Below are 72,089 nucleotides of genomic sequence, written 5' to 3'. Positions count from 1 at the left end.
GTTACATGACTTGCAACAAGAACAAAATTCCTATGCAAGGCCAAACTCCCCCCAAACCATGCCAAGCAACCAAAGACCATGCCAAGCAACCAGGACCATGCCAAGTCCAAAGATCATGCTGAGTCCCATAGACCATACCAAGCAACTAAATACCATGTCGAGTAACCAAGACCATGCCGAGCAACCAAGACCATGCCGAGCTCTAAGACCATACCGAGCTCCAAGAACATGTCAAGCTCCAAAGGCCATGCTGAGCTCCAATCCTTCTTTGACCAAGTACCAGTCCAAACATCCTCTAAAGAAACTACTGAGCCTCCTCCAATGAACTCCAAAGTAGTCACCAAGTAAATCCAAGATGCTCTTGCATCAAGTTTTCTATTATGGACTCACATGCTGTCATTTTGCTGCAATGATTTGAAAGAAATGTGTTACTTGTGCCATGCTAATCTTAGAAACATTATCCATAGCACTATTATAATCAAACATCCATCAAACCCATATATGACAAGATTTGAGTTGTGAGCTATAGAATTGATTCTGTTTTTAGGAGCTTCGAGTGTCAAATTATTTCCTTGAACAAGATCTTGGTGAATCTTCATTTCAGCTTTCAGCAAGAGATTCTAAGGCTTGAAGTTAGCAACTTTTATTTTTAAATTGAACCCCAAATCCTAAACTGAAACTTTGAATCCTTTTTTTTACATTATAGATGTTGAACTTTAAAACTTTAAACATCTAAACTCACTTTTGAACTTCAGAAAAGCTCATAATTCTAAAACTTTTGATGGGCTCATTTGGAAGTTTAAAATTGGGGGGACTAGAAGTATGCCTATAGGACTTTAGTGTGAAATCAGCCTACAATAGCATAAGAGGGGAGGTGGGAAACATGGAGTGGAAGAATGTTTGGCATTCCCATATTCTCCCCAAAATCAACTTCTTCTAGTGGTTTGTTATGCATCGTAGCATTCTCACTATTGATAATCTTAAGAGGCATGACTTTCAAATGGGAAATTAGTGTGTGTTATGCTATGGGGAGGAAGAGACTATACCTTTTCTTTTAATCCATTGCCCCTACTCTATGTAGGTCTAGTAGAGAATCCTTGACCAACCTAAGATCTTGTGGATTTTCAATAGATATGTTCATCAATGCAACTTAGCATGGCAAAGCCCCTCATACCACCCCCTCATTAAAATTATTTGAAAGGCCATTCCCCCATATGTGTGTTGGAACATATGCAAGGAGAAAAATAACTATATTTTTAGACAAGTGGTTACTTGAATAATGATGGGTGTGATTAGAGAGTGTTCTTTGACTTTGAAATGGAAATTGTCCCCCCACCCCTCACACATATTGAGAGTAGTTGGGCATAAATTTGGGACATATCTCCACTAATTGAGTAATTCAATAATTCAAGGATCCAAAAAAGGCTAAACATCATATGGTAGCCACCTCCCCTAAATTGGTGTAAATTGAATTTTGATGGGTCAAGGAGGAGTGGAGTTGCGATTAGGAGAATCATCCAAAAAATCATCCAGAAAGAAAAAGGAGTTTTGATCAAGGGATATTCAAAGAAATATCAGAATGTTTCAAGTAATGAGTTAGAATCCTTTGTCCTCCTATGGGGGTTGGAGTTAGTGCATAATATGAGAATTCATAATTTGATAATGAAGGAAGATTCATTATTAGTAATTGAGGTTATTAAGGGAGATACTAAGATGAGCCGGTATGCCATGTCGATTATTAGAGATGTCCAAATTCTTCTGAACAAGATTAATCAAGTCAAAATTCAAAAAGTCTATAGGGAAGGAAATCAAGTGGTGGAAAACCTAGCAGGATACGAACACAAGGCTATTAATGTTCAATTTTGTGAAAATATGTATGATCTTTCGGTGGTGATTAAATCACTAGCTCAAAAAGAAGCCTTTTGAAGTAATGGTGCCCACTTTAATCAAAAATAAAAGGATCAATTCCATCATTATGCATTGAGCGATGGGTACTTTCAGGGCCACTAAATTATTACCTAATATGGTTGGATGGGCCATGATGGCACTAACTTTAGCCAAAGTGCTAGAGTCAATAATTTTTTGTGGAGTTAACTCTTCCTTTAATTTGCTAACTATAACTTGTGACAGGAAATAAAAGCTTAGTTTTTAGTCTAAGATTTGGAATGATATTCTGCTACATCTAAGAAAGGAACTTTCAATATTTTGAGGCCAACTTTTAAGGGGGATTATAGAAGCATTATGACTCGGTGTCTAGGTAACAAAATTTATTTTGAAGTAAATGATGTGAAAACCAAGTGTTTGGTGAAAAATTTTGGCTTTTGATTTTCCAAGTTGCATTGTCTAGCATGTGAAGGCTTGGCTCTATCTTTTTGGGTAGACTATTGAAGTTAGTGAAGGGTATGGCTATTGAGCTGAAGGAAGGAGAGGATGATCTGATCATTGAGCTTGGGGAGGAGGAAGTTATGGAGAGTAGTAATGAAAGAATCAAACCACCCAAAATTGGAGAGGTTGTTTGGAAGGATAAGGCAACATGGACACATTTGAAGGGAGGTGGGCTTATTTTTTTCATGAAGAGTATTGAAGGACACAATGAGATGTTGACCTAATAGTTTGTGGACTCATGGAAGAACTAGTGGGTTAACATTAACAAGGCCTCTTTTGAGGTTACATAGGAGCTAATTTCTAATGCTACTAGTTGGACATTGGAAGGAAAAAAATTGAAGGAAATAGGCTAGGGTGGTGAATGTGACAAGCATGGAGAAAGTTTTTCATTCTGATGAAGACCCTGTTCATTTCCATTACAGATTTTCCTGTGAAAATCTCTTGGAATTCTAGGATATGGTTTGTTATATCATCATGCCATACATAATTGTGGAAGATAGTGTCAAGGTGTGTTACTACTACCACTTCTCCATGCCAAACCATTTTAGGAATAAGGAGTATGGTTCCTTTCCCTATCTATTTTTACATTCCATGGAAGATTGTGTGTGGAACATTAGGAAAAAAAGAAAGGAGGAAAAAAGCTATTCTATTTATCACTAAGCCTTGATTTTTTGCCTCTTTAAATTCCACAAAGCTTTTCATCCTTAAATCCTAGGTTAGAGCCCTTCACCTCTAAAAATCACTAAAATGGGTCAAAGTTACTCCCCCTCCACCCAAAGGCCAGAGTGATAGGGATCCTATTGCTTCTTCTCAAAAGATCAAAAAGGAGAATGTTGAGGTCCTAAATGTCGAGATTACTGGCACAACCATTAGAAATGAAACCAATAGATCGAGAAAAATACTTAGAGAGAAAATCCCTTGCCTAGCCCTAGTCTAGTTAAACTAGATAAATTTGCCTCAACTAAAAATTGTAGAAGAAAGTCTGGCCCTAGACCCAAACGAAAAGCCACTAAAAAGAACTATGGAGAGTAGGCGAAGGTTGAAAAAGATAGTGAAGTTAAAGATGAGGAATTAATGAAGGAGGAATTGAATAACCCTTTTCCCTCTATGGTTTCTAACACCTTCAAAATGGAGAACATTATCCTAGATTTGAGAAAGGGGGGAATGTTGGTGAACAAGGTACAGTTACTTTTCCTAATAAAATCAAGAACTTATGCAATCCAACTAAAGCAGAGGTTACTAGGGGAGAGGGTGGGTAGAAATCTAAACAAATGGCGAGAGATCACATCTAGTCGTATGGGGTCACTATGGGAAAAATAGTCAAAGAGCAGGGTAACCCAGAGATTGAGAAGCTGGAAAAGTCCATTACTAATTTGGCCAAAAAGAACGTGGAGCTAGAAGATAAATTTTACAGGGTTGCTAATCTCTCTATGCGGGTAATGCTTTCAGCAGCCACCACCTTCTACCTCATGTACACTAACAAGGAAGGCATTGATGATGGTAAAGACATGGAGATGACTCACTCACTATATCACTTCTTGGTTGATGACTAGTTGTGACTGCTTTTGGAGAATTGAAGGAACTAGAGAAAGGAGGGTTAGCGCTTGCTCACATGCTTTCAGTTTAGTTCTTTTTCTCTATGTTTATTAGGCATTTGATTGGTAAAGGGCTCTCTCTATTAATTTTTATTGGACGGATTTAATAACCACTATGAATATTTTGGCCAAGTTTATGTATAATGGTTACATTCTCGTGATTTTTACTAGTAGTAGTTTCAAAAATGCTTTATCGTGGGGGTTTTTAATATTTAAGAATGTTGGTATCTTTTTAATATCAAAAACATCATGTTTGATGTACTTAAAAAAACTAAATTCTTCATTACATTGAATATCTTGATTATAATTTGGACACAAATAAATACTTATTTTTTACATTTAACCATAAACAATTTTAATTATACATTTTCTATTTAATATTAAATTAATTTAGATTAATGTACATAACCATTCTAACTTAAATAATAGGAATTTAAATTCTAAATAGAATTTTATAGAAGTCATGTAGGTGTAATCTACATAAAAATAAGTAGAAAGAGATGGAAGTCATTTAATGTTATTTTGTAACTATTGGAATTGTTTGCATACCAATTTCTTTTTTGACTAGTCAACTGACCAATAAAAAAAAGTATTAAATTTCCTTCAACAAATACATGGTAGTCACTTTTTAATATTTATTTTTAATAATATGTAAATACCATTATTCTGATTTATCATTGACTGAAGCAATGAAAAAAATCAATTTGTTTGAGTTTAAGTAACATACTTTTTAACTTTACAATTAAAAAATTAAAAGTTGGAAGCTTCTTCGCTGGATGGTTTTAGAAACTTTAGAATTCTCGAAATTTCCATTCACATTTATTTTCGGAAGGCAACTTCATAGATAATAATGAAACACATTTGAGTATCGAAACCCTTTGATCCGCCGTGTGCTCGCAAAACTCCTGTAGATGAAGATCAGTCTGTAACACCTCACTCCTAGGAGGATTCTTCATTGCCCATAGAAAATACTACCCACTAGCCTCCAGACCCGCCGAAACAACCTTAATCTGTTCCTCATAAAGCACAAACTTGTTGCCAAAGTTAATATAAACCACTGATCTGGCAGCTCGACAATCCATCCAATCCTTCACACCTCCCATTCCAAATCTCCCAATGGGCTGCTCAAAACAGGGCCGATGCTCCAAATAGGCACACCAAATGACCTTCACACATGATCCACAAAATTTCCCTCCATTTCCTCAAACATGTTCAATACCACACCTGCACTAACCCTAATATGATCAAAAAACTTTGAAAATAGATCGTACGTTTTTCCAGTCTGACCCCCACTAGATTTTATTGCATTCACACACCTTTGCATCTGCATCACAATGGTTATCCATTTCAGCTGTAGTAACCCTAAGTTCCCCATCATTTCCCTTTCTTTCAATAGTAGAAATACTTTAGTTGCAGTACACGATGGCCAATTGACTCTGTGTTCAGATTGGGTGGGTGGAGGAGAGGCACCTTAATTTCAAGAGAACAAAGATAAGAAAGCTAGAGAAGCCATTTGTATTAAGTTGTCAAAGGAGATCTTAATATGATAAATAATATAAAAATATTTATTTAATAGGTGAATGGATCTATTGGCATCCATCTAAAGTCATTTGAGTCATAATGTTGGTCTAGGTTGGGTTTGTATGAAAGTTGAGACGTAAAAATGCATAAAGTGCATAAAATGTTGTCAAAAATGCAAAAGGGTTAAAAGAATGTAATGGGTTGGTTTAAAGGGTGGTTTGGAAGTTATAACCAACCAAAAAATTTATAAAAATAGATGTATGTTCGAACCAAAGCATTAATGAAAGGAAGAGATACATTTTGAAATAAATTTGGTAATATCCTGAGTTGTTATTTTGATTGGTTTTCAGTTTTAGTGTTGGTTCTAGGACTTGTACAACCATGTATAGCCTAAAAAAAATGTAAATCTTGTATATTTGGATAGAGCAGTGAATAAGATTTATTTTGGCTTTTTTTAAAATTTATTTCATCTAGAAATGAAGTTATGCACATTTTGGTGAAAGTTAGTATTTGCAGATTTCAGAATTTTAGGAAAGAGTCATGTTGCAGCATTTGGTACAGACACATTTTGATGAATCGAGACCTCTAAGAATATTCATTGGAAAGATATGTGAATTAAATTTCTTTCCCTTTTTATTTGAGTAATTTTTATGCAGATTTGTGAAAGTTATCAGCATTTTAGTGGAAACTAGTTTTTAAAGATATCCATTCGAGATGAAGGCAGTGATTTGTGCTTGAAAAATTATTTATGAATGGGAAAAATAAATGTATTATAGATTTGGAAACTAGACTCAAAAATGGATACTTTGGAATTGGTTTTGTGTCATTTGAATTTGTTTTGTGAAATATATTTGATGCCCAAGACAAGGTTACTATTTTTATTTTTGGTTTATGACAGAGATAATGGATCTAAGTACAGAGACTATAACTTGCAAATTATTTATTTTTTGGGCTCATCTTTGGATATGTTTTGTTGTTCCTAATTTTGAATAATTCCTCCAAATGGCTTGGCAAGAAAATTTCAAAAATGAAATTTATAAACAATGTAATTAGACATATAAATATGATTGTGTGAATGAAGATGTTGTCTTTATTGGTGTATAATGTCAGGGTTCTTTGTTGTAATCTTTGAGATGTTCTTGGTTCCTTGAGGGTGTACCAGCCTATTGTGAATCACTTGAGTTGAACTAAGATTCCTTGAAGGTAAATACAGAGGGCTCTACATCAGATTGGTATCAGAGCTTGAAGATCTTGAGTGTGTGGGTAGAGCATCGAGGGAGGCAATCCACACCAGGTCATTGAAGAATTGGTATTTGTTTTGTTGATGAGTTTTGGTTGCATGTGATTATCCATCTTTCTACATATGAAGGTTGGGTTGTATGGGTAGACAAGAGAAGGTCTGTCATAACCATTCTCCAATAGAGATAAAGCTGAGTAGAAGGTGCAATGTGAAGAGAGACGCATCTTCTAGGATCTACTATTGGGTAAGATGAATGGTCAAGGGCCATGGATTGGTCTAGTTGATTGCCAAGAGACTAGGGAGAGAGAAAAAGAGGAGGACTCCTAGGTGAGGCATAGGGGAGAGTTTTTTGTGGTTAGTTTGAAGCAGCAATGGTAAAGATGGATCTCTTACAAATAAGGTGCCATGGAGTTGTAACCATTGATGCTCCACTGATAGGAGTATTTTAGAAAGTGATTTTAAGGACAGTCTTGTGCCCTTGAATGGTAAGTTGATGAGAGAAAAGGCATGAAGACACAAAGGCAAATGAAGGTAAAGATGAGGATTTTGATCTAATATTTTTTCTTGTAGGTTATTGATTCCATGTTTCCAAGGGACTCGGAAACTTTTCAAGGTTGAGAGTATGGTGCAAAGGCACCTTAATTTCAAGAGAGCAAAGATATAAAAGCTAGAGAAGCCATTTGTAATAAGTTTTTAGAGGAGGTCTTAACATGATAAATAATATAAAAATATTTATTTAATAGGTTAATGGATCTATTGGCATCCATCTAAATTCATTTGAGTCATAATGTTGGTCTAGGTTGAGTTTGTATGAAAGTTGAAATGTAAAAATGCATAAAGTGTTAAAAGAATGTAATGGGTTGGTTTAAAGGGTGGTTTGGAAGTTATAACCAACCAAAAAATCTATAAAAATAGATTTATGGTAAAATTAAAGCATTACTGAAAGGAAGAGATACATTTTGAAACAAATTTGGTAATATCTTGAGTTGTTATTTTGATTGGTTTTCAGTTTTAGTGTTGGTTCCACGTCTTGTACGAGCATGTACAGCCTGAAAACCATGTAAATATTGTAAATTTGGATATATCAGTGAATAATATTTCTTTTGGCTTTTTTTTGAATTTATTTCATTTAGAAATGAAGAAGTTAGACACATTTTGGTGAAAGTTAGTATTTGCAGATTTGAGAATTTCAGGAAACAGTCATGTTGCAGCATTTGGTACGGATACATTTTGATGAATCAAGACCTCTAAGAATATTCTTTGAAAATATATGTGAATTAAATTTCTTTCCATTTTGATTTGAGTAATTTTTATGCAGATTTGTGAAAGTTGTCAGCATTTTAGTGGACACTGGTTTTTAAAGATATCCATTCGAGATGAAGGTAGTGATTTGCTCTTGAAAAATTATTTATGAATGGAAAAAATAAATGGCTTATATATTTATAAACTATACTCACAAATGGATACTTTGGAATTGGTTTGGTGTCATTTGAATTTTTTTTGTGAAATATATTTGATGCCTTAGACAGGGTTACTATTTTTATTTCTGGTTTATGACAGAGATAATGGATCTAAGTATAGACAATATAACTTGAAATTTTTTATTTTTTTTTTAGCTCATCTTTGGATATGTTTTTTTATTCCTAATTTGGAACAATTCCTCCAAAGGACTTGGCAAGAAAAGTTTGGAAATGAAAGTTATAAACAATGTAATCAGACATAGAAATCTGATTGTGTGAATGAAGATGTTGTCTTTATTGGTGTATAATGTCAAGGTTCGTTGTTGTAATCTTTGAGATGTTCTTGGTTCCTTGAGGGTGTACCAGACTATTGTGAATCCATTGAGTTGAACTAAGATTCCTTGAAGGTAAATACAGAGGGCTCTGCATTAGTGGGGTTTCCTCTATTAACACTTAAGCATATTATGTTGTTGGCTGAAAGTACTAAAAATAATGTAAGCAATCTTCACTAAGCTACACAATAATATATTTCTAGGCGTGCCATCCCTGGTTTCTCTATAAGGTGGTTTTTTCATGTCTTTGATAAGCTAAATTTATGGTATGGTGCATACCCTGATAGAGGATGTTTTAGCATTTGTTAAATGGCACGATGAAGAATTTTTACAGACATGATATTAGCCTTGGTATTACTATGACGTGGTGGAATTCACTTTTCCTCAAAATATGTTTTCTCCAAATCATAGAGGAACAACATGATCTGGGATCTGCAACCCTGTCTACCTCTCAAGTGGTACTGGTTACAAATCCCAAAAAGCAATGAGCAATGAGCAATCAAAACAAAAGCAATGAGTAATGAGAAATAAAAAGAAGATAATAACAATGAGAAGTACAATTTTTGACACCAATGTAATAATGTTCTGCCCATTCTCTCCATTGAATATAAATTTCCAAACCCCTATTCGCTTTGGCTTCTCCCTAGCTTTAACTCTTGAGGCAACTATGGCAGAATTATCAGAGGCAAAAGCCCCCAAAAGTTCTCCCTGAGTTCCCACAATCATTAAGAAATGCTTCTATTCTTAAAACTAAAAGATTAAAATTCTAAAAAAAAATCTATTATGTCAGATCTCGCCTCCATCACAATCATCAACATTGGCATTCCTTGCAACTACACATCATGTCCCAAACACCGTCTTCTTCAAACTATGCTACAAGAAATTTTATGTATTAAAAAATATAGAAGCCAAGAAACACCTGTGTTGCATGCAAATTGTGTAGGAAACATGCCACGTAGAACGTGCACTAGGAAACACAAAGACACAACATAGGGCTCGTTTGAGCAAAGCTTATAATTTGGATAAATCAAAAGCTCTGTTCAAAGCAATATTTTTTTATTAGTTGCATGATATTATAGCTGAATAAAAGCAAAGATAATTTTGATCTTGATTTAAGTTAAAATCCTTATTACTTTGGTGTTTAATTAAATTAAAAACTACAGCGTTAATGCATGCAAATTGTGTAGGCATTCAACATGCCACATAGAATGTGCATTGGGAAACACAAAGACACAACATAGGGCTCGTTTGAGCAAAGCTTATAATTTGGATAAATCAAAAGCTCTGTTCAAAGCAATATTTTTTTATTAGTTGCATGATATTATAGCTGAATAAAAGAAAAGATAATTTTGATCTTGATTTAAGTTAAAATCCTTATTACTTTGGTGTTTAATTAAATTAAAAACTACAACGTTAATGCATATAAATTGATTGTAGAGAAACAATATAGATTAAAATATTTTTAATCAAACCTTAAATGACCACAAAAAACAAAATTTAAAGGAATAATATGAACTGATTAATATTTTTAAAAAAATTAATAAGAAATTTCTGAGTTTTCAATCTTTGTTTTTAGTTTTAATTTTTCTATTTTTGGACTCTAAATAATAATATTTCAGTCATTTACTATTCATTGCTTGAAAACTCAGTTTCATAATGATGGAATTAAATATTTCATAATATACAAATTTATAATTTTTATAATAAGAAAATTTCATTAGAAAATTTGTGACTCTTCCATTACTTTTCTTTTACAAAATTAGGATAACCAAGAAAATTGAAAAAATCTTCTCTAAGTTGGTGGATCACAGATCACAACATTTATACAATTTCTTAAAGAGATATATTTAATTTTTTTTTCTAATATAGCTTATTTTAATTAAGAAAATTGTAATATTTAATAGTTATTTATTTTCTATTTTTAAATATATTTTAAAATATAATTTTGTTAACTATAAAAGTTTTGCATTACTATTTCCATCTATTCTTATCTACTAGCTATATACATATTATATATTTATATAATATATATAGAGAAAGCCAAGAGATATCGAGGCTTTAATTTTTTAATATCAATAATTTTTGGATAAATTAAAGCCTCGATATATCTAGCTTTCTCTATATACATATTATATAAATATATAATATGTATATAGGTAGTAGCATCCTGAGGGGATGTTAAAAGTATACAATTCTAATATTTATTATATAATATAATATTACTAAACAAATTTTATAATATGAATTTGTATAATTTTATTATGTACAAGATAAATTTTTGACTTTGACAAATAAGTGTAATTTAAACTAGGTTTGGGGTTGTAGCTGCTTAGTTTAATACAAAAAATGTCAATGGTTCTAAGTAGGTTTAGAGTTTGAGTTAATTGAGGTTTATAGTTAGCGTTAAAGTTAGTTTAGTATTAAGGATATAGTTTTTAGTTGATTTAGTATTATGCTTAGGATTCATCATCATCTATAGTTTTAATAGGTTTAAGGTTATTATTCAATTTGGCCCAACATTTAATTACTAACAGGGTTCACTTTTGGCTATGATTATTATGTATCATCTCCCTACTCTTGCCATATTTTCTCCCTATTTACCTTTTTTATCTACATCATGTCTCTCACCTTGTCCCTATCCTATCTTATTTACCACTTCTCTAATAATTAATCAGCTCCGTACTCTCACCATATTTCCCCCCTATTTATATCTTCTTTATCTACCTCATGTCTTTAACCTTGTCCCCATTCTATTTTATCTACCACCTCTAATTACTTACTCTATCTCTTTATCTTCCACTCACTCTTTCTCTTGCTCTTCTTATCACTCTATCTTCCCTTTCTATATCTCTTATACCTACACATCTATATCCCCCTAATTACTCTCTTATAGTATTTCACCCCCCTTCTCTCTTTCTCTCTCTATCAACTCATTCTCCCCATATTTATCTTCTTTATCTACCCATATCTCTCACCTTGTCCCCAATATATCTTATCTAACACCTATAATTACTCACTGTATATCTTTATATTCCACTCACTCTTTTTGTCACTCCCTCCTATCACCATATCTTCCCCATATCTATCTCTTTTATATAGATATCATCCTCATAATCTCTCTCTCTCTCTCTCTCTCTCTCTCTCTCTCTCTCTCTCTCTCTCTCTCTCTCAAACACACACACACACACACACACACATCCATTTGTCTATTATCTTTATTTCACTTTCTCCCCTCCCCCATCTCTCCATCATAATTTTAGTTAAAATTGGTCTAGTATTTAATTAGGTTTAAGATTATAGTTCAATTTTGGTAAGGATTACATGATTTAATTTGACGTAATATATATGTGGGCATATGTATGTAACCTTATATATATTATAAATGTATATCATTATATATAAAATGTGTGTTTTTTTTTTCTATTTGCATATCTCTCTCTCTCTCTCTCTCTCTCTCTCTCTCTCTCTCTCTCTCTCTCTCTCTATATATATATATATATATATATTTATATATATTCTCACCTCAACCTTACCTCTCTTTACACTCTACTTTCTACCTTATCTTTCTCTATCCCCTTCTAGTAAACTCTTTCCCCAACTTAACATATACCTCAAACTATCATATCTCACCCTCTCCCTATTTTTTCACTTGCTATATCTCTCTCTCTCTCTCTCTCTCTCTCTCTCTCTCTCTCTCTCTCTCTCTCTCTCTCTCTCTCTCTCACACACACACACACACACACACACACACACACACACACACCATATTTTCCCTATATTTACCTTGTTTATCTACCTAATGTCTCTCATCTTGTCCCCATTCTATCTTATCTATGCCCTATAATTACTCACTATCTCTCCTTAGCTTCCACTCACTCTTTTTGTTGATCCCTCTTTTTACCACATCATATCTCACCCTCTCCCTATTTTTCACTTGCTATATCTCTCCCATTAATTACTCTCTCTCTCTCTCTCTCTCTCTCTCTCTCTCTCTCTCTCTCTCTCTCTCACCATATTTTCCCTATATTTACCTTGTTTATCTGCCTAATGTCTCTCATTTTGTCCCCATTCTATCTTATTTATGCCCTATAATTACTCACTATCTCTCCTTAGCTTCCACTCACTCTTTTTCTTGATCCCTCTTTTTACCACATCTGCCCCATCTTTATATGTTATACATACACATCTATATCTCCCTAAATAATTTCTTTTATAGTTTAGCTGCCCCTCTTTTGAAGAATATATCATCTCCCTACTCTCACCATATTTTCTCCCTAGTTACCTTCTTTATCTACCTCTTGTCACTCACCTTCTCCTTATTCTATCTTATTTACCACTTCTCTAATAATTAATTAGCTCCCTACTCTTGCCACATCTCCTACCTATTTACATCTTCTTTATCTACCTTAGGTCTCTCACGTTGTCCCCATTGTATCTTGTCTACCACCTATAACTACTCAGTCTGTCTCTTTATCTTCCACTCACTCTTCTCTTGCTCCCACTTGTCACCATATATTTCTCATCTATATCTCTTATATGTACACATCTAAATCCCCCAAATTACTTGCTTTTATAGTCTTGTCCCCCCTACTCTCTCTCTCTCTCTCTCTCTCTCTCTCTCTCTCTCTCTCTCTCTCACACACACACACACACACACACACACACACACACACACAATTCCCTACTCTTACCATATTTTGCCCCCTATTTATCTTCTTTATCTACCTATGTCTCTCACCTTGTCCCCATTATATCTTATCTAATTACTCACTCTATATCTTTATCTTCCACTCCCTCTTTTTGTCACGCAATCCTATTGCCACATCTTCCCCATATATATATATATATTCCCGTAATCTCTCTCTTTCATGCACACAAACACGCGCACGCGAGCACACACATACATCATCCCCATATTAACCCTCTCTCTCTCTCTCTCTCTCTCTCTCCCCCCCCCCCCCCCCCGCCTCCCTCCCCCCCTCCCTACTATCGCCATATTTTTCCTATATTTACCTTGTTTCTCAACCTCATGTCTCTCATCTTGTCCCTATTCTATCTTATCCATGCCCTATAATTATTCACTCTTTCTCCTTAGATTTAACTCACTCTTTGTCTTACTGCCTCTTTTTACTACATCTGCCCCATCTCTATATGTTATACATACACATCTATATCCCCTAAATAATTTCTTTTATAGTTTTCCTCACCTTTCTCAAATAATTTATCATCTCCCTACTCTCACCATATTTTCTCCTTATTTACCTTCTTTATCTACCTGATGTCTCTCACCTTGTCCCCATTCTATCTTATTTACCACTTCTTTAATAATTAATCAACTTGCTACTCTCGCCATATTTCCCCCCTATTTATATCTTCTTTATCTACCTCAAATCTCTCACCTTGTCCCCGTTCTATCTTATCTACCTCCTATAAATACTCAATCTATCACTTTATCTTCTACTCACTCTTTCTCTTGCTCCCTCTTGTCACCGTATCGTCCTCATCTATATCTCTCATATGTACATATCTAAATCCCCTTAGTTACTCTCTTGTTATTGTCTCCCTATTCTCACCATATTTTCATGCTATTTAATTTATTTATCTGCCTATGTCTCTCACCATGTCCCTATTATATCTTATCTAGCACCTATAGTTACTCATTATATATCTTTATCTTCCACTTCCTCTTTTTGTCACTCATCCAATCACCATATCTATCTCTTATACATATGCATCTATATCCCCATAATCTCTCTCTCTCTATCTCTCTCCCCCCCCCCCCTCTCCCCCTCTCTCCCTCTCACACACCTTAGCCAATACCCACTCTCACCATATTTTCTCCCAATTTACCTTATTTATCTACCTTGTGACTCTCACCTCATCTACATTCTCTCTTATTTACCCAATATAATTAGTTAGTCTCTATCTTTATCTCACTCTTTCTCTTCCTCCATCCTTTCACCATATCTTCACCATCTCTATCTTTAATTTGTGTTCAAATCCTATATCCCCTTAATTACTCTCTTTTAAACATCTCTCTCTCTCTCTCTCTCTCTCTCTCTCTCTCTCTCTCGTCTTCTCTCTCTCTCTCTCCCCCTCCCCCCCACTCTCTCCCCCCCCCTCCTCTCCCCCTCTCTCCCTCTCACACACCTTATCCAATACCCACTCTCACCATATTTTCTCCAGTTTACCTTATGTATCTACCTTGTGACTCTCACCTCGTCTACATTCTCTCTTATTTACCCATATAATTACTTAGTCTCTATCTCTATCTCACTCTTTCTCTTCCTCCATCCTTTCACCATATCTTCACCATCTCTATCTTTAATTTGTGTTCAAATCTATATCCTCTCTCTCTCTCTCTCTCTCTCTCTCTCTCTCTCTCTCTCGTTAATCTATAAAATTTTATGTACTACCTACTCTTTCTATATTTTCTCCTTATTTTCCCTCTTTCATCATGTCCCTCACCTTGTCCCTATTGTCTCTTATCTATCAGCTATAATTACTCACTCTTTTTATCTCTCCCTCTCCCTCTCCTTCAATAACACTTACACACATCTATGTCCCCCTAGATACACACATACACACACACACACACATCTCTCTCTCTCTCTCTCTCTCTCTCTCTCTCTCTCTCTCTCTCTCTCTCTCTCTCACACACACACACACACACACACACACACCATTCCCATAATTCTATAAAAAAAAATTTAACTTATTTTATAAACTCTCTCTCTATCTCTCTTTAAATAATAATGGAATGTATAGATTTGAACTAACATAAATAATTACAACAAATAAGAATAATGAATTTAGGCTTCGGCCAAAACATAATATGACTTTGAACTACTTACCTTTGTTTTAGTGAAAAAATTTATTACAAATTTTAATTAGATATTTGAACACAAGAATCACATTTAAAATTTTATTTATTACAGTGTATTATGTCCAAAATGATTTTAAATCCAAAATAATTTTAAATCCATAGAGTGAATTTATAAGTGAGAATGGAATGTATCTCATTATGAACTAGTAAAACTTCATAAAAGAAAACTAAATGTATCAAAATATGTAGAAAAAATATTCTATTTTTAAGTAAATATTTGGAAATATTAAATAAATATACATGCTCCAAAATTTAGCTATACAAGAGAAATTAAACATAATATAAATTTGAAATACTTACTAATATAATACTTTCAATTTTTAACGAAAAATTGTATTACAAAATTTGGAAATTTTATCTCTTAAAAATTATTAAATATATGTATTTTAAAATTAAATTTTTTTTTCTTTGAGAATTTACTAACAACTTTTATTTACTAATCTTGAGTACAAATTTAATGAATTGAAATAATTTAGATTTATACACACACATCATCCCCATATTTAGAATCTATCTCATTATGAACGAGTAAATTATTTTATAAATGCTCTCTCTCTCTCACACACACACACACACACACACACAATGGAATGTTTAAATTTGAACAAATAAAAATAATTACAACAAATAACAATAATGAATTTAGGCTTCAGTCAAAACATAATATAAATTTGAACTACTCACCTATTTTTTAACAAAAAAATTGTATTACAAATCTTATCATATATTTGAACACAACAATCATATGTATTGTTTCCAAAATAATTTTAAATGCATAGAGTGACTTGCTAAATAAGAATGGAATGTATCTCATTATGAACCAATAAAATTTAATTACAAATCTTAATCATATATTTGAACACAACAATCATATGTATTGTTTCCAAAATAATTTTAACTCCAAAATGATTTTAAATGCATAGAATGAATTTCTAAATAAGAATGGAATGTATCTCATTATGAACTAGTAAATTTTTGTTTTGTTTGAAAATTTAACAACTTTTATTTACTATACTAATCTTGAGTACAAATTTAATAAATTTAAATTATTTAAATTATTTTAAAAAAAATTAACAATATATTTTATGAAAAATCTTTTCAAAATTATCCAAGTTAATAAATACCTCCTTGCAATGTAGCTGAAGTCCAGGGATATGCCATGTTTTTGAAAGTTGTGGCTTGAGAATTAGGAAAATGTACCCGGTTGTATAGTTTTTAGTAGAAATATAAACTGTTATATGATTTTTAGTTATAATTTCTTTTTAGAAATATAATGGAATTTTTTCAGTTATTCTATCAAAGATTTTCAATTTTCTAGTAGCTGCACAATGACATTCCTTACTATTTTCACTATTCTAAGATTTGTCTTTCTAATAATTTTCTTATTTGAATCCTCCAGAATCAACATTTGGAAGGTCTTAAATAGATTCAATTTTTTTATTGAATCTTATAGATATAATTGATCTACACATATATACATTTGTAAGCAGAGGAAAAATCAAATGCAACTGATATAAATGTACATTTATGTAAATATGTGAAGAATTCTGTTTACATCAACTGCATCATTCCATTTTCATTTTACTGTGATTCACTAAATCCATTTTCATTTTACTGTGATTCACTAAATTGATTGAAAATAATTTACCGAAACATTTCAAACAATTAGCAATATTTGAATCCATAAAACATAACCGTTTATACAACTGTTTATACAACTAATAAATATTTGTTAGGAAGCACTTCTGAAAATGCAACGTAATAAAGAATTTTGCAAGGAAAAACAAAGACGTTACAACTAAAATACACTGACATAGACCCCTGCTTCGCCATTAAAGAACTATATAAAAACCTTATCGGCAGGTTAAGAAACAGTATCTCTGAGTTGCCATTGTTTTCCTCATCTAAATTCACACTCTGCTTTTTCATGCCTATTTCAAATTGAGATTGGGGATGTTGCAAGTTCCATTCCTGGCAATATAAAAATCTTCCCATTCAAACTGCAACTCCCATGCTGGAATTGAACTATGTGCCTATAAAGAATTGAAGGATTTGGTAGCATTCTGCTTTCAGAGACAAATTAATCACGTCCATCCCAGCTAGATCAAAACCATATCATTGTGATAAATAGTAGATATATCTGACTTCTAAGCATTACATATAAAAATAAGAAGCAAAGCAGGAACTGACCTTCCATTTCCATACCATGTGACAAATGAGAGATAAATCCCAAATTAAATTTTGAATGCATCTATATGTAATAACATAGTAGACGAGTGATGGCACCATTCATTAATAATCTATTAATGTTCTATGTGAAAGTATGGATTAATTTATCAAAATGAACAAAATGATTAACCTTATTAATTACATTACAAAGAATTAGTACATTTGCAGGCCAAGGCGAAACTCGTCCTCTGATGGCTTGTTGGGCAAATCACTCGATCCCACCACTCCATCCATCTTTCGAAGCCGCACACATGTACACAAAAATAAAGAATAAATCCTTTCCAACACAACCCAAATCAAACAGTCAATAATCACATTACTAAGGAAACCAATTATTTAACAAATATAAACTTCAACACACAACTAATCCGATCGAAGCACAAGGCCAAACAATCGCTCAAGCACAAATTTTAGTTGAATCCTTCTCAGAAATGAAATACTGGTCAGCTCTTCAATAAATTCACATTTAAGGAACACAGAAAGAATTCCATCTACAGAAACATAGGTGGCAGAAACCTTGTCCCGTTTCTTCTCCTTCCAGATATCAATATAGCCATTTGCTTGGTTTGTTTTATAACCCCTTCTTGTTTCTGTAACTAACCTAAATTCAGGTGCATTTGTTTTAGGTCCCTTTTCTTTTCATTGGCACGTGAAATTCTTATTTTTTTAAATTCATGTAATTCATGTAATTTACACAGTTTTGGGGGTCTCTTATGAGACTGAAGAGCCTCTCAGCTAATAATAATTAAGATTTCTTGAAAGTTTTAAATTATATTCTTCCTTCTTATTAGAGGCATCAAGTCCATTTTTTATACACAACTGACCACATTAAAGACAGTAATTTTGGCACTTGCAACCATCGTTTAAATTTTCATATAAGATATGAAAAACAACAGTTATATATAATAGATAGTATACTCTACATAAAAATAAGTATACAGAAATGATGACTTTTTCATCAATAAAAAGGAAAAATTAAAATATTATATTACTAAAATGTAAAATGCTGCAAACAAACAATAGTCATGTCTAAGTCATAAAGCAACGGAGAATAATAACAGTATCTGTGAAAATCTGGACTTCGCGAAACAAATAGACTTTGAATAATCCAAAGGACCTTTCACTTAAATCTAAACCATAAATACTAACCAAAACAAAACAAAACAAGCCAATATGAAAGTTAACGAAAATTGCAGGGAGTTGTCCTATCTGGACAAGAAAGATGATAATTATTATTATTATTATCAATAACGAGTCTTATGGAATATTTTGGATATGGCTATTAACAAATTAAAATACAGAGAATTGAAGTATGTGGGCGATTTTATGAAATATAAAATTCAGCAGCCCCGTTCTCAATTTCATCTTTACAACTGGATCATTGGATTTAGAACTGATCTCACTTCAACGTTTGATAGGATTTCGTAGACTGCAGTATGAAGATTCAAGAGTGTAGTAGGTGGTTTGTTTAGATTGAAAGAAGTATTTAATGTTTAATTCGGCCATGGTATTCAATCCCTCTGATGGAACTTCAAAAACATTTTTAATTCTAGTTGTTCCGGAATTGGCATCTCAGAACTTTCACATCCTTCCTCAAAGATATATCGGATCAGAGAAAGAGCGCCCGCTTCATTTTCCTCTTCTTCAAATGGACATTCCCATTATTGACATGAACATATTTTTGGGAGATTCAGATCTCTGCAGGCAAATGGAATTAGAAAAACTTGGTATGGCATGCCAGGAATGGGGATTATTTTAGGCCGACAAATCAAAACTGATTATAAGTTATTTTGTGGATTAAAAAATATAATATGTTCAGATTTTTCCTAACCTAAGTCAATCAGAGTATATAGAGCATGTCTTTCTTGGAGAGCTTGATGGGAAGAAGAGCATTGAATTTGCCAAAATCTAGTTAGAACTGGAAGTTTCTTGATTTATAATTTTTCAAATTTGGCACGGATCAACTATCGATTAGGACAGAGTGGGCAGGGAGAAAAAACCTGAGGTCTATTTGATTTGTTTGCTTTGGACTTTAAGATGGAAGATGTGACCAATAAAATGTATTGGATTGTTGAATGACAAGGATGATTGTCAAATCTTGGTGAAAAATGATAAGAAAGGTGCTAGTTTTCAATATTTGTTATTTTCAACAATGCTATTTATCTAAGAAAGGTGTGAGTTTATTCATCTAAGAAGAGTATTTGAGGAATTGGAATCTTTGAATAAACAAAGAAGCTTCTTTTCAACATGTGCTAGTCTATGAAAGGTATCTAAAGAATTAGATTGTTTTAATTAATTGTCAGAATTCTTATTTTAGACTTTAAAACGATGCTATGATAAAATTCCTAAATCTATTTATGTAAGTATAATTTCTCTAGAACATGTCATGAAATATTAAATTCTACAAAAGAAATTAGTAGTCATAAAAAACATAAAAATCATAAAAGTAATATTAAAAGGAAATTCATTTTTTTTTTTATTGAAAATGGAAGAAAATATTTATTTATATAATTAAAATATTAATACAGTTCATATACATTTAAACAAGTCAAACTATAAAATTGATTAATAGACCTTTTTGAATCATCGAATTTGGAAGAAGCATCTTGTTTCTTTGTAGCTTGAATACAACTAATCAAATTAAATATAGGCTCCTTGGGTTTGGGTACATCCACAACACCATTATTTACCACACTCTTGTTTGTGTTACATGATTATGATTTTATCTTATCTTTGCCATTGTTATTACTATGATTATTTTTGTTGGCTTAGTCCTTATTCAAATTAAACTCACTGTTTTTTACTAAAACATCATCAATGTGTAGGGTACTTTCTATCATCATGTCAAATGTGGCAAAGAGTTGCTTCCTAAGATCATAATGTGATTCTAGAACAAGACTAGTAACCAAATATGGTGGTTGTACACAAGTGTGGTATAGTTCTAAAATAGACATTTAAGAAAAAAAAAGGTTTTTATACATGTGTACTAAAAAGCAATTTCAACATTGTGGGCAATGAAATAAATTGCATATATGAAAGACATTCTTTATGAACTACAATTTCTACAACTAATATTTTAAGAAACTCAATCTCTAAGTGTTTCAAATTTTAACATCAATTATTAGGGTATTTGAAAAATATGAATAATACTTCTACTTTTTACACAAAAGTGGGACTCAACTTCTTACAACCACCCCATACCTGATAGGTTTAAGTTTTATACTTTCACCTTTAAGTTATTCTTGTTTGATGTATAAGAAAAGTTGAACACTAACTTGGATATAATGATAAACTCTATCCTTATCATGCCTAGTTTTATGCTTAGCTTGGATCTTCTCCAATTATTCTTGTATAACTGAGTGAACCAATTGGATCTTTTGAATAAACTTTGTGGCATTTGTGATATTGCTATAAGAATTTAACTAAATAGTTTTTTATGTCTCCCACTTATCAATTTGTGGCTTTTTAGGTATTACCATGTCCCTCTTCTCTTGAGTCTTTTCCAAAAAAAATCCAAAGGAGAATTAAGAAAATAAGCAAGCATGCCTCAAAAGGAGACATCTATGTACAAGAATGCATGTCATGATTGCAGGCATGTTATGCATAATGAAAATGTTCATATGTAAGCTTATGATGGTTGGTATAATATCCTTAGAGAAGATGTACTACTGTTCTATTGACTAGTTTTCCTTATCCTTCAAGTTGTGGATGAGTAGTACTTTTTTTGAAGCTTGGTGTCAATTAATCTCCATAGAGTTGACCAAAAACCTAATGAATCAAGAATATACATAAGACATCATGGATGTGGACAAGACATAGTGAATCCAAAAATTCTTAAAGAATATATTTTTAATATTTTCTCTTGTGATATACTTTGTACAAGGCACCAAGAAAAACATTTTGCTAAATCTATCCTCTACTCTGTAGAAATAGTCCTATCCTTTGTCAGGCATTGGTAAAACCCATAAAAATCCACACACACACACACACACACACACATATATATATACTTTTCCACATATAAGAAGGTACTAGAAGTGGTAGGTGCAAACCTAATTTTCTTGTTTTCTATTTCTAGGCTCACTAGTAGAACAAATATATTATCACTTACATATTTGGATACCAAAATTGCTAGAATTAGAGAAGTAGATGATTCTTTAATTACATCTACTCTTTTATCCACTATAGTACATAACATACAAATATGACAAAATGTTTCATCATGAACATGATAATCTAACACTTCTACTTGTCTACCACGGATGAGTGTTTCATATACATCCTTGAAATATTCATCTCTAAATTCCATTAGCTAAAAACCTATTTTGTATAATTATTGATGCATTATATTAAGGCGTGGATAACATATCAGCAACTTTATTATGTGTAACTTTCTTATACCTGATGTCCAAATGGAATTTCCATAACACTCCCATCTGTCAAAAGTATCACTAATATTGTAGCTTGGTTTGTAATTGAAATATTAGAAAGTTCGATGATCTATATATATGATTTTATCTTTTCCCATCAAAATAATATTTCAACTGCTTCATACTCTTAACCAAATCATAAAATTATTTTTCATAAGATGGATTGTTTCTAAATCTACCATTGAAAGTATAAGAATTGTTAAAAATCAATTTCCTTCTTTGTATTAACTCTTCTTCCAATGTGTAGATGATAGCATTAATTTTGATTTGATATGGTTGTTATAAATCTAGTAATGCCAAAATTAGGGCAGTATTGATCTTCTATTTCATAGTTTCAAATGATTTTTGTTCTATGTTTTCCCACTTAAACATGTGCTTAGTACTTCTCAAAGCATATAAAGGAGATGCAATAAATGAAAAGTTAGCAATGAAATTTTTCTAATATTGACCTTCTCCAAGAAAGCTCCAAACTTCTCTATCATTATTAAGATTAGGCCATTTAGTGATGGATTTAAATCTAGATGGATCAATTTTCAATTAATCATCCCTATAATATAGCCTAAATATATGAAATATATTTTTCCAAGTTCAAACATGGGTATTTTTAGACACAATTTTTCCTATGTAAATATGTTTAAGACTTTCCCAACATGTATTACACGATCTTCGCAAATTTTACCTAAAATACAAAATCATCTAAGTGGACTATTACAAAATCATCAACTAGTGACTTAAATATACCATTCATAACTTGCATGAATGGGGCAGGAGGATTACAAATTACAAAATGCATAATTATCTATTCAAACAAAACTTTTTATTTTTAAAAGTAGTTTCCCAAATATAACCTTGAGAAATTCTAATTTGATGATATAACCACTTCTTAAATGTATATTAGTGATGTAGATTGCATCCCTTAATTGATCTAACAAATCATCAATATGAGGAAGAGGATAACCATTCTTCATTGTGATCTTTTTCAATGCATAGAAATCCACATACATTATCCATTGGATATCTCTTTTTGGTACTAGCATAAAACATGGTCTGCATGGAGAAATACTTGGTTGAATGCCACCTTTGTCAAGAAACTCTTGCACTTGCTTCTTATTTCTTCATTATCAATACCTTATAACATGTATATACGAATGTGAGGAAGAGGGGCATATTATTGCAATTGAATCTCATTTTATATCTCTCTCTCCCTCTCTTAGGAGGTAATCTTTTAGGTTCCTGAAATAACCCATCATAATTAGACATAATCTAATTAATTCATCTTTATGTTTAGGATCATATATTTTGAAAGCACTTGATTTATCATATTCGTTATCTTTTATAATCATGAGTACAAAATTTCTAGCATTTACAAGTCTCTTCATTTGTTATGTGGTAATAAAAGACAAATCGATATTCAATCAACAGGCTCTTGCAATATAATCAATCATATCTTTAACCAAACGATACTTGTTTTGCTGTTTATAAAAAGATAACTTCTCTATCATACAAATATGGACATACAAAAAATTACAACATCTAACTCTACCTCATCAATAGATTTATATGTAATTACAAATTTGAGTTCACATTGTTTAGATACATGTAACTTCATATTCAAACACGCATACATGTTTGAAAATTGGTGGAAAGAAGAGTATTTCATGTTAAAGGGCAGAATAATGTACCTATTAGCAAAAAGAGGGGTAAAAATTTATTAAGACAGAAAGGAATACAACAAGGAGAGCTCAACAAGGAGCTTGATCCTGAGCAACAAGATCATCAAATTCTTGCACCATCTCAAAGGACAGTTGCCTCCTATCCCTAATATTCCAACCTGGGTCATGACTAGATGCCCATTTGGCTAAACAATCAGCAGTTCTATTCCATTCACGAGGAATAGACGTGAACCTAATGAACTGAAAAGAGGAAGAGAAGAAAAGAATCTGCTTAACAACAGTGGCTAGCTGCCAACTAACATCCTCAAGCTCTTGCGAAGAAAGCATGTTCACCACCACCTGGGAATTAGACTCACAGATAATCTTATGCCATCCCCGCAAGCAACATTGTTCCACAGCATATAAAATAGCCTGAGCTTCCATGAGATTGTTAGTATAATCACTCTTATGAACTGAGAAGAAAAATACAATAATAATGTACCTATTGAAAACAATTGATAAATACAATTAATGCATTCTTGTCATGATTTTTTATTTTATTAATTTTTAGTTAAAAGTAATACTTAAATCTGAACAAAATTATCAGTAGTGAATTATAAAATTAAAGTTAATGATTACAAATAAATTTAAAATTAAAACTTATTAATCTTAACTTTCAATGACCTCGTCCATTTTCGATAAAAATAAAAGTCCAAAAATAAAACAACAAATTTTGTATCCAAATTTTAGAATTTAAGATTTTTTGATTATACGAATTCATTAATAAATTAGTTCCCTGTTATATAATTGTCGAAGGAAACAAGGGAAAACTCTTTTTAAGTCTTATAAACTTTGATAGTTCAACTTTCTCATTTTTTTCAAATATTTATAATAGTACGAAGGACTAGAAGAATAAGAAGGCTGTTCGAGTGGTTCATGGCTACGTAGTTTCACATTCAAACAATTGAATTCACAAAGTTCTTCGAAAACACTGGAACAAGAATGTCACTGCTACCAAATTCCTCTCTAATGTCACTCCTTGCGATGTCCTCGTTGTCTCTTTATACCAAATGCCTCTCTAATGTCACTACTTGCGCTGTCCTCGTTGTCTCTGCATATACGAAGTTGTTGGAATATTAATTGTAGAAGGTCGTTTCTCCCTGGAGCCAAACGCCCACCTACCATCCCTGGCGACCTGTCAACAGTCATAAACATTTATTTTGGTTGGTGAGATTTTTGAATTTGCAAATGAGGGGGAAAATATTTTTGCCAAAGACAAAAAGGAATGTTTTGTCATTCATTCATAGATTCAAAGATACAGAGAGACAGAGAGAGTTCAGCAGAGCAGAGAAGTTGCAGAGAAAAAGTGGAAAGGAAGTGATCAGCAGATCTAGTTGTTGCAGAGACAGAGGAAGCTTATTCCGTGACTACAGTTGCACGTGCTTTCTTTGTGTCATTCTGTAAGTTCGTATTTTGTTGTTTGATTCGACTTGTTGAAGCAGTGATTGCTCCAGGCATTGTAGTATGCAGCCATTAGAGCTGCAAGTTTAATGTTTAAAGTTTTCCAGTTTGAAGTTTTTTAGGTTTAGGGTTGTGAATGATTTTGAAATTTATTATTTCTCACAGAAGTGACCCCGTGCGTAGCTATTTGTACTTATCACCCATCAATATCTCCCTTTCATTCAACTTAACCATTCAAAGTAGACAAAGTAGACATTCAACTTAGACATTCAAAGTACACAAAGTAGGCATTCAACTTCTTCTTCACCAAGCTTCCTAAGCCGACGCTTCTGCAAGTTCAAATATCATTTTAATCAGTACGTTATCATGAGAGAAAATTTCAAACAAATCAATAGAAATATATCTTCTTTCAAAGTTCTTTAGTAGTGTCCTTTTTTACCTGTTTAACTCTCTACGCTGGGCTAACTTGGAAACCCAATCGTGAAAGCTCTCTGGGTGTGCAGGAGTTGAGAAACGGAATCTCCTAAGATTTTGTAACTTGTCTAATGGGTGATGAAGACTCTGTAAACCGGAAAAACCACGTATAAACAAATGTTGGAGTTGTGCCAAGTCGCCTATTGTGTTGGGAAGATTCCTTTGCCCTGAACATCCTCTCAAAGTTGAGCACTTCCAGCTGACCTGAATTTCCCACACTACTGGGAAGATTCCTCATCTTTGTGCAGTCTATCAACTTCAGCATTTTAAGTTGCTTCAAGTTACCCACAGAGTTAGGAAGGCCTCTTAAATTGGTACAACCGTAAAAACACAACTCCTTAAGTTGTGGCAAGTAACCAAGTGTGTTTGGAAGTGTTGTGAGAGCCACACAATCCCGCAGATGAATGCATCGGAGGTTCACCAAACCGTCAACTGTTTTGGGGATACTTGTAAGGCTTGCACACTGCTCTACACTTAAAATCCCTACTTGGGAACAACTGCTATCCAGTTGGAATGTATTTGGTTTTAACCATGTACGCCTACTACTGACAAATTCACAGTTCTTGATTTTTATCCATAACAAACTTGGAGCAATGTTTCCAATGTTGCCAACTACTTTTGTATTTTGCAGAGCTAGGTAGCGTAGGCAAGGCATTGCGTGGACGCTAACGGGATTTCTTACATTCTCCTCTGCTTAAACAAGCATTTTCACTTTCTCTGCTTTGTCCCTATTCAAAATTCTATGTGCAGCTCCCGCTGGCAGGAATAGTCTGCTATTATTATCAGCCAGTTCTTGAATTCCTCTACCCATTCCTCGTACAAGGTCATGTTAATTATTGTTAGTTGGACAGCTGTTATTTCTGACTCGGAAATAGCAGCACTATTTATGGGTAGCTTGGACAGCTGTTCGTCCTTATCTATGAATAGCGGTTGTATTTATGGGTGGTTTGGACAGCTGTTTGTCCACTTGCCAAAAATTAGTAAATGGTTATTATTTACTAATTTTAGAGATTCCCTTTTGGACACCTTGCAACCAATTCTATTATTGGCTGTTGAGTTGTCTTAATCTCAGCCGTTGGTTTGATTTAATTTCGGTCGTTGGTTTACCAACGAGAGTAGTATAAAAAGGGGTCTAGGGGGCATTTGGAGGATACAGAAGGCAGGAAGCTTTTGGAGAAGCAGTTTGCAGTGTTAGCAAACAGTCTTGCAGTATTAGCAAGGAAGCTTTGGTGAAGCAGTTTGCAGTGTTAGCAAACAGTCTTGCAGTATTAATAAGGGCAAAGGCGATGAAGCTTTGGTGAAGCTGTTTGCAGTGTTAGCAAACAGTCTTGCAGTGTTAGCAAGGGCAAAGGGAGAAGCTTTTGTGAAGCAGTTTGCAGTGTTAGCAAATAGTCTTGCAGTGTTAGCAAGGGCGCAGTGTTAGCGCAGGGATAGCAGTGAGAAATATCAGCGGGAGAAATTAGGAGGTTGTCGGAGTTCTGCCAGTGTGAGGCAAGGAATTTTGTATCTCTTGATTTGCTGAAGTTTAATATAATTTCTCATCTATAGAACTAGTTTTCCCTTAGGGGTTTTTCCAGGGACAATTTGTCCGAAAATATTGTGTTGATTCTATTGTGCATTTCTTTCCGTATTTTAAGTGAAGTTGCAGTTGTGTTATTTTTTGATATTAGCTGGGAATTTATTTTCAGCAGTTTAATAATCATTTGTGATAGGAGATTAATAATCAGTGACTGCAATAGTTTGATTTTTCACATGGTATCAGAGCATTGTTAAGGGTAGAAGAGTTTTGCCCTAGGAAAGAAATTTTGATCTCTTTAGATTTAGTATTGCTTTAAACCCTTGAGATGGCTTCAGCTGGTTTGAGAGATCAGGATAGATTGGATGGTGCCTCAAATTTTGGTGTCTGGAAGGCCAGAATTTCTTTATTGTTGGAAGAGAATGGTATCAAGGATTATGCTACCAGTGGTGTACCTGTACCAACGGATGCAACACAGCTTGCAGCATATAGGAAGGACGATGCCAAAGCGAGGAGGATTATCCTTGATGGTGTCAAGGATCATATTGTTCCACACATCTCGAAGCTAGATATAGCAAAGAAGATGTGGGACGCCATTCTAAATCTGTACCAGAATGCTACCACTAACAGGAAGTTGATTCTCAGAGAGAAGCTAAAGAATACTCGGATGAATCAGGGAGAAGACGTCACAAGTTACCTCACCAGGCTCAGACTTGTCAAGGATGAGTTAGGAACTGTTGGAGATAGCCCTAGTGATGATGAGCTAGTGAGAATAGCCCTAAATGGGTTTACTAAACAATGGAGTGTCTTTGTTCAAGTTGTCAGTGGACGAGATACTTTACCGAGTTGGGATCGACTATGGACTGATTTCACTCAAGAGGAGTTTAGACTAAGTCTTGTCAATGGGGCCAACAAGAGTCAGAAAAATGAGGTGGAACAAGAGAACGTTGCCCTAGCGGGTAAAGGGAAAGCAAAGAATACATAGTAGCTAGCATGGCGACATGTGAAGCTATATGGCTTTGGAAGTTGTTAGTAGCCTTGTTTGGTCAGAAGGTTGAGACTACTATGATACATTGTGACAATCAGAGTTGCATCAAGTTGTCTGAAAATCCAGTGTTTCATGATAGGTCTAAACATATAGATATCAGATATCACTTCATCAGAGATTGTACACAAAGGGATACTCAGGAGTTTGTGGGAGCTCCTAGGAAGAGTACTAGACAGCGAAGACAACCAGCCAAGTTCAATGACTATGTTAGTCAGTTGGTAGATAGTGAGCCTTCTAGCTATTAGGAAGCTGCAGAACATCAGGTATGGCGAGATGCTATGGTTGAGGAATATTCTTCAATAATGCAGAATGATGTGTGGGAGGTAGTACCTAGACCAACAGATAGGGCTGTAGTTGGATCACGCTGGATTTATAAGATAAAGCACGTGCAGATGGTAGCATCGAGAAATACAAGGCTAGGTTTTTGGCAAAGGGGTTCTCTCAGAAGGAGGGAATAGACTATGAGGAGACATTTGCTCCAGTTGCTAGGTATACTTCTATACGAGCTGTAATCTCACTTGCAGCACAGATGGGATGGCAGATCCATCAAATGGATGTCAAGACAGCATTCCTCAATGGTGAGTTGAAGGAGGAGGTATACATAGAACAACCAGAAGGCTTTGTAGCACACAGCAAAGAGACCCACGTGTGCAGATTGAAGAAAGTTGTTCGACTACAATACATACCTACAGATGAGCAGGTAGCAGACATTCTGACGAAGGCTTTGGGAAAGGCCAAATTTATCTTCTTCAGAGATAAGATGGGTTTCATGCAGAACAGCGTCCTCGCTAAGAGGGAGTGTTAATTATTGTTAGTTGGACAGCTGTTATTTCTGACCCGAAAATAGCAGCACTATTTATGGGTAGCTTGGACAGCTGTTCGTCCTTATCTATGAATAGTGGTTGTATTTATGGGTGGTTTGGACAGCTGTTTGTCCACTTGCCAAAAATTAGTAAATGGTTATTATTTACTAATTTTAGAGATTCCCTTTTGGACACCTTGCAACCAATTCTATTATTGGCTGTTGAGTTGTCTTAATCTCAGCCGTTGGTTTGATTTAATCTCGGTCATTGGTTTACCAACGAGAGTAGTATAAAAAGGGGTCTAGGGGGCATTTGGAGGATACAGAAGGCAGGAAGCTTTTGGAGAAGCAGTTTGCAGTGTTAGCAAATAGTCTTGCAGTATTAGCAAGGAAGCTTTGGTGAAGCAGTTTGCAGTGTTAGCAAACAGTCTTGCAGTATTAACAAGGGCAAAGGCGATGAAGCTTTAGTGAAGCTATTTGCAGTGTTAACAAACAGTCTTGCAGTGTTAGCAAGGGCAAAGGGAGAAGCTTTTGTGAAGCAGTTTGCAGTGTTAGCAAACAGTCTTGCAGTGTTAGCAAGGGCGCAGTGTTAGCGCAAGGATAGCAGTGAGAAATATCAGCGGGAGAAATTAGGAGGTTGTCGGAGTTCTACCAGTGTGAGGCAAGAAATTTTGTATCTCTTGATTTGCTGAAGTTTAATATAATTTCTCATCTGTAGAACTGGTTTTCCCTTAGGGGTTTTTCCAGGGACAATTTGTCCGAAAATATTGTGTTGATTCTGTTGCGCATTTCTTTCCATATTTTAAGTGAAGTTGCAGTTGTGTTATTTTTCGATATTAGCTGAGAATTTATTTTCAGCAGTTTAATAATCATTTGTGATAGGAGATTAATAATCAGTGACTGCAATAGTTTGATTTTTCACAGGTCATGAATATTGAGAAGATCTTGAGGTCCACTGTAGCTTATGAGCATTTTCAACGAAAAATTCTTGAGGGCTGTTTGAACTCTGCCTGGATATAAAACATCCCAGAAAGTAACAGCGTCAGTTTTCCTCTCACCAGCAAAGCAATAAGCTATATCCAGAAACATTTCCTTCTCAACCTGGCTAAGTCCATCATAACTGATTCGGAGGACTCTGGATATTTCTTGATTTTCCACAATGTTACAAAGAGCTTCTTCCCAACATTGGATGTCGTTGGGCTCCTTCTTATCAAACAAATGCGCTCCAACGACTTGTAAAGAAAGAGGATGATCCCGACAGGCTCTTGCAATTCTTGTAGAAAGGTTTTTGTAGTTGGCTTTGGGGAAGGACCTCGAGAATGCATGCCAACAAAATAATTGAAGCGCTTCACTTTTCCGTAGCCCACTCATTTGAGGAACTGAATCAAGCTTAGCAAGATTGAGGATGTGTCGATCTCGGGATGTAATGATGAGTCGACTACCAGGCCCGAACCAATTGCCGTTGACTGCATCCAAGTGGCTCATATCATTCACATTGTCCAATATGACAAGGGCACGAGATCCTCGTAATAGATTTCTCATCAGAACTTTCCCCTCGGCAACACTTGAAACTTCACCACGGTAATTTACTAGTCTTCTTAGAATTGCTCGTTGCAATTCCTCAAGGGTCGTAATTTTGTGCAAAGAAATGAGCGTGAAACATTGCATAAATTCTATTGTAAACAACTTTGACCAAGGTGGTTTACCCGATGCCGCCGAGACCGCCGACTCCCAGTTTCACTGTGGTGTGCCTGCATGAATTCAGATGTAATCTTTTGAGTAGGTCAGAGATATGTGTTTCGAGTCCCACAAGATGGAGAGGGACATCCAGGGGAGTAATCTTCAAGGTATTCAACACATCTTTCACAACTCTCTTTGTCAATCGTTCTTCGTACCTGCAAATCGCCTTCCATATATTACACCTTACTAGCTGCCACTCAATATAAGGAGCACTAATTACAGAGATAGAGCCAGTTTATCGGGTTATAAAATGACCAGTTTTTCGAATTTATAGAAGGGAAAAGGAAAAAACTAAACTTATATATGTGGAGATGATTACAAACAATATTGACCATTCATAATTAACAATGTTACCATCAAATTGAAAAATGTTTCAAATTGGGGGTTTGTATAATATAGAGTAAGGAGAGCAAGTCAACCTACTTGAATGGGGCAGTTTACTTTTTAACACTAAAAACGGCTAGCGAGGGAGTATTGAGGATATCCAAATCCCTTAAGAATGTGGGTGTAATGTGTGATTATTACCTATCAATGCTCAATTCTTAGTTTGGATGTCCTAAGTTAATCTGACTACGTGATGCATCGTATGCATACTGATGATTTTCCTAAATTCATAATATAAGAATCTTAAAGTTCAAGTTTAGTTCGCAATCTATTTTACGGGCTGTTATTTCTATACAGATATTCCTTTGTTTGTTAAGTGTGCAAGTCAGTAAATGTATTGAGGACGACTATACACTGAGATGCAAAATATAGTCCACGCGCAATAAAAGATTTATTTGTGTGTTAAAATATTGCGCTCGATAGTTTACACATCCTAATCTATAAACAAAAACAGAAGCAAAAAAAAATGAACCTCTCCTGTATAGAAGACAAAATTACATTGCAGGAGGTCTAAAAATCTCAAGCAAACTTATTTTTACACTTAAAATATACAATACTTATAGTTGTATATTGTCTTGTTTGGTGTGTATCTCTTAAGAAAAAATGTGGAAGGAAATTTTGAACAACTATACTTTTTTAAGAAGTTAATTTATCAATTTTGAAAAGAGTAAGTTATATTTTTTCAATACTTACTATGTTACCCAAAATGAGATCTCAAGAATCCTTGGTTACAATATTGATTCCACACTAAATTATTATCTTGATCTTCCCTTCCCTATGAAATTTTGTCTTCGTAACTACTAGAGTGGCCCAATTGAAAGTTTTCAAAGAAAACTAGCAAGTTGGAAAGTGAGACTTATACAAACAGAAAAATATTTTTATTGTCTTTTGTACACTTGACTAATAATGTGATACACGGACATGTTTTATCATGATCTACTCTTAATAGGCTAGGCATTGCAAAAAATTATATCAAGAGTAAATTTATTTTCAAGGAGCATCTTTATATAAGGTTAATCATTAAATTTTATTATATGTGATGGAATTTTAAATGTCCTACAACATCACCTTCATAAATCTTATCTCTGACTATGATAAGGACCATTTTCAAGGACTTAGTATTCTTACTAAGAAAACAATTCATTTTATGTCACACAGTGTCTCCCAGTTGGGCTTCAAGAATGTTAGGATAATAGGGAAGCCTATTTAAAATGTAGAACAAAAGCAGTGTTAGGAAACAACCCAAAATTTAAACTTATTGGAATTATTTTAGAAAGTGGGTCTTTTGAATTACATCTACGCTGTGAGATCTTTCGATAGTATGTTGTTGATGAAATTCATCAACTCTTAGCAGTAAGGGCATCTCTCCATTGGTAGTTTCAATTTTTAGGTTACTCCTAAATTGATAGTGGAAATAGAAGGTTTGGAGTGAAAATTAGAGAAGGTGGAAAGAAAGGGAAATGGTAACTATAAAAATATTTGAAGAAGTTTCTTGAGAAAGAAGAAAAGTCAAAGGTTGTCTCCTCCAACAATGGGCATTCTCTCTCTTTTTCCCTATCCACTTTTCTTTTATTTTCCTTTTTGTTGTAAAATACTTCACTTTAGAGGGATACTTCACTATCTTTCATGGTTACCACTTACCTATCCTAAATCATATCAAACATGGAAAAAGGAAAAATGCCCCCCCTTTTTTTTGCTTTTTTTTAAACACTGAGAAATACTATTGAGAAAGGTAATAATCTTGTTCTCCATCAAGGGCCAATGTTTTTTATTTACCAGTACATTTATAGCCACTCTCCTTCTATACATATAGGTGCATTACTTATCAATTGTCATAGAATCCTTGTTAAAATCATTAAAGTGAACTTTTGATTAGTGATCCTTTCTAGGAGAATATTAAGTTTGGCCCTAATATTAGAAAAGAGGTTAAGTCTAGTAAAACCCTTGTTAAAGAGAAAACCTCAAATGTTTTTTCCTTTTAGAAAACTCTATTGGATACTATGCTAGTGAAATCAAAAGCCCAACTAAAAAAAAACTTCATTAATGTAAGGAAAAACAAATCCCAAAGTGAAGGATTTTAATGAGATTAATAAGGAAGATTCAAGGGATGCAAGATAATATAAGGATGGTAAGAGAGGTGAAACCTGTAATAAATAGAAAGAGGAAAATAGTTCGAGGAAAAGATGATCTACTAGATTATGAAACAAAATGGAAGTAAAACATAAATTTAGAAAGTAAAATTGTGATGGTCACAAACTAGGACTTTTCACTGGAGGGAAATAAGGAAACTAAAAGTACTAAGGATGAGGACTATGAGATAATGGACGAGGATGTTGAAGACATGGAGAAGGGAAATTCTGTAGAGATTATGGTGAACCCAAGTAATTTTAGGGTATGAGGGACTTGGAAAATACCTCCCATATTCCTATAGAAAAGTTAAGGATATGAGGAACTCATAACCCAAATGCATGAAAAATTGAAAAAAATTTAATGGGCTATATATTAAATATCTTCAAAATAGGGCCACTACTTAAGAAAATATTTCTCCTCGTATAATTATATTGAACTATTTCAGCATCATTGTCTCTCTATAGATGATGGTCTGATGCAAAATTCAATTCTTGGAGTGGTTAATGGGAAAATAAGGTATAGGCATGATTTGAAAAAAGGAATCCAACCCCATGAATGAAGAGGTGGAGGATTGAAGAAACGATCTCACATGTCTCTTTAGGATCTAAGAGGTTATAAATAGATCCAAATATTTTTCTATTATGGTCTGATGGATAATAGTTTTCCTATTTTTTTGTCCTACTCCTAAGTTAAACTCTTTTTTTTTAGTATTTTTTAATTAAAGATAATTATGGATATTAATTCTACTATCAACAAACAATGGATCTTAGATGTACTAGTTTTACAAAGTTCTTGTTTCATTGAAGAACAAATTGTATAGTTAATTTCTATAGTGATAGTGGTATTAAATGTCTTGGTTTAAATACATTGGCAAAGGTTTTTGATTATTTTTTAAAGTGATAGTTGGTTCTACTTTAGAGTGTCATGGCTTGTTATTGTAGCTTTATTTGATGTTGTAAGGTGACCTCTTATCTTCGATTTTAGCCATTTCCCTGTCATTTTTACTAAACATGTTGTATATTATATTTATTTAAAAACTTCATAAAATATGTATTTGAGGAATATAGATGAGAACGTAATGACACATATTCAATAGCTCTTGATTCAAATTAAGATTCCTTATGTGTAAAAATCCCCTCCTCAAACAAATGAACTTTTAATTAAAACATAGAATAAATTTGAACTATTGAGAAAAGGTTCTTTATAGATTGGATTATGTTTTCAAGAAATTTTCAGCCTTTTCTTCTTATTGAAATCCCATGAAAAATAGAAATGAATTGATCACGGTATTTGCAGATGACATAAGTATCATAGATTAAGGTTTGATTCTCAAGCTAAAAGTGTTAAATAGTCAAAGTTGACCTACTTTTCAAGCCTAATGATTTCTTTAGTATGTGATGTTTAATGGTGGCGGGGTATTTATACCATATCCAATCCATATTTTTTATTTCATGTTAGATGTAGGAACAAACATAAAATTGGAAAATTTTGCACCACTTTTCCTCAACACACAATACATGCAGTTTGCCTTTCTAGCTTATTCATCATCTACTTTCAAGGATCAAGGATCACATATTTACAAGGGCTTTTAATTTTAGTAGTGTGCTTGCAATTATAAGCACAAAGGAAGAGCGTAGAGGGGAATTTTTGAAATGCAAAAAAAAAAGAGCTTTTACAAGAATAAAATAGGAATGGCTCGCATGAAAAAAAGGAACAAAAAGTTATGTTATGGAGAAATAGAAAGGAACCAAAAGGTTACTATAATAGAAACATTAGAAGTGATAGAATTCTGGAAGTTTTCCATAAGAGCGCTTAAATTTTTTGATCATCTAGGTAGTGAATGCTTGTTATTTTCAAAACATTTTAAATTTGATGGTTCCAAAGATTTCATAGTCTAGTTTAGCTTAAAAAAATTAAGAAAATTAGTGCTCTCATGGGAAAAATAACTATCTCTTATACAGTGCACATAAAGAAACAAGTTAAAAATCAAATTTTATTTGAAATAATTTTAATATAATTTTTTTAAATTTTATTTATTGATGAATGATAGAAAATATATTAGAACAATTCCTATGATTAACCATTTTTCACCTTCTTCTAAAAACTAAAAACTTCTATTTTAATAAAGAAGAATCCAAATAATCTTTTAACAAAACAAAATCCAATTCATAAGAACACCCTCTTTCTCAAAACACCCTCTTGAAAACTTGAGCTTAAGCATCAAGGGATAGGATACACACAAAAAAGGACTGTTTGTGTCTAGAAGGGGGTTGGTTACCTTGACCTAGGTCACAAATTTTATTCATTGCCAAATTGTGTTTTCATTTTCCCTGATATGGATTTCCTTTCCATTGTTTCCTTTAAAGTACCGAGATATGGACATTCTCAAAATTATTGGTAGCTCTCTAGGCATTTTCATGACAATCGATTACTACTCCTTTGAAGATTGTAACGTTTCAATCAGATTTTTTAACCTAAAAGACCTCAGAAAGAATAATCCCTTTGAGATTATTTTTAGATCAAAGTTTGGTGATCTGGCACAAAAGTTACAAATTGACTCTCCAGACATGGTTAATGATAAGCAATGTAAGCTAGGCCACCTTTCTACAAAATGTAGGGCAGGGTCTAATGGATTAGACAAAGTATGCTCATATTAGTCCTCTACTGCTTGCAAATGTTCATTGTATCAAGAAGAGGAATGAGTTAGAAAAAAATCTCTTTTACCAGATGGACAAGATATCAATGTGGATTTCATTCGAACCAACAATATATTTCATATAGATGAAGCTCGAGAAAATATTATCATTCTTCAAGTCCCAAACAAGTGTTTGAATAACATAAATTGTGTGGATTCAAGTCACTCAATGATAGCCCGCGGTGTTCAAGCACTCCAAACAACATTCTCCACTCAGCCATTACATGTTGACCATGCCCCCAACACCTTTTACAAGGGAGCAATGGCAGAAACATATTCAAGTCACATTGCCAAATAGGGAAGCGGGGGTTTGGAGGTTGTGTTTAGTTTGTATCCTCGAAGGGATCATACATTGATTCATTATCAAGATAATGTGACAACGTCTATCAATAATTTAGAAATCCTCCAATGAAATACAATTGAAACTAGCTAGTTTAGTGATGAAGAGTTGGATCACAAGACATCTTCTCTTGGGGGACCTCCACTTTCACCAAGCTTTATAGCTTTGGCCTTAGGCCATAAAGAAGCACAAGTCCTTGAAGATGAGAAGGAAGAGACAAAATTATCAGTCTTTGGGCAAGATACATTTGCTAACATAGTTAGGGCAGAATCGGATATAGAGCTTCTCTTTCCCAATTTTTTAGAAATAATTTTAAGATTATCTGACAACGCAATAGGAATGGTTAGAAATTCAACTAATGGAAGTTTGCCCCATTCCTCATTTTAATCATGGGATCCTATGAGTAAAGGGCCTAATTCAAAATCACTAACAAATATAGATCAGGGTCTCATTGATGGTACTCACAACCCACATAATGGGACCTTGCTAAGCTTATCAAAAAATCAACTTAGGAACCACAATAATCATGGTCATTTAGAGAAAGACTTTGAAAGTTTCATAGACAATTATATTTTGGAAGTTGTTGATGAGGAAATTAATGAGATAGCTTATAAGGTCTCATTGGAGAGTAAAGAGCTCATGGACTACATTTCTCATCTAATACTGCCATAGGACAAGGATAATGCACTTTCTATCAATATCTCTCTTTTGATCTCCCAGACAAGTGCAGAACTTTCCAAAATTGGGGTTTTCTCTTCAGTTAAAAAAATAGAGGTAAAAATAGTTTAAGCCAATTTCAGCATTATCATAGTCTTCATATGTTGAATGTCTTCTTGCACAACAAGGAGCTAAATCATTTAACAATACAATAGACTACATACTAATTATTTGAGATGCCTTTAACTCACTTGACCTTCTTGTTGATTTCTCATGGGTTCTTATGGCCTTACTATAACTTGTGTGCTATCCCTCTCAACAAGTTGTTAGGCTCATGGATGGAAAATATGCAAGTTTAGAGTAAGTATGCAAACTAGTTGTTTCTATGGCTAGTGGGTTACTCTCCTAAGGCTGATAGGTCAAGTCCTATCAAATAAATTATAATTCTAACTCATACCTTCCCATCAAAGCTCTCTGAGTTTGTCTCTAGTCTAATGGTTTTACATTTTTCACCCAAACTTGGTTTTTATAGGAAAACTAGGCAGGGATTAAGGGAAACCTAGTGTAGGGATTGCAAAAACAATTTTTTAAATTTTTCATTCATTCTTGTGCTTGGTAAGTGCAAATTTAGTAGACTCGTGACCTGTAAAATTCATACTCTATTTCTTGTGAAGTAATTTATGTGTTATTTTATGTTGGCATTTGAGGGAGTAGTACGACCTAGTTGAAGCTAAAGAAATGAGTATACATCTACCATTTGGGAATCAAACAATGTGAACTTCAAACATTAGGCAAGTTGAATATATGCAAAAAAAATGATATAATGATAAATCTTTGAATTAACCAAGTGAAGTCATCTATTTGTTGAGGAACAACTATAACAAAAACCTATGGGGTTATATTACAAAAACATATGGGATTATACCACAGACACATAAAGGAATATAAATAAATAAAAGTTACAAAAACTCCTATGCTCTCTATTACTTTTAGACTAGTAAGAAGTCACTTTCTGTTGTTTTTCAGAGTAGCAAGAAGTTTCATTTGACTACGTATGTGTTCACATTTTCTAACACAAGACTAAAGAAGGAAGGGGAATTCATCTACCGACTCAATCAATCAATATAATATACTAGAATGCACATTACTAAGTCAAAATGGGCAAGAAAAAACTATTAAATTTCTTCAATAATAATGAAACCTCTGTATTGGAATGAAGATGAAAATTCTTATATCCATTTATCTTTAGTTGACAAATTTTGATCGGAGACAAAGGATTAAATAAAAGAACAAGATCTACATTGCAAGAAACATAGTATTAGTGTAGGTTGTCTAATAAGCCTTGCTAAATTATGTTTATTATTTTCACAAAATTTTGCACCCTTGTCAAAAGTTTTTACCTAAGAACAACATTTTGATTTAACATGCAAAACAACCTCCAAGTTGTTAGACTTGAACTATGAGGTTGAGTCTCTGGAGAAGGCTAGCTTCCTTTACTATCAGGGTGCACCTAACTACTCTTGGAGAGGAAAAGGGAGAAGGAATGCATAGAAGAAATTCTACCTATTCTAACCTAAGGGGGGTGATCCACCAAAAATAGAGTCTTCAAACCAATCTCTGCCCATACATGCACTATTGAACCATCATGACACCAAAAGATATACACATCCAGACTTGCTTTAATCTAACAATCACATGCAAATCACAAAAATCCAAATGAATGACACAAGGAAAGAGAGGATTCGCTTATATACCATTCATAGGCCAAAAGAGATACAGTCATGCACGATTGCAGATATCTACAATACATCGATGAGAGGCAAATAGTTCTTACACTTCACATCAATGGCTTAAGGAGATAAGAATGTCATATAATTTAGAGGCAAAGGGGATTTACAGTGAATTTGCAGAGCAATATCAGAGAAAATGGAGAAGAGTTGACCTCAACAAAATCTACAAAAATTGCCTTTATAGCTTAGGCATAACTGAGATATTTTCTAACTGAAGTTACTCCACAACCACTACCATTAAGTCCTGATAAAGATCTAGAGAAAATCTGATCTGGGCAATGAAATCTAATATTTTGTTCAATGAGGGCCCTAACAAAAATGACGCCATTAAACCATTCTGACCAAGTAGATGGATAAACTAGGGTGGTGGAGTGTTCTCCTGGGTTCAGCTTTCATTCGAGAGTGGTAGGAATTTCTCATGAGGATCAAATTGTGTAAGAAAACTCGATTTCCTTCATTTCCATCTCATCAGTCAACAAAATTAGTAGGTCAACAAGTCCTACAACCAAAATAAGCCACGTGGGCCAATAGTCTTTTATTTTTCTATCACCTCGCAAGGTCTTCCTAAGTTTGACTACCAAACTAACTAACTGCGCCACCTTTTCAAAACCCTGACCATCGCGGTCTCCCAACTGCCAATCTTAACTATGCTTTCTTTCTATTAATTTCCTTAGCTAGGCCCGCTAGGACATGTGCACTTTAGGTGCTTTCCTACATTGTTTAATTTCCTCATAACTTCAGAATGTGGGAAAGCACTGACCATTGATCTCCATGAGATCAATGATCATAAAAGATCTTACTATACTACACTTGCCCATACCATTTCTAGGCCCACGAACTACTCAACACAACCTAGCATCCAACTGGCACCACCTTGGCAACCCACACAAGAAATAGGTCCCACAAAGACACGTGGTAGCGAGGCACTTGCCAGCATTCCTAAATATCATTGCATCTTCATAATGTGGGGAAGTGCTAGCCCTTGATCTATTTGCATAAAATGGTGGAAGGTACAATTGAGAACATGTGACATTGTTATAACTTCTATTCCTTTGGGCCTGTGAGGACACATGGTGATCTAGCACTTGCCTGCATTGCTAGGAAGTCTGACAAAACACAGAATGCGAGAAAGTGGGCACCAATAAAATTGCCAGCTCACCTCTGCCACCTTGTCCACCCTATTTGCAGAAGCATACTAAAAGGGTTGGACCCACAAAACCACATGGAAAAAAAGCGTGTTTCCACATTACGTAAAGATATTGCATTTTGAGAATACGAGAAAGTGCCCACTATAGATCACAAAAGATCTGATGGTGGGGAAAGTTGTCGGCCAGAAAAAATAAACTTAGGGAATATATGGGATACAATAAGGTTTTTTACTCTCTTTTTTTTTTTTTTTTGTATCTCCATGGTGTTTAAATAATATAAAAGTGGGGAGAGACCATTGGGTGGGCTTAGGTATTTGAATTCAAATTTTTGGCAGGAGGCAAAAATAGGTAACAGTTTTGGTGACTCAAAGGGGACGCAAGCCAGCTATGGGTATGACCAGTGACCTTATGCATTCATTGGTCCATAGAATCTTAAAAATTGTGGATCAGTGGATTATGAAACCCTAACCCTAGCTCTGCGGTAGTAAAATACTGAAAGCTCTGTCTCTGCTCCTGTGCAACTCAGCAAAACACATGTGCTCATGCACTTCTTGGAAAGATGGAAAACAATAGAAAGAAAACTAAGCTACCTATGTACATGAAAATTTAACCCCTATCAGAAACATGGTTTGAGATAGATCCCATTGACTAGGATAGGAAAAATTTTACCACTAGGCTTGCTTAATTGAAAAGCATTAGCCTGCTTGCAACTAACAATCACATAGGGACCACTCCATAGTGCATCAAATTTTGAGTGTCTCCCTATTTTTTGCTTGTCTGCATCCCATTTGAAAACCAAATCACCTTCTCTAAAGATTCTAACCCTAGCCTTCTTGTCAAAGCTCCCTTTCACTTGCTGCTGATGTGTTTCTAGGGTCTGCATGGCCTGACTTCTTTTCTCTTCCAGCTCCACCAACTCTACCATTCTCACTATCATGGCATCATCTTCAATTAGCCCCAGCTGATGAGCTAGTTCTAGGGATGGGAACTCTAATGAAATTGAAAGCCTTGCTTCTCTACCATTTACCAACATAAATGGTGAGTTTCCTATTGACCTCTTATGTGTTATTCTTTCAGCCCATAGTGCAGTCCTCAACTTTTGATGCCAACACCTCTGGTTATCCTCTATAGTTCTTTTCATAATCCTAGTTAGGTTTTTGTTGGATGACTCAGCAAAACCATTTCCTTGAGGATAGTAGTTTGAGGATGTACTCAAGTGGATACTATGGTCAACTGCCCATGCACAAATCTAAGCTCCTACAAAAGATTTTACATTATCTAAAATAATGGTTGAAGGGGCACCAAACCTGGTAATAATTCTATCAAGGAACTCAACAACTGAAGATTCAATGGAATCCTTTAATACAATTGCCTCTGTCCATCTGGTGAAGTAATGTGTAGTAGCTAAAATCTATTTGTGACCAAAAATAGAAGAAGGATTTATAGGGCCTATGAAATCCAATCCCCATTGAGCAAAAGGCTGGTCCACCTAAATGGGATGAAGAGGAAGAGCTGCAAGATTTTACGTACCAAAAAAGAAGGCACATTTTCCACATTTCCTCACATACCTATGACAATCACAGAATAGGGATGGCCAGTAGTAACCAGCCCTCATGATCTTCATTGTAGTTGTCCTTGCTGAGAAGTGACCACCATCAAGACCATCATGAAGCTCTTTGATCATTCTTTTAACTTGGTCTATGTCAATGCATCATAATAGGGCTCCATTAAAATCTTTCTTGAAAAGGATACCATCAACTATGACATAAGGAATTGATTGTAATCTATACTATCTCCTTTTAGTTCTATCTAATCCTTGAGGATATCCATTGCCTAATAAGAAATTCTTCATATCATCCATCCAATTCCTTGGGTCATCATTTCTTGTCTCTTGTTGTTCTGTTAGTATCATAGAAACTTTGTCATCTAATTCCTAATATGATATCATCTATTTACACAACCCTTTCCCTCTTACCAGCTTGGTGATCTAGATGTCAAAATCATATTCCATTACTTTAGTAATCCAACCAGCTCTTTTCTCACTAATATCTTTGCTCAAAAGGAAATCGTTCACACTCGCATGGGGTACTAACAAATGAATTTTATTATGAGATAGAAGGTGTCTAAATTTCTTTAAAGCTCTGATGATTGCAAGGGCTTGCTTCTCTACATAGTTGTATTTGTCTTCATACTCTTTAAGCCCTTCACCAAAGAAGGCTATGGGATGCTCTTCATCTTTATCATTTGTTTGAGTCAAGACAGCGGAAATGCTTGACTCACCGCCAAGGGCATAAAGGATGAAATCCTTTTCAAAATTTGGATTAATGAGAGTACAGGCTGAGGCTATGGCTACCTTGATCTCTTCAAAACTTTCCTTCCCTTCCTTGGTCCATGCAAAGACCATTATTTTCTTGAGAATAGACATAAGGGGTTTCACCATGGTAGCAAGATTAGGGATAAATCGTCTCACAAAATTTACCCTACCAAGGAAACTTTGCAACCCTTTTTTATGTTTAGGAAGAGGGAGAGAAAGTATTGCTTTTGTTCTTTCTGGATGAATGGTTAAACCATCCTCAGATACAATGTGTCCTAATAATTTTCATTGATTGGTAGCAAAGACACACTTGCTTTGTTTAAGGGATACCCCAAACTTTCTACACCTTAAGAACACCTGTCTCAAATGATCAAAATGATCTTCTACATTATTTGAATAAACTGTGATATCATCAAGGTAAACTAATACAAACTTTTAAATCTCATTTTTGAAGGCCATCTCCATTGCCTTCTGAAATGTAGCACTTGCATTGGTTAGTCCAAATGGCATCTTGCTATAAGCATAGGTACCCCATTTGGCAGTAAATGTAGTCTTGCACCTATCAGACTCTTTGACCAACACTTGATTGTAGCTAGAAAATCCATCAAGAAATGAAAACCTCTTTGAACCACTAACCTTGGACAAAATTTTCTCCATGGAAGCAAGAGGATGGTGATCTTTAAGGGAAGCTTGGTTAAGGTCCTTAAAGTCCACACACAATCTAATTTCTCCATTCTTCTTCCTAATAGGGACAAGGTTTGCTACCCATGATGAGTGCTTGATGGGGAAAATTATATTGGCCTTAATAAATTTGGATAACTCTTTTCTCATTAAGGGTTCAATTTTGGGATTCATTGGCCTCTATTTTTTTCTTACTAGTTTGACATTATCAATTAAGTCTATGGTATTCTGAAACAACCTTGGGTCAAAACCCTTTAAATAATCATACATCCAGGAAAATACATCATTAAATTCTTGACATAGATGAATAAAACTTTCTTGCTCAATCTCATAACATACCTTCCCCATGTTTAAAGATTTTCCATTAGGAACCCTGACTGGGGTATGATCATCTTCATCAGTAGCTAGGTTCATGACTCTACCTCTTGCTTGGTCATTAGGATTGAAAACACTCTCTAAGGTAATGAGACCCTTAGAAAATTTGTTCGAACTAAGATTAATGATTTCATCACCATACTGATCCTACAATCTCGACTAGTTTCCATCTAAAAATTTTGCTTCGTTCTGCAAGAAGCTTACGATTTGTTCATCAGATTCAAACACTTGCTAATGGATGTTGTTGTCAGGGATGGCAAGCCTTACTACCATTTTGATTTGGTGCTTCTTATTCTCCTCAAGATTCCCTAGCACATCATGAGATGCACCTATTGCTACAAGTCTATCAGCATATCTATTTTCTTTTCTAGGGATGCTTTGAATATTAAATGCATCAAAACCCTCAAGAAAATCCCATACCCTATGTTTATAAGACTTGAGCAAACCGTTCTTGGTGATATTCTGATTTCTCACTTGATTAACCACCAACTCACTATCTCCATATATACTTGATGCTTGAATTCCTCTTTTCTAAGCAAGTAGGAGACCTTGAATCAAGTATTCATACTCAGCCACATTATCTCTGCTAGGGAAGTAGTAGGCTCATTCACTATGTCATTCTCATCCATTTCTAGGATAGAGCAATTCATGTTGATGAGATTAGGGGTGTAGGGTTCAGTATGTTAGAGGGCTAGAGGCTCTACTTTGATTAAAGCTTTGGTCCCATATCTTGTTCTAAAAGACATATATGACCAATTAGAAGATATGTAACCACCTATTTGGGTAGTGAAGTCTCTTGACAGATAGATGGCAAAATGTGGCTTGACTTCAGCAATGGATATATCTTTAGTTACAGTACAACCAAGGCATGCATGTAGGGCCATTTCCAAATTCCTAAGGATCCCTATAGTTTTGACAATACTACCATCCAACTATAATACATCTCTAACAATGGGCTCATATTTCATTTCCAAAGCATTAGCAACACACCTAGGCATCACTGAACTACTAGCCCCTAAATCAATCATGCAATTGTGTACTAGTTTACCCCCTATAATTAGAGAAACAAAAAATGGAGGGGGTCTAAACTTTTTACTTGTTTCTACCTCCTTTGATGGCTGTACTAGGCTTGTGGCACTTTCCATGCTGGGTGGCTGATCCTTTGGTTCAATACTTTCCAATTCTTGTTGCAGCAACCTCTTTTGCATGGGTATAGTAACAACAACATCCCACATGGAAATATTCACATTTGTCTTCTTCATTTGTTCTACCAAATTGAATGGCACAGTAGGTACTTTGGTATAAGCCTTGGGAGCTACATTTGTAGGAGGTTGAGATGGAACAACCTGAGGATCACTTACATCCTTTTTGCCATTATTTTTCCTTTGTTGCTGAAAGGTATTTGATTGATCATTTATTTCTTGTTCATGAGGTATCACATTTAAAGTTGAGGCATGATTGGGAGGAGAGGTAGCATCCTCAATAGCTCTTCTTTTGCTCCTAGTGTTGTGAGCAATGGAATCCTAGTTTACATTACAATGTTCCTCTACTTGATGATTCATAAAGGAGCAATCAGCTTGTCCTTGCATAAATTAGGCATCTATAAATTGGTCCTCCTTGTATGATTGTCCTATTGCAGGCTCTTGGATGGTCTAAGAAAAATAAGATTCAGCCTTCTAACACATGAAACAGGCATAGAAGTAGTTATAGGAGGGGCAAAAATCTTGATCTTGGGCCATGTTGTTTTGAGGAACTATGGCCCTACTTTGGTTTACATTTGAGGTCGAAGCATGGCTATTTTGCCTATTCTGATCAAAAGAATTGTTCCCATGATTATGATTTTGAGGCCTACCACTGTTCATAGTTTGATATTGCAATTGATGAGCCTTACTACCTTGAGTTTTTTGTCTCTCTAAAGTCACCACCTTGTTGCTTACTTTTTGTATCACAGAGAAGCTATCCTCCAGCTTCTTCTCTTGGCCCTACAATCTTTTATTTATGTTCTCTATGTTCAGCATCATAGATTGCATCATCTCCTTGATTTCATCTATTCCATTTGAAGATGTGGAAGCTTGAGTGACTAGAGTAAGGGATTGTGATGTGGAAGTTGTGGGAAGAGGAACTATTGCTAGTTGGTGATTTGGAATGTTAGGGAAGAAAGGCATAGGAGGCCTTGGAGCTAGCTTACCTCCTTGTATTATGATGTTTTTTGACTTTATTGTTATGTCATAAACATTAGGCAAGGTATCTTCTGCTATAGTTTGGATTGTAGTGGCAATGTCACTATTAAAAGGTTCAAGGTAATGCAAGAAGGCATTACCAGGGGTAGGCTTTACTGAAGTAAGTATTATATCCCATGTCTTTTGAAATCTATAGTTGAAATCAGTCATACATTCATGGTGGGCTCTTTTTATAGTAGTCAACTATTCTAAAAGTGACAAATGGTCACTTTTGTCCTCAAAGTGTATGCATAGTCCTACTCCTAATCCATCCCAATCTGCTATAGAACCATGAGCCAATCCTCTATACCATTGTAGTGCTTTTCCTTTCAAGGATGAGGCTAGAAGCCTAACTGCAACATCATCTTCTGTAATACCATGGATATTGTAGGATATTTGCAAATTCTTGAATGTGTTCTATGGGAGAGATGGAAGTTTCACCAATAAATTTTGGTATACTTTTGAGTGCAGCTATTGATATGTCATGTCTTTGGGCCAATAAAAGAGGGCTTCTATAATTAAAGGTGGCAAAAGCATGAGATTTAGGCTACACCATATACACATCCAAACTTGTTTTAATCTAACAATCACATGTAGATCAGAAAAACACAAATGAATGACACAAGGAAAGAGAGGATTCACTTATATACCATTCATAGGCCAAAAGAGATACAGTCATGCAAGATTGTAGATATCTACAATACACCAATGAGAGGAAAATAGTTCTTACACTTCATGTCAATGGTTGAAGGAGATAAGAATGTCATATAATTCAGAGGAAAAGGGGATTTAAAGTTAAATTGTAGAGCAATATTAGAGAAAATAGAGTAGAGTCGACCTCAACAAAATCTATAAAAATTGCCTTTATAGCTTAGGCATAACTGAGATATTTTCTAACTGAAGTTACTCCACAACCACTACCATTAAGTCTTGATAAAGACCTGGAGAAAATCTGATCTAGATAATGAAATCTGATTTTTTTTGAAACAAGGCCCTGATAGAAATGACGCCATTAAACCATTCTGACCAAGTAGATGGATAAACTGGGGTGGTGGAGTGTTCTCCTAGGTTCAACATTCATTTGAGAGTGGTTGGAATTGATCATGAGGATCAAATCATGAAAGAAAACTTGATTTCCTTCGTTTATAGCTCATCAATCAACAAAATCAGTAGGTCAACAAGTCCTATAACCAAAATGAGCCACGTGGGCCAATAGTCTTTTATTTTTCTATTACCTCGCAAGGTCTCCCTGAGTTTGACCACCAAACCAACTAACTGTACCACCTTTTCAAAACCCTGATCATGGCGGTCTCCCAATTGCTAGCCTTAACTATGCTACCTTTCTGTTAATTTCCTTAGCCAAGCCCATTGGGACATGTGTCCTTTAGGCACTTTCCTGCATTGTTTAATTTCCTCGTAACTCTAGAATGCGAGAAAATGTCGACCATTGATCTCCATGAGATCAATGATCATGAAAGATCTTATTATACTACACGTGCCCATACAATTTATAGGCCCATGAACCACTTAGCACATCCTAGCATCCAACTGGCACCACCTTGGTGACGCACACAAGAAACAAGTCCCACAGAGACACGCAGTAGTGAGGCGCTTGCCCGCATTCCTTAATATCCTTGCATCTTCATAATGCGGGGAAGTGCCAGCCCTTGATCTATTTGCATTAGACAGTGGAAGGTACAACTGAGAATATGTGACATTGTTGTAACTTTTATTCCTTTGGGCTCGCAAGGACACATGGTGATCTAGCACTTGCCTGCATTGCCAGGAAGTTTGACAAAACACAGAATGCGAGAAAGCGAGTGCCAATCAAATTACCAACTCACCTCTGCCACCTTGTCCACTTGTCTGTGACAGTGTATTGAAAGGGCTAGACACACAAAACCATGTAGTAGAAAAGAACTTGCCCACATTATGTAAAGATAGTGTATTTTGAGAATGCGAGAAAGCACCCATCGTAGATCATGAAAGACCTGATGGCAGGGAAAGTTGCGGGCCAGCGAAAATAAACTTAGGGAATATATGGGATACAATAAGGTTTTTTACTCATTTTTATTTTTTATTTTTTATTTTCTCCGTGGCATTTAAATAATATAAAAGTGGGGAGAGACCGTTGGGTGGCCTTAGGTATTTGAATTCAAATTTTTGGCATGAGGAAAAAATAGGTAACATTTATGTGTATAATTTCTATGGAACAGTGTTCTAAGGATTGTCCTTCCTAACATTTTATTTGAATCATTCCTATTTGGCCAACCGCAAACATTCACTCATGCATGGCACTAGTCCAACCCAAATGGTAAGGTGTACTTTGCCTCTACAAAACAGGGATTACACAATCAACCTTAGAGGTGGGAATTTTCCAATCCGTCCTCACATTTCAAGAAAAATTCTCCTATTTTAATATTTTTTTAAAACTATTATAGGATGTGATAGACTATACAAAACTAAAAATATATAGAGAATTTTAAAAAATATAGATCTAATATTGTGACCTAGAATCTATTTATGCAAATGGTATTTTTTTTATTAAATGTCCTAATTAAAATGAGAAATTTATTACCTATTTGAGATGGCCTAGATATAGATTTCTTAGCTAGAATTGTTGATGCAGCTTAGGGCAAGATTGATTAGCTGTCTTTTCAATAATATCTCCTACCCAGAATAACTCTACATAAAAGTGGTTTGAGAAGCACCAGCAAGGTAAGGGTATAAACCCTAGTGCTCTGATTTGAGGTCATTTTTCAATCCATGACTCCTTTTTCTCAATGTTGTTGTTCTAGTTTGAATCAAGGGCATGGATATCCAACATCAATGACAATAATTAGGTGCAAAATACTAAAGAGGGATATCCAACTAGTCCCATGAATATTTTAGCTACAATAATAGAATGAAATTAAAAGCAATGACAAAGGAAATACAATTAAGGGCTTTCTTTATCTTCCATATCCCAGATAATAAAATAGAGCAAGGGATTGAGCACTATTCAAAATTACCCACATTAAAAAAACAAAATAAAACATATTATTGGCATGCTAGTATTTTGAATGCAAAATTTATTACCTATTTACAGTGTAGATGTAGATTTCTCTCCAACCCAATTGAAGAGTTTGCAAGTGGAACTGAGATGGCTAGGGCATAGAAAATCTAAAATATAAAGTTGGAACCAAGACGGCTAGGGCATAGAAAATCTAAAATATAAATGTTTTTGCTCAATATGAAATCTAAAATATGGAGTACTTCCTACATATACCCTAATCAAAATACCTAATTAAACCAATCCAACCGTTGATAACTACATTTCCATGATTTTGTAGTGGCTGACGGATTGTTTTAGCAAAGAAAAGCATAAGTTGTTCATGGCAGATGATGAGTTGAGTGACAAAATAGGAATCCAGAATGAAAAGCTATCACTAAGAAAACTGAGGGAGTGAAAAGTTATCTTTAAGGGTCTGTTTGGTTCCTCGAAAATGACAAGAATTGGCTTTTTCAAAATTTGGATTTGAAAGTTTTTGCGTTTGTTTCAAAATTGGAAAAATGTAATTAGCATACCTGACTTCCAATTTTGCCTCAAAACCAGGTTTTCCAATTTCCTACTAGCAAGTGGGAATTAAAAATTAAAACTTGGTTATGTTTTTTAAGGAGTGTAAAAATAATAGATTGATCTACTTTTTGAAATTATCCTTCAACTCCAAGATTACGCATAAAAATGTGTCTTCACATGCATCTTCTGAGTGAAACAAATGGTTTAAGTAAAATCTCAAAAATCAGAATGAAAATTTTCAAAACCTTGATTTGGCTAAACCAAGATTTGTAGAAATCCTAGTTTTTTAAATTCCATGAACGAAATAGACCAAACTGATATTAGATTTTGTCTTAACTTTAGTTAATTAATGGTTGAAAATATATTTTAAATATAAAACTTCTAATTAAGAAAAAATTAAAATATCATCTAAAATTAATGTCTTTAACCACTCTATCATGTAATAGTGTAGAAACATTAGAAGTGATAGAATTCTCGAAGTTTGTCATAAGAGAGCTTTAAAATTCTAGTCATCTAGGTAGTGAATGATTGTTCTTTTCAAAACATTTTACATCTAATGGTTCAAAAGATTGCAGGGCAATTGCAACTACAACCCTATTTCACTTGCCTTGTCAAACCTTTCAAACCATAGTTTCCTCCCCTCACGTTGTATCATTCAAATTCACGAATATAAAATTGATATTTTGCCTCACAAGGAGTGATACAGATCAAAGCACATATCGTAGAGAAGAATCTCGAGTCCCCAAGAAATTATTTTTTCCGCATTTAGATTAATGAATTCACACTATAGGGAGTTTGGCTTGCAAATCTATATCACGAACAATAAATATCTTGGCTAAGCCAAATTTTTTGTAAATTAAAATACAACAAACATGTTCTAAAATTAATCTCTTATGTACAACTGCTCCAATAAGGATAGTGAAATGAGAATTGGAATATCTGCATGTACACACTTGCTCTGCTTTGTCCCATTGCATTTATCAAGGCAAGGGTAAGGTAAGGTAAGGTGGTTTTATAGTCCACAACACTATGCCATAGTTTTTGGGTTTACATATGGTGACAGTGATATGGGACTACCTCGTACTCCTTTTTGAGAGGTGCTTGGCACTAGAAACGAGGCGTACATACCCTACCCCCCAATGGGATTTGAACTTGTGACCTCTCTTTCAAGAGTACAAATTTTTCTTTCGTCGATGGGTAAGTTCGCTTTTATTAGTCGATGATTATTGATGAGCTGATTTTCTTTCATCTTAGAATCCCATTGGAAGGGAATTTGCTCTCTAAAATGAGTGGGAATCCCATAAAGGAATACAACCCCATGGATGAAGAGGTGGAGGATTGAAGAAAGGATCTCACATGCCTTTTAGGAACTATAAGAGGTTATAGATAGATCCAAATATTTTTCTATTATGGTCTGATGGATAATAGCTTTGTTATTTTTTTGTTTGTCATTTTTTTTTAGTATTTTTTAATTAAAGATGATTATGGATATTAATTCTACTATCAACAAACAATGGATCTTAGCTACTAGTTTTACAAAGTTCTTGTTTCATTGAAGAACAATGGTATGGTTAATTTCTATAGTGATATGAGTATTAAATGTCTTGGTATAAATACATTGGTGAAGGATTTTGATTTTTTTTAAAGCAATGGTTGGTTCTACTTCAAAGTGTCATGGCTTGTTGTACTTTGATTTGATGTTGTAAGGTGACCTCTTGTCTTTAGTTATAGTCATTTTTACAAAACATGTGGTATACTATATTTATTTAAAAAATTCATAAAAATATGTATTTGAGGAATATAAATGAGAAGGTAATGACACATATTTAATAGCTCTTGATTCAAATTAAGATTCCCTTATGTGTAAAAATCCCCTCCTCAAACAAATGAACTTTAAATTAAAACATAGAATAAATTTGAACTATTGACAAAAGTTTCTCTATAGATTGATTATGTTTTCAAGAAATTTTCAGCCTTCTCTTCTTATTGAAATCCCATAAAAAATAGAAATAAATTGACCAGGCTATTTGTAGATGACTTAAGTATCGCAAACTAAGGTTTGATTCTTAGGCCAAAAGTGTTAAATAGTCAAAGTTGACTTACTTATCCAAGCGTAATATTTTCTTTAGTATGTGATGTTTAAGGGTAGCTAGGTATTTATAGCACATCCAATCCAATTTTTTAATTTCGTGTCACATGTAGGAACAAACATAAAATTGGAAAATTTTGCACCACTTTTCCTTAACATACAATACATGAAATTTTCCTTTCTAGCTTATTCATCATTTACTTTCAAGGATCAAGGTTCACATATTTGCAAGGGCTTTTAATTTTACTAGTGTGCTTGAAGTTACAAGCGCAAGCATAGAGGAAGAGCAAAGAGGGGAATCTTTGAAATGCCAAAAATAAACTAATACAAGAATAAAATAGGAATAGCTCACATGAAAAAAAAAAAAGGAACAAAAATTTACGTATGGACAAATAGAAAGGAACCAAAAGGTTACTATAATAGAAACATTAGAAGTGACAAAATTCTAAAAGTTTTCTATAAGAGGGCTTCAAAATTCTGATCATCTAGGTAGTGAATGCTTGTTCTTTTCAAAACATTTTAAATCTAATGGTTCCCAAGATTTCTTAGTCTAGTTTAGCTTAAAATATTAAGAAGAACAGTGGTCTCATGGAAAAAAACAACTCTCTTGTACAATGCGCATAAAGAAACAAGTGAAAAATCAAATTTTCTTTCAAATAATTTTTTAAGAAAAATCTTAAATTTAATATTTTGACAAATGTTAGGAAATATATTAGAACAATTTCTATTGTCAATCCTTTTTCACCTCCTCCTGAAAACTGAAAACTATTTTAATAAAGAAATTCCAAATAATCTTTTAACTAAACAAAACTTAATTCATAAGAACACCCTCTTTCTCAAAACTAGAGCTTACGCCCCTTAACCCTTACCTAAATTATAATCTTATTTTGGACAGATAATTGATTAATAATTAAGGATACTCTAAACCAAAAAATTATTCCACAAACAAAATGTTCCCCTTTGTTGTTTTTATAGTGGGTAATTGAGAAGAGGGAAGCAAAAAATTTACCCTAATTCATTTGCCCTTGTCCACCTAGAAAGAGAAGATATTTGATGATGAGTATTCTTCCATTCCTCGATAGTTTTCTCATCCTGCCAATCTGAGTGACTCTAATGTTTCTTGAATGCCCCTTCGAATAGACCTCCCTTTCTCTAGGGATAGCGAACATCAGAGGGCTCCACATCATAGAAGAGAGGAATGATAAAAACATTACATGGACACATCTGGAACTTCTTCAGACACCATGTTGATTCTGCATAGTTATTGGAAAATATTGGTATGAATATATCGCTTGTTTGAATGGCTATTTTCAAGCTGGACTCAATTTCTTTCCCTTTCACCAATTCTTCGCTATCGAGGAAACCCTAAGTCCCGTTCCAGAGAGAGCTTCGTAAAGATGGTCGACAAAAGTTGTTCTCACATGTTTTCCCTGAAAGCTGAGAAACACATTACATTTATTGTTGACATCGAAGGGGATTTTGATGGCGAGAGGCTGATACTGATGAAACTCCTCATTCAGATCGCAGAGGATTTTTGTGGTGGAAATAGAAATCTCCATATTGAAAAATAGGAAGTCTGATATCTACTCAGAATTGATATATCAGTAGCAATACAAGTACTAGACAATGAGAAAGATATCAGAAATAAACACTCTTACAATGAGACTAAAAAGAACAGCATATTGTTATTCAGTCATCTGATTAATTAAAAACCAATGCAATGGCCTCTATTTATAGAGAGCCTATGAAAGGAGGGAATTAATAAAAGATGTTTCTAAAGGATAAGGAGATAATGCTGTATGATCTATTCTGGAGGACAGCATCCATATCCATTTAGCAAGAAAATCTGCAGCGGTTATAACAGATGTGGATCCACATGATGTTTTTTTACTATTTCTAACACCCTCCCTCAATTTCTACCACAAAAAATATTGTGTGGGAGAAATTAAAAAAAGAATAAAGTTAAACATTAACTTCTTTGAGCCATAACAAGGTTCAAAATTTGAGAAATTTGACTGTAGACAATGATTTGGTAAAAATATCTGCAACTTGATCTTCAGTGCCTGTGAAGTGTAACTTGATGACTTAACTCTCCATGAGGTCTTGAACAAAGTGATGATGAACTTCAATATGTTTGGATCTCGCATGGTAGACAGGATTCTTTGCAAGTTTGATAGTGCTTTGGTTGTCACAAAATATGGTAGTTGGATGAGCTTGTAGATGACAGGTCTCTTCAAGTAATCTTCGGATCCATAGAGCTTCTTGAGATGCCTTTGATGCTGCAATATATTCAGCTTCTATTGATGATAGTGTCACTGAAGATTGCTTCTTGCTTCTCCAAGAGATTGGTCCGGATCCAAGGTGGAAGATATATCCTAAAGTTGATTTCCTATCATCAATATCACCTACATAATCAGAATCTATATAGCCTACTAAAGTAGGGTCTCCTCCATGTTGGTACTCAATGCCAAGCTTGTAAGTGCCTTTGATGTACTTCAAGATTCTCTTAGTAGCCTTCCAATGTTCAATATGTGGATTTTCCATATACCTAGAGACAACACCAACTACATATGCAATGTCCGGTCTATTTATGGTGAGATACAAGAGACTACCAACAAGTTGCCTATACAGTTTGCCATCCACTCTCTTTTGATTAGAATGAACACTTAATTTTAAACCTACTTCACATGGTGTAGGAGATGGCTTACAATCACTCATATTAATTTTTTTTAATACATCAATAGCATATTTGGTTTGAGAAAGAAAGATCCTACTATCTTCTTGCCAAACTTGCATGCCCAAGAAATAGTGCATCAATCCAAGATCAGTTATCTCAAAAAATTTCTTAAGTTGTGTCTTGATGTCATCAATACATTGGCTAGAATCTCCTATAATGATTAGATCATTGACATATAAAACAATGATAACAATTTCACCTTCAATGTGCTTGACATAGACATCTGGGTCAGCTTCGCTCCTTTTAAATCCATTTGTTAGAAAGAATTCATTTATCTTGGAGTACCATGCTCTTGGAGCCTGTTTAAGGCCATATAGAGATTTCTTCAATCTACATACTAGATGTTCTTCACCATGTTTAACAAATCCTAGTGGTTGTTGCATATAAATTTCTTCTTCTAAGTCTCCATATAAAAAAGCACTTTTGACATCCATTTGAAATATTTTCCATCCACATTTTGCAGCTAAAGCTATAATAGTTCGAATGGAAGTCATTTTAGCAACAGGGGCAAATGTTTCAGTATAGTCAATACCTTCTTCTTGTAAAAAGCCATGGGCCACTAACCTTGCCTTGTATATTTCAATTGCTCCATCTGATGCAAACTTTGTTTTGTAGGTCCATTTGCAACTAACCACATTCTTTCCTTCTAGAAGTGTTGCTAATTCCCAAGTTCCATTCTTCATCAAGGAGTTGTACTCCTCTTGCATAGCCTCCTCCCATTCTTCTTTTCCTTTTGCTTCCTCAAATGTGCTTGGAGTTTCAACCTGCATCACCTTAGCCATGAGAGCATAGTTAGCAACAATATTGGGACCTTCTTGATAGACCTCTTGAATGCTTCGAGTTTTTCCTTTATTTCTTGTGTCTTCATCATCACTGCTGCTTGAATCTTCATCTTGCACTTCTTTTCCTTTTGTAGGAGATATCATATTTTGTTCTGAAACATTAGTGTCAATATGCTCATCTTCTTCAAAAAAAGGAACTTGAGAAAATGTAGAAGAATTAGTATTCTCAAAGCCTTCATCAAACCAAACATTTCTTTTGATGTGAATTTCCTTTGTATTAGGATTATATAGCCTATATCCTTTTGATTCTTCACTATATCCCACCATGATGTATTTTTCACTTTTCCTTTCCAATTTACTTCTTTTTTCATTAGGGATGTGAGCATAAGCAGTGCAACCAAAAATACGAAAATGAGATACAGTAGGCTTTCTTCCACTCCAAGCTTCTTCAGGGGTTATGTTCATGACAGCCTTTGTAGGAGTTCTATTTAAAATATAAACTATTGTATGAATTTCTTCAGCCCAAAGATGTTCTTCTATATTTCTAGAATGGAGCATTGACCTAACCATTTCCATTATAGTCCTATTTTTCCTTTCTGCTACCCCATTTTGTTTTGGTGAGTAGAAAATAGTGGATTCTTTCTTTATGCCATTTTGTTTACAAAATTCCAAAAATTCTTTATTCATGTATTCATAACCCCTATCTGTTCTTATAATTCTTAGAAAATTTCCACTTTGCTTTTCAGTTAGAACCTTAAACTCCTTAAATTTATGAAAAACTTCATCTTTCTTTTGTAGAAAGTATACCCAAATTTTTCTTGAATAGTCATCTATGAATGTGAGAACATACCTTGCACCTCCAAGTGAGGGCATTTTGAAAGGACCCATCACATCGCTATGGACTAAGTGCAAAGGTGTTTTTGCTCTCCATGATTTTTCTTGTGGGAAACTTTCTATATGTTGCTTGCCCATTGCACATCCTTCAAATACTATTTTTGTTGGAGAGATTCTTGGTAGACCATGCACCATCTTCAACTTCTCCATAAGCTTGAGACTTTGATAGTTTACATGTCCTATACGCTCATGCCACAACCTGCTCACATCATCATACTTTGCAATAGCACATACATCTTTATTTTCAACAAATTCTTGAAATTTATAAAGGCCATTTTCCACTCTACCAATTGCAGTTACTTCATAATTTTTATTCACATCCTTGACTAAGCATTTGTCATTGTAAAACTCGACTTAGTATCCTTGATTTGCAATTTGAAAGACAGATAGAAGATTTGTTGAGAGTTGAGGAACAAGCTTCACATTTTTGAACATTCCATTATTTACTTGAACATTTCCACTTCCTTGAACTTTTAGAGAACTATTATCTCCTAGATATATATTTTCACCATTGCTTTCATTTAATAAGTCAAACTGCTCCTTATTATGTGACATATGTTGTGTGCAACCAGAATCAGTTATCCATTCATCCTTAAAAGAACTATTTGCTTTAAGTGCTACACAAAAGGCATTCCTCTTTGAATCAAATGATTTTGTAAACTTGTTTTTTTCTGAATCATTAATCCTTTTGTAACATTCATTAGATTTATGTCCTTGCTTACCACAGTAATGACATTTCCACTTACTTCTATTTTGATTCCTATATGAATTATTATTATCTCCATACTTCCAATTCTTTCCATTAGATCTATTATCTTGTGTCCTTTGATGATATTGTTTTCCTTTTATTACAAATGCTTGAGATTCACAATCAACAATAGAGGATTCTCTTTCTTTTATTTGACGTTTTTCTTCTTGAATCAACTTTGCACACAACTCATCAGGTTTGATTCCTTTTAATTTATCAGCAGTATCAAGTCCCCTTATAAAAGATTGATAAGAGCCTGGAAGACTTTGTAAAATTATTTGCACAAAATATTTATCATCTATGCTCTTTCCAAGAGAAGCCAATTCATTTTTCTTTTCTTTTAATTTACTTAAATGAGTCACTACTTCTTGTGAGCCTTTTAATTTTAGATTATATAACTCTGTGGTAAGAGATATAATCCATACATCACTTGAATTTTGATACAAATTTTTTAGAATCTTCCATACTTACACTCCACTTCTTTCATTTCGAACTTCTGGAAATACTTCTTCTGAAAGTGTTAACTTTATCAAAGCTGCTGCCTTCTTGTCTCTCCTATCCCAATTATCACATTCTTTTCCAGCACCTATTGGTCTCTGCTCACTACCATTAGCAATATCATAACAGTTTTGTAGAGTTAGAGACAATTCAATTTGTGAAACCCAATCATAGTAATTCTTTCCATTCAATTTAATTGATGGTAGAGGAACACCAAGAGAATCCATTAATCAACTTCTCTCCTTTTTGGATGAGAAAGAAAAAAAATCAGAACTTTCAGCACTGTAAAGATAACCAGTTAAAGAAATTCTCACCAAATTTGTATAGTAATTGCTTTACCAAAAAAAAATGCTGCTCAATGAGATTTATGCCCGCTGCAAACGACTGGAATTCTACACAAAGACAAGCTAGCACTGCCCAAGAATCACAAATGCTCTGATACCATATTGAAAAATAGGAAGTCTGATATCTACTCAGAACTGATATATCAGCAGCAATACAAGTACTAGACAATGAGAAAGATATCAGAAATAAACACTCTTACAATGAGACTGAAAAGAACAGCATATTGTTATTCACTCATCTGATTAGTTACAAACCAATGCAATGGCCTCTATTTATAGAGAGCCTATGATATGAGGGAATTAATAAAAGATGTTTCTAGAGGATAAGGAGATAATGTTGTATGATCTATTCTGGAGGACAACATCCATATCCATTTAGCAAGAAAATCTACAGCGGTTATAACAAATGTGGATCCACATGATATTTTTTTAACTATTTCTAACACTCCATGACAGATTCGGCCAGAGAGCGGAAGTTTTTTGTGGACCAAATGGAGATAAATTTCAAAGTAGATAAGATGGAGAAAACCGAGTGCTGCGTAGAAAGTTGTTATTTTCAAGATAGCTATTAACTATTAATTATACAATATAATAGTACTGTTGGGTGATGCGACGCGCTCCCCTGCCCACAGGTGGTTAATTATGTGGTGTTCCATGTATAGTTCTTCTTCTACATTACCATGTAGGAAAGCGGTTTTCACATCAAGTTGTTCTAATTCAAGATCCTATGCAGCTGCTAATCCGAACTAGCTGCATGGGATCTTGAATTAGAACAACTTGATGTGAAAACCGCTTTCCTACATGGTAATGTAGAAGAAGAACTGTACATGGAACACCACATAATTAACCACCTGTGGGCAGGGGAACGCGTCGCATCACCCAACAAGTACAAATATTCTGCATAAGTCTGAATGGACCAAGAAGTAGAAAGTTGTTATTTTCAAGATAGCAACCATGTTGTTCCCACAGGGAAAGAAATTAAATTATATCATTTCATAGCTACACAGAAACAGTAGGGTCTCAGAGAGCGCTACATTTCTGTCGTGTTTAATAAATAAATGCATTTGAACAACATAAGATAATGTAACAGTGTAACCAGTCTGAAGATCAGATTAGGTAGCCTTAATAGATAATCTATAATTTGACTTCATTATTAAGTCACCGTATAATAAAGGGCAAGTAATTGTTCTACAATGAATCAGAAATGTGAGACCCGCTACTACATTTGCTATGTTCATCGGCATTGGTCTTATTATATACATCTCCATGCAGCTAATTTAAAGAATCGCGATCTCATTGGTCGTATTATATACACCTGTTGAAAAATTTAACAAGTCTCAACATTTGTTCTCTAAATCTAAGATTGCAAATATAGCATAGCTGTCAGCATAGAGTTAACAGTAACAAATATTAACAGTAATATCAAATCAAATAAATTATCTTAAAATAACAAAATACACAGTTGTCAGAATTATTTAATTTGAAAAACCTATAGACAAAATATAGATCTTAAAGTTAAATTTCTTTCATCAATAATTTCAAAACTCTGTAAATGAGTGACAGTTTTGTCAATGTTAAAATCTAGAACTCTCAGTATTACTTAATAATGCAATTCATTACATTAGTGATCACTGACCACTTGCTTAAATTGAAAGCCCAAAAATAGCCACGAGAGAACAAGTTCATCAAATTGTAAGCGTATATCTTTTGCCTTTCCGGCCTCTGTCTTAAACTGAAAACCTCTTTGAAGTTCCATCAGAAGGATTATATGCCAAGGCAGAATTAAACGCAGTAGTTTTTTAATCTAAACAAATCACCTACTTGCTCCTACACTTATTAACTATTACACTTGTTAACTCTTCTCACTCTCAGAAACAGAAGCCAAATGTCCATATATATTTTTGTAAACAAAGATATTTGATAATTCTCCAAAATTCTATATCTATATATATTCTCATAAACAAAAGTATTTGATAATTGCACAAAATTCTATGACCGTGTATATATTCTCATGAATAATGTTATTTGATAATTATGGAAAATTCTATGTCTATATATATTTTCATAATTGATTGGGGAAAATTCTATTCAGTTCAATTATTTGATAATTTTGGAAAATTCTATCAAATGTAATAGCTTTTTGATGATTGTGAAAATTCTAGTTAATGTTGAAGTTATTTCCACAGGCCAAAATATTTGTAGGTATTAAACATAGCTTAGAGTGATTTCTACTATAATGTGGATTCTTTGAAACATAATGTATATAAGGTATTGTAAGCAATGAAAGTGTTTTATTAGCTATTTATTTTAGATAATTTATTGAAATATTTGACACTATAAAATAAAAGAATCCCTTTGGACATGGTATATTGAAGTTACAATTTTTTAAAGGAGTTAATAAGATGATTATATGGAGTTGAAGTCTATGTAGGACAAAATACTTAGTAATCATCTAAGCTAACTTCACATGCCTAATCACATAGAGCTCCTAATCTATAAGTTGGATTTTGATTTTTCACTATACCTCAATGAATGGAGAGCTTAAAGCTAAAGTTTGAACTTTTGGGTATTCAAATATATCTTGTATGGATTGTGGAGCGCAAAGTGGTCAACATTATTATTTCAAAATGCTACCCCTATACCCCTATGTTTGTGCACCAATATTTGCTTACTAAAAGACAATTAGTAGTCTTTAAGAAATGCCCCAATATTGGTGCACAAATTGGTCAATAACTCACCAAAAGCTTAAAAAGGACTATTAGTACATGTGTTTACATTTTTGGGGGCTCTTAATTGAGGATGACTGTAACAAAACTATCACAGTTATTGTACTAGATCTCTTTCAAGAGTTGGAAAAAATTAACCCCTTCCTAGATTGAAACCTCTTTCGTAGACCCAATAAAAATACCTATGCTATTATAGGTGCTTCAATCTTTCAAAGCCATAAAATGATTTTAATGGAATAGAAAGATAAATTAGAAAACTTAAAAGGAGGGAAAATAAAATAAAGGATGTCATTTTTTTTCAATAAACAATTGTTGCACATTTTCAACTCCCTATTTTTCAAAACTTACTTTTGGATTTCAAGTAATTGTTTTAAAATAGGAAAGGTTCCAATTTTACCTTTCTCATAAGCAACTAACCTCATACGACATTTGTATTTATACATTGTTAAACACATTTTGTAGTTAAAACAATACTTAGTAGTTTTGTTTTATCTTACTCTTTTTGGTTTGTCTAGCCAAGGTAAGAAATACAAGTTGGAGTATTGTCTCTTCCAGCTAATTCTCTCCAAACAATGGTTTCTAGGATAAATTCTTATTTCAATTTTGGTGCAACTTGACTATTCTTACTAAAAGAGAGGTTAAATTAATTAAGAAAAGAAAAGATACAAAAGAGAGAGATCAACAAGAAGCTCAATCCCAATCAAAAAAGTCATCAAATCCACGAGATAATTCAGGGGTAATTGCCCTCTATTTGATATAGTCCGATCTAGCACACTATCAAAAGCTTATTTAACCAAGCAATCCACAACTCCATTCCACTCCTGAGGGATGTAACTAAAACAAACCAACTCTAGAGTTCTACAAAAGAGAGGACTATGATTTAAAACTCAAGCCAGGGGCCAATTAACATCCTCAAGTGACTACAAAGTAAGAAAGTTCACAACCACTTGGGAGTCAGATTCACAAATAATCCAATGCCATCCCCTCAAACAACATTGCTCCACAACATGTAAGATGACCAACACCTCCATAATATTGTTACTATGACAACCTAGGTTATGTACAAAGAATAGAAATTAGACATCACTAGAACTACAAAGAATCATTCCCCCAATGCTAGTGGGATCTAGAATCTCCCAGGAAGACCATCAATGTTAACTTTAAGAACTCTAGGTGGAGGAGGAGTCCAATGCCCCTCGCGATTCACCCAACTCTTCATCTTCTTCCTATGATGTTTGTGAAGACCATGGAACCATTGACTTGTAGCCCCTTAGACCCCTCCCTGAAGATGAAAATCGAGGTGATTGTAGATGGTAAGGTCACTAGGACCAATACCCCCATCTAACACACACCATAAATTGTTTCAAGTAGAGAGTGGAATTTTTTTTATTAGACTTGCATAGCTCCGATCTAGATTATCATGTCCCCTAATTATGACAATATGGGTGAAAAAAAAAATGTAATAAAATACTTATAATAATTATTTTAATAAATATATAAAAGATTTTATATAATAATTATTACATACTGAGTTATTGAAGTAAATAATGATATAATTAAAATCATATAAAATATGATGTACAATATATTACATAATAACAATGTAATGTATAATGAAATAATATTCAATTCTATAATATATAATTTACATAATAGGTATATTAAAATTTAAATATATACATTGAAGATTAAAAAAATTACATATATTCATAATCTAAATATTAATTAAACATTATTATTAATAGTAAATAATAATTAAAATACTAATATTAATAAACAAATATAACAAATTAAATGAAAGGACACACCCCGTCTCTAAATAAGATATATAATAATATTACACACCAAAAAATGGGATCATCAACGAAAGAAATGGGCAAAACCTGAAAAGATTAGGTAATAGCATACAAGGATCATTACAAATGGTATTAGAGCATGATCTTGCCATCTTGTGAAAGAAGATTTAACCTCAGTTATCTTTAAATGGTTGAGTTTGAAGAATGCAACATTATAGAATTTGGATGAGAAGATTAAATACATTATTATGTGGATTTCTATCAATCCCAGTACAGTTCACAATCATCATGGTTGTTTACAATCATTAAGACTATTACGTAATTTATGATCACCAATTTAATTTTTGCTGGTGATTTCCCATGAACTACATTCGACAGTATATTTATTGTACATTGCACCTATGCTTATCTCTATATTTTTCAAAATGCCAAACAAAGAATGAATATTGCGATAGAAGATATTGGGTATTGGCCAAATCAAAGATAATATGCCCATCGCTGTCATTCTAATCAAGAAACACACATATTATTATTGAACAATATAATTATGAATCTGGAAGTTAATAAGTTGAACGGTCATTATTTATTATTCTTAATTTACAAATAAAGGGTCCATCAAGCCTAAACAACAATTACCATTCATTAGTACAGTTCAAGACTGAATGATTCTTGGGGACAATACATCATTCCAAGTACAAATCTCCAATTGTTGAACTATTCTCCCGTTCACGCTAATGGGCCAATGCTCACACATATTCTTCGCTACTAGTTCCTGAGTACTTTGATGATTTCATAACCAGTGGCTGAAGTTAATAAATATAATTAATACATGTGCAGATGACAAGTTCGATGCCTGCAATCCATACCATTCACAGAGAATGCGATAACATTATAAAATAAACTTGTCAAAGAAACATAAAAGACATTTTGGCTTTGAATATTTGGCAAAGTAAATAAGAACATCTGCAATGATTAAATAGGGAGAGAAAATAATGACTGAACTAGGGTCATTATAATATTACAATCATCTGCAGATGAACTATGATAAATAAAATAGTGGGAAAGTTGTATACTAAAGCTTGATCTCTGAATCCGATGCAGAAGAAGGAATATTGGGTTTCATCGGTACCATCTGTAGTAGATGCATCAGTGAAAACAGTATTGGTCAAGGCAATGGAAAATAAAACATAATACATTACTATTAATGATGACTTAACAAGGAGGACAATAAGATACAGGTCAGCAATGATCAACAATAGATCTACACCAATTCATCAAGCTTATTCAAATGACAACCAAAAAATAGAATTAGAGAGTGCATTTACGAATGGTATCGAGAACTCATAGTCCAAGGACATTACATTGAGACTTCTTCGTGGAATAACAACAATATTAATAAAATAGTGAAGAATCCTCATAGAAGAACAACAAAGGAAATTCATAACTTGTGTAATCAGTGACCAGCCAAGGAAAAGGTCAAAGGATTAGCGATTAAAAGCAAGTAATCAAAGAAATAATTGAATTAGGGAAGACAACAAAAACAATGACTAAATAAAGATCACATACTATGCAATTTTGATTCTCGGGTGATCCATAATATGACATATACAGAGGTTTACAAAAGTGAAGGAGCGTAGAATATTATGTTTAACACTTATAAGGAAAATAATACAATATTATATTAGATCCGAAGAATAAGAGTGGAGCAGAAAATCAAGCTTAAGATTTACATGGCAGACTTTTATGGGAAAAGCCAAAATTGTACGGAACCACCAAAGACAAAGTTAATTATTAAAGTAAAGTTCAAACAATATAGCGTAAAAGTCTATTTTAACTCTTAAGTTGGGAATTAGAAGAAATTAAAAATACATCATAAGAAGAAGCCATTTCATATTCATCAAATATTGTGGACTTCAAAAAAAGTTAAAGGAAGGGTCCATGTATATTCAATACAAAAATTTGGAAAGAAAGGTTATAGTTGTGACTTCAAGGGACAAACGAATTTGGGATTATAAAGAAAGGTCTCAGAAGGGGATATTATTCAAAATATTTGTGCTTAAGTTTATGATGGATAGGGAGTGTGCATAGGGTGAGGAGTAAATCGGTCGCATTGGGGCAATAGAATCCCCAATATGGATAAAGATTTGAGGAAGCCCCAAGCTGAGCTTGTCCAAACTTGAGAGGCAGTAAATCTACCATCCACATCAAAATTAAACATGTTCCTAGTGGGTAGGGAGTGTGCATAGGGAGAGGAGTAAATCGGTCGTGTTGGGGCAAGAGAATCTCAATATGGATAAAAATCTGAGGGAGTCCAAAGTTGAGCATGTCCAAATTCAAGCAATAGTAAATCTACCATCCACTATGAAATTATACACCCTATTGTAGTACTAGCTAAAGAAATTTTGTTAAAAATATGCATCTTTAAGAACATTTTCTCACCTTTTCATATTGCAAATTGTAAGTAGGATTCTAACATGTATACTATGTGTCTACATCGTGTCTTTGTGCATTAATATGTTTGCTTCGTGTCTTCCTGCATTCATGTGCCTACCTTGTGTTTGCATTGTGTCTTCATGTATTAATGTGTCTACTTTGTATCTTCATTCATAGACTATCATATACTAACATGTGTACTTTGCAAGTATTTTAACTCATATGTAGGGAAAAGAATGAATTTTAGCTATGAACCACATACGTTGCTTGAGGACAAGCAAATTTGAGAGAGGTGGCCCTGTCATGTCCCCTAATTATGACAATATGGGTCAAAAAATAAATTTAATAAAATACTTATAATAATTATTTTAATAAATATATAAAGTATTGTATATAATAATCATTGTTACATACTAAGTTATTAAAGTAAATAATGATATAACTAAAATCATATGAAATATGATAGAATATATTACACAATAACAATGTAATGTATAATGAAATAATAATCAATTTTATAATATATAATTTACATAATAGTTATATTAAAATCTACATATATAGATTGAAGATTAAAACAATTACATATATTCATAATATAAATATTAATTAAACATTATTATAAATAGTAAATAATAATTATAATACAATATTAAATAGAAAATAAGTGGGCTCACAATAATTAAAATACTTAAAACAACTTTAGGAGGAATATCTTTGTAATTTTGTATCCATAAGATCCTAGAAGCAAAAGATTAAGTTGCAATGGATTAGGCTTCTATACCTAGTCTAAATGAAAGTTCTAGATCTCTTTAGAAATATGTTATATGGATGATATTTTCTCATGGATTAGCCAAAGAAAACATCTCATGTCAATCCTTCTCATGTACTTCTAAATAGCTTCTTCAACAAAGTTTCTAAGAAAAAAATATAATTAATAGTGAGAAGAATTTTTAGGAATGCATTTGTCAATATATTAATCTTTTTCAAGATTAGGCACGCACAAGTCATGCCATTTTTAAAAAAAAAATTAAAATCATATGATTAATTATAGCTTACAAGATGCCTTGTCACTTGCAATTCATGGAATCATGGGAGGCTTATAAATATGAGAATATTTCAATGAAGCAAACCAATAGAGTAGGTTTGGCCCTCTATTCTATATATATAGCTAAGTGTTACTAAGAAAAGAGAATAAGAGTGTTGAAATCAGACATATTAAGTTTAAAATAGGGAAATGTGCACGTGCACGCTCACACACACACACACACACACACACTTTCACTATATAATCATAGCAATCTAACAAAAAATTTGATAAATAAGAAACCAAAACCCTATTCATAAATAACAACATATGATGAAAAAATGAAAGTTGCAACAAATCATACAATTCTTCAAATTACATGATTACATGTCATAAAAGACATTTTAGAAAACCAAAATAAGTTTAATCTATATACTACAAATGAAAAAGCTAACATGATTTTTTTGTAAATAAAATTTTCATCTATCGATAAGTAGAATGCTCTTATATATAATTCCTTATAGATTGACATGCTATAATAATACTCAATTTACAATGTGGTCAACTAGTTGGTTTGATAACTTACATCTTTTGTTTCTTTACTTCAAAACATTTACATGTTCAATTTCTCTTTTTTTATCCCATGAATGCTCGCTAGCTATCAAATCTTGATAGAACCTTGGATCGACACAACCATTTTCTATGCAACTCCCAAATTAACTCATTTATTACAATTATTAATTAGTTAAAGCAATATATTCATTTTATTTTATTTTTAACTAATCAACAATTAAGTAAATGGGTTTACTTTGAATGTTGTGTAAAGGTTTCCATCTACAACCACTATTCCTTTTTCTTTGTTATGAACCCTATTTGGTGTTGATCAAGGGTTTAAATTGCATTAACACATTCTTGATAATATTTTAGAGATCTTATGGACAATAAATTATGTACAAAATCATCGCAAGATTAAACATTAGAGTTTATGTAAATCTAAGCAAACACTCAGTTATGAAATTACACTCTTTGAAATTGCACTTGTTGGGATAAGGTGACTCAACCTTGCCACAATTTATTGTTTAATTTTTACTTTCTTGGAAAGTTTCTAAATGAAGCTAGATTCTTCCACAAGAAAAGACTTGAAGTAGAAAAATATAAAGCTTATGTTTTTTATTTTTTATTCTCTTGTTCTTTGTTTTTATGCAAGGGTTGTGCGTAAGAAAGTTTCTAAATTATTTTGTAGATGCAATGAATGTAGATGCTTTAAAAATAGTTTCCTCTTGTATGAAAACTTTGTAAGTACAAAGCATAGTTGTATAGAATTAAGAGAGAGATGTGAAGTTATTTGCACAGGGTTATGCTACCGGATTTTCTCTAGAATGGAGAAAGATGTAAATCTCCATGTGAAGGCTAATAACATATTGTAACTTGTTGTTAAATAATACATTAGCTTGATGGTTTGGAGGGTGGGGTTTTTACCTGCAAAGGTTTTCCCAACATATATCTATGGTATGTATTATATCTCATTCTTCTAGTTTCATGATTGTAGAATATTAAAGCTATATGTCATAATGCTAGTGAAATTTGATATATTTGTAAGTTTCAATCACTTTCCTTTAAGGTTTTAATTGTGGGAAATCAACTATGTTTGTTTCTATTTTTATGGAATAGTAGTATGCACTTGTATTTTCTTATTAGAAGGTATTCAAGGAACTATTGGATACTAGATGTGCATACTAATCTTGGATGACTTTCTGTGTGCTCTCATTTCCCTTCAATTGGTATTATAGCTAAGTTTTGTGAATTACATGTTGGTTGCATAATATTTTGAGATCCACTTCATTTTGACTTCCTTCTAAAGTTGTTAGATTCCTTTCAACATTTGCAATGTTAAGACTATATGATTGAGTTCATGTTGACTAGTTGAGAAGAGGGAGGAAGTTTCATTTTGAATGGTCATGTTGGCACTAATATGGATTAATAGTTCATAGGCTTGGATCAAAATTAGGGTAGAGATGACACAATTTGAAGTGAGATGGATGATATTTTAATAGAATACATGTGATAGAAATGACATATATTGAGATAGATGCCCAATCATGGGGCCCATTTCTAATCAAATGAGCCTTCATTTTCAATTTAAATGTTACGAGCCCTCCTTCACTATTATGGAAATTATTTTTAAATCCAATATTTTTAGAGACTTTAAGAATAGTGGCAATACTCTTTATCTCATTTTAGAACCAGTCATCACCATATCAATACAAAATGTAATTAATATTTTAATCAATTCTCTTGAATCCTCCAACACTGTGCAATAATTGGCAAGGTTTCATTTTAATTTGCAGTGGTTTTTGGTCAAGAAAAAGCATTATAATGAGTGAGAGAACAATATTAAATTCAAATTATTAATAACAATAATATGATTCATTCACATTAAAATGGTATACCGAATACCATACTACCCAGTTAAATTTGCAATCCTATCTAAGCATGTGAGATGTCCAAGGGGTATCTACTACCCACTCCCATTTGACAGTTAAAAATAATCACATGAAAAATAAATTAAATGTCACTTTCCTTTTAGGAAAATGATGAGTCACAACTTCTCAATGGCCAGTGCACTTAACACTCTGAAATTTTGACACCAATAAGAAATCTAAAATAAAAAAAGAAAAAATTGTGTAAAGTAAAAGTATCTTGTGAATGCATATATACCAAACTAGGTTCGTGAATTTCATGGGATTAACAAGTGGGATGTCAAAAGTAGGCAAAGCAATGCTTCCTATGTAAGCCCATAATATAAAACAATTGTCTAAACAAGGCTAGTTGGCAACACATGCTAGTAAAATGGTAGGTGACGCCCAACCCAAGGGAGAATAATTTGTTATACAAAGGGAAAAATAATGTTTTCAAATAAGAAAAAATGGGTAAAGGATAGAATTTTTTTGAAACTAATTCTATTCTAAGGGTATATTAATTTGGTGATTAGACTATGATTTTTGACGAATTACATGTTAACTAATGGGCGAGTAGCCTGAGCTTTAGACCCAAAATTTGGAAAGTTTTGAGAAAGTAGTTAGCTAACTATATATGTTCTATTCACCAAATGACAATCAACCTAGGAGATGCAATCACTAAATGGAAAAGATTCACCACTAAAAAAAATCTCTGGGTTTAAGTTAGACTATATGTAGGTCAGGACCAATGGAATCCTAGAAGGCTTTATAAAATTCACATGAGAAGCCATTTCACCAAGGAGCCTTGTCATCTACCATGGAGAAGACAAATTCCTTGAGGTCATTGAGGATAATCCTTTTCTCAAAGAAAGTATGATACTCATAACCACAAGCCAATTTGGGGAAATAAAAATACAATCCTTTGACCCTTGGACCATGGTTGCTAAATTTTGATTTATTGCGAACACATTCCCTTAATGTCAGAAAAAATATTACAAAATGATGGTAAGCTTAGAGAGAAACTCTTGACCTTCCTTGATTCTTTTGATCCCAATAGAGATACAAAAACTCTTAAAGCCTAGAAAAACCCTTTGGAAGCATGGTTTGCCACCTCAAGCCAGTGAAGGAAATCCTTCATCTAAGATCCCCTAATGAAATTATTGTATGCAACCTTCTTCTGGTGTTGGAGATGTGCAAGCCAATGTTGAAGGTCTGAATGAAATAAATCTAGGGTCAAGGCCTAATAAGAAACATAAATATCTTCAATAGTTGCATTAGATGAGCATCGATTGTACATAGCAAGTTGTCTTTTGAAAATGCAAATAAACCTTGCTACAAGAGTGATTTCATCATTCTACCATTGAATCCAACTTGAGTGGTCATGGGGCTTGGGCTCCAAATTATACACATGCAATATATGAGTTGTAGTAGGTTTATGACTAAGAAATGGCGTATTCAGAAAGAATTACATTTTGGAAGCATGCCTCTTACATGTATTCAAATAAATAAGAAGTAGAGTTGGATGGTGTTATGATAGTCACATAATTAAAAATAATGATTCTAGGTAATTCTCTATCTTTAGAGAAAGAAAACAATATTCTGTAGTAACTATGGTACGATCGAGTCATTTAAAAATTATATCAGATCTGGCTCTCAAATTAGACCATGTCAAATCCCACCTAAATGGTGAGAGTTGACATTGGGATAAAAAATGCCCCTTTTATTATGCATGTAGTACATGGCCTCTATTTCTATAGTTTTCCATCTAAATGCAAAATCTCTTCTTTATCAATGACCAACTTAACCATATTGAAGTCCCACGTATAACCCAAGTGGCTAGTAATAGTTGATTTATCATCTAGTGCCATAAATGAGATATTTTAATAGCATCGTTTAGAGCATAACATTAAGTGAACCAAAAGAATGATTGTTGAATGATGCCAAAATCTAAATAACTCTTTGCATGGGATCAAATCTACATGAAATAAACAAATAAATTAAACAAGGGGAAAGTAAACTATTGGTGAACATATTCGTCTTCACATAAAATGCTTATAAAATGATTAAAAAATGCCCAGACCTAAAAAAAAAATAGGACCAACAGTGAAATCACATTGCAATGGAATTGTACAAACATCCTCTGAATTTTGCAGGTTACAACTCCCTGATTGAATATACAATGAATGAATTTGAATGGTGCTTTTAACTAGAAAACAAAGGCTTTCCTCACTATTCTTGGCTAGGGGGAAAGTTATTATAGTTGAAATAGAAAAAAAGGACTTAACATACAACAATGGAAGCATACAATCTTCTCATCCATTAATGCACTAAGAAAGAAAAGAAAAAAGATTAAACAAATAGTAAATATCCCCTACAATAAATGAATACAGTAGTAGAATTTGATTCCATAATTCAGACCTGATTCACACATAAACCAAGAGTGAGAAAAATTTAAAGCACACAGTCTTCAAAATGATGAAGTCCTTATTCAACTAAAAAATAATACTACTCCTGAATACTACTGACAGTCAAATTATTTTCAAAAAACTAGAAAAGAAAACTAAAATAAACGTAGACATTTCTAATTAGAATAAAAAAAACTGTGCCCTTCATACAATCAATAGTCCTCCTCTCACGCAACACACAGTTTGCCCGAATAGTGGAACTCTGGAACACAACAAATTAGAAAACCCATAAAATGGCTCTCTCTTCTCTAGCACAAAGTCTCAAGAAAGAAAGGATCTAAAAGCCGGAATCCCCATTTTATCTTCAGCAAGCATATTTATCTTTTCCCTTGTCAGTTTCAATTCAGTTCGAGCAACTAATTCTTGGAAATGTGTACCTTACCATTTTCTTTGTATCTTCATTTCCCGACATCATAATGTCTATCTTCTTTATAATAATCAAACATCACAACTTATAACTTTATTAAAAAATTTAATTGATCATCGGGTTATGATGGACTTTATAAAATTCATTTTAACTCCAAGTGGTGTATGAAGAAAAAAAATGGAGAAATGACTTAAACCGATCCTTTTGTGATATTTCATAGTTAACTTTGAGTAATAATTTCAATGTGATGATCATATTGGAACGATTGGTTCAACTTCACTTTGAGGTTTGACTATATTAGCATTGATTTTTGTAATGCACCTGCATTCAGAGTAATTGCGCCACTTGAGTCTTTTATAATTCGATGCTCTATATTAATTAGGAATCTTGCTTAGTCGAGGACCTCTATTTTTGATGAATTTATGCCTCATTTGACAACAATATGACCCCTTTATGATTCAAGCTCTCGGTTTTTCCAGAGTGGCCAATGATCTCTCAGAGTAGTGAGGAACGATCAATATGATTACACACACATATATATATATATATCAAGGGCTTGGGTTCTTTTGACTGCCTCTGCACTTGATGGTGGAAGAAATTGTGTCTACAAGAAACCGAATTTTGATGTCTATTTGGACAAACCATGACTATATGCACTGTTCGAGTCCCATTAGCAATTATGCAGTATAGTTTCACGCAGCTCAGGAATTAGAGCTCCCAAGTATGTGATTCTTTCTACTAAGGATAGATGATTCTTTGATCAACATCCAAATTAGATAAGCCACTGGTTTGACTATGCCAAATACCTTGGAGAAGATCTTGAATGTCATGTGATTCACCACCCTATTTTCTATTGGGTCTTCACAACATCTTGTCAAACCAGAGTCTGTACTGACATGTTAATCGTGAAAAGATGGAGGAAGAATTGAGCTCCTTTACCAAGCCGATTACATGCATGTTCCACTCTTAAAACATGGCCTGCAAATATGTCGAGGAGATGCGAAGGATGTCACCACCATTTATGATGTTGTTTATCTTAATTGTTCATACTTCGTTGTAAAGTCTGAATTAGGCACCTTCAAAATTATGAGAGATGACCGCCTGATTCTATTTTCATAATGCTTGGGTCTCTTGTCAAATAGTTCTGTAACATCAATGATGACCTGAGAAGGCATGAACATGGAGGAGTCGGGATTCAACACAAATGAATGCTACATGAATTTGCCAAATTTTCCTTCTAGATTATTGGGCATCGCCAATGATATAGTGTAGGATTGAGGGAAGAGAATATTTGTTGGGCTGAACCTTGCACCTGCAAATGACTCATTGTGACTACTTGATCTTCTAAATTCCCTTGCGTGTATATAGTAACAGATATTCTATCAAGTCATCTGCATACATTATTCGTGTCTCCATGTGGACTACGAGTAATCTTTGTTCAAATTATACTGAAATGTGCTCGGGCGTGGAAGTGCAGATGTGGACCTTTGGCTATGAAGATGGTCGAGCATCTCATGTTGGGAGACTTACATTAATGGTACGGTTGAAGGTTCGAATGATGGGGAGATTCCTTTCAATGTAGGAATGGGTTGAGCCTCCAACCTCTACTTCTTGTGTCTGCGTGCACATGAATCATGACACATCAACATATGGGTCAACCC

The 72,089-nt window shown here is 33.8% G+C and overlaps 2 pseudogenes; both read right to left on the bottom strand.

The window, feature by feature from the left end:
* LOC149558226 (uncharacterized) overlaps positions 1-5,326 on the bottom strand; it is a 9,730-nt pseudogene extending 4,404 nt beyond the window's left edge.
* Positions 5,327-24,608: 19,282 nt separating this feature from the next.
* On the bottom strand, positions 24,609-55,136 carry LOC149558225 (uncharacterized; annotated as a pseudogene).
* Positions 55,137-72,089: the final 16,953 nt, after the last annotated feature.

This window comes from Cupressus sempervirens, chromosome 5 (assembly GCF_028749045.1).
Source record: "Cupressus sempervirens isolate cs-2001-9-10 chromosome 5, ASM2874904v1, whole genome shotgun sequence".
NCBI classification, from domain to species: Eukaryota; Viridiplantae; Streptophyta; class Pinopsida; order Cupressales; family Cupressaceae; genus Cupressus; species Cupressus sempervirens.
Note: the sequence above shows the minus strand (reverse complement) of the source record. Positions and strands in the feature narration are given on the sequence as shown.